Raw genomic sequence first — 58,203 nt, forward strand, 5'->3', positions numbered from 1 at the left:
TCTTTTCATTTTTCGTAAGGAGAGCTTTCATAAGCTCATATACGTCTCTCTCTGAGGAAGACATTTGATTTCCCATGTTTCCCACAGCTCACCTCTCTGCTCCGGAGGGATTTTTAAGCCGGCTCCTGCTTCCTTTCAGCAGCTCATTCAACGTCCTGTGGGACTCGCAGCATGCCACGCAGTTAGGTGGTTTCTCAAATCCTCGAATCACGTCGGGGGTCACCAATTTGCTGCGACTGAGAGACGGGACACTGCTTGATGCAAGCAAGTTGTCAATTTATTATGGTTTTCTCTTCTACTTTTATACATATTAGAAACAATACACTCAGATCAAGGGATAGCACGTCCCTTGATGACTGATTGACTCCCCAAGCACCCACTAATTGCTGGTTAACAGTTTCCAAGTTAAGCACACGCTAATTGCCTGTTAACGGTGTCAAGATGTTCAATGTAAGGTGGGCACTCTTTTGTTTCTTCTAAGTAAGACTGTTATCTTGTGCCTCCCAGGGCTTGCGTCCAACAAGTCTTAACATGTCCTCCCTTTTCAGTTGAGCAACACTGGGAGCCCTGCAAAGGCGGGCTGAGCCATTTCCTTCATTGAGAGATGGGCCCTTGTGAACCTCATGAAGTCCAACCAAGCCAAGTGCAGGGTCCAGCACCTGGGTCACAGCAATCCCAGGCACAAGTACAGGTTGGGCAGAGAGTGGATAGGGAGCAGCCCTGAGGAGAAGGACTTGGGAGTGTTGGTGGATGAGAAGCTCAACGTGAGCCAGCAATGTGCACTGGCAGCCCAGAAAGCCAACAGCATCCTGAGCTGCATCAAAAGAAGTGTGACCAGCAGATCCAGGGAGGTGATTCTGCCCCTCTGCTCTGGTGAGACCCCACCTGGAGCTCTGTGTCCAGCTCTGGAGTCCTCAGCACAGGAAGGACATGGACCTGTTGGAACGGGTCCAGCAGAGGGCTGTGAAGATGATCAGTGGGCTGGAGCACCTCTGCTGTGAAGACAGGCTGAGAGAGCTGGGGGTGTTCAGCCTGGAGAAGAGAAGGCTCCGGGGAGACCTTAGAGCAGCCTTCCAATACCTAAAGGGGGCCAACAGGAGAGAAGGGGAGGGACTCTTTGTCAGGCAGTGTAGTGATATGATGAGAGTTAATGGTTTTAAGCTGAAAGAGGGGGGATTTAGATTAGATACCGGAAAGAAATTTTTTACTGTGAGGGTGGTGAGACACTGGAACAGGTTGCCCAGAGAAGCTGTGGATGCCCCATCCCTGGAGGGGTTCAAGGCCAGGCTGGATGGGGCTTTGAGCAGGGGGGCTGGAACTCGATGATCTTCCAACTCTAACCATTCTATGATTTCTTTTCTTAGAAGTGACTGTTGGATACTGAAATATATTTTTTTTTCAGATTGGAACATGGTGTGATCAAATCTATAACTCTTTCAATGTTGAAGTGCTAAGTACCAGCTACAACTACTTGAGCTGTTGAGTTCTACAGTTCTAAATCTGGGCTGATGGATTTTATTTTTTTTTTTTCGGGCTGGAACTCGATGATCTTCCAACTCTAACCATTCTATGATTTCTTTTCTTAGAAGTGACTGTTGGATACTGAAATATATTTTTTTTTCAGATTGGAACATGGTGTGATCAAATCTATAACTCTTTCAATGTTGAAGTGCTAAGTACCAGCTACAACTACTTGAGCTGTTGAGTTCTACAGTTCTAAATCTGGGCTGATGGATTTTATTTTTTTTTTTTCTCTCCAAACACAACTTCTCCATTCTGCTTCCATTTCTGTGTAGTATGAGGACCTGGAGTACTTTCTCTGCTGATTTCTTTGCAACAGCCACATCACTGTTATCTCCTTCCTGTTTCCTTCTGCTTAAAAAGGAAAAATGTGTAAGTAAACTAAAGTTACAGAACACTTTCTGCCAATTTTTGTACTCTGAAGCGTTCATTTTCCCCAACAGCACTACATGTTACCATCAAAACAATACAATAATTAGGGATTAGTTCAGCAAGAATCCTGAATTCATATATATCAAAATGTTTAGAACATGCTGTCCAACATGAGCTGTCAAAATGCTTAGATCTTTTCATTTATTTACAAGTAGCATCTCAGCTGTGAATATTCTGGTTTTATCACAGTAAGCTTGATACCTGACATATTAGTGCCAGTCCGCATGGAATGACTCAGTTTAATGCGGTATTTCCCTTCGGGGACATAAACAGCAAAAGCAGTTATTCACCTCTACTGCACATCCAGAGGCACATTTATCAAAATGTTTCCAGAGAGACTCTGTGCATTCTGCCTTGCAGTCAAAATATCTAAGAGCCTAAGAGTTAAAAAAAAAAAGTCCTTCTGAAAGGAATCTAGAGAAATAAAAACAAAGTAAAAATTGGCTTGCATATCTAGTTACCAGATATTTCTTGCTTCTGTGTCGAGTATAAAGTGTAATTAAAAATTTATTCAGTCACTAAGTACAGCTGGAACAGCCATTTTGAGAAACCTGCTTTTCATTTTGCCAATCTCTTCTAACTTTGTACTGTCTTGCAGAAGTCTTATTTCTGCTCTGCAACTCATGTCATTGAACACTAATCTGAGCAAAGCTCAAAGGATGGAATGTCCCTGTCCCAAATTCTGGGCTTGAACAGGAACAATATAGAATGCTTAGGGTTATTACATCTCTTCACCCTTAGCAAAACTGTGTGTTCCTGTGCTGCTTGCTCACACGTCCATAGATAGTAAATGCAGCTGATGTGGAACAAACTTTGCTTGAACACGTAGAAATACTTGCTATACCAGTGCATCCTAAGATTGTGTTAAGGCTGGGTCTCACAATCCCACTGCAAAACAAAACCAAAATTATTCTGTTTGTATATTCATTTTGTTAATTTGAATGTCCGTTTTGATATAAATGAAAAAATTGATAACCTGTCAAGAACGAGTTCAAGGCCTGAGTACTACAAAACTATAGTTTCATTCGTATTTGGTTCTAATTTTTAGTTACATGCATAGAAATAGATGAGTTCACACTTATAGTTCAGTCCTACAAGTGTAATTGTAGACAGTTATCTGTCTGTTGCTTTAGTTTCAAGGTGACTGTTTCCTGATAATCTAAGAAGAAATTTTTATTTTCATAAACTTAAAAGTTACTTTACCAAAGTATAAATCAACAGTGGACTATTGTAATGCAAGAGTCATGTAAATGGATTTTAAAACTTAACAGGGTTATAACCTATTTTCTGAAAACTGAGTACATTCAAATAACTAAATACAGAAATACTAATGATTGAGCAAGTTTTCCTCACTTTTTCAAGGCTCATTGTATTGTTGGGGATACTCTATTTGTGTTCTTAGTTATATGTGTTTTTCCCTAAAATTCAGGTCTACATTGGCACCTTTCTGTACAAGATCCCCTTGTAGCTGAACTGGAAATTGAAACATTAAGTTAGTGCGTGCTCTCTGTCTGTGAATCTGTAATTACAGACTTATTACACTCTTTCATTGTTTACTTTTCAGTCCACTTGCTGGATGCTTATGTGGAGTTGTGACAAAGGTGAATGAAAAAAGGTATGAAACATGGTGTTTTTAAAAACAGCCACTTGATATCTATTAAATGCCACTTCACCATTCTGTAGCAGCTGTTGTGGAAAGTAAAGCGGCTTCTCCAGAAAATCCGTGTCTGGCTACAGAAAATGAATTTGTGGGAAAGCCATCAGTGCCGGGTGTCAGCAGCTGGCTGCTGTCATGGAACTGCTCTCCTGTCACAGCCGAGGACAGGCACTGCTGGCGACGAAGCCTGTGAGAGCATGAGATAACAACTTCACCCAGAGCAAGGACCTCACTGCAAGGACATCTCTGTCGAGATGATAAAACTCAACTTGCAGGTATATCTGGGGAGCTGTGTCTTCCATGCGTTTTTATGCATAATTCTGCAGGTAAGATCCTTTGCATTGCAATCATTCTGTTTTCAAATAGTTTAATCTAGTGTTAGATATCTGACAACTGAAAATGTGTCAGACAGGGAACCGCTATACCCAGGAGAGCACGTGGAGCGTTTGCCCGGGCGGCAGCTGGGGACCTTCTGCCCATCCCTGTGGGGTTGGCCGCCTGCTCTCCCGCCTCTCACATGGCAAAACCTTGGCTCGGGGCCGCTTGTGTAGTTTTACTGCGACGTGCTGGCTGCATACAAGGAGGAAATGAAGTCAGCCACAAGACATGCTTGTGGACTTTTCATGGAAGGGGGTAGGTACACTGGTGAAGTAGTACAGCTGGGCTAATGGTCCTCTATAATGTTACTGTACTGCACACGCAACTCCTAAATAAACTCGAGAGATTGCTGGTGAGGAGTCCCTAGACCACAGCAAAAATTAAGCAACAGGTCTTTAAAATAAAGCAAATTTTATTGCATGAAGTAATAACGGGATGTGATAAGGGCAGAGGTCCTTGCTGGAATCACTGTTGCATCTGTACCACGTGGAAGGGGAAAAGCTGGGCTGCCAGGAAAGGGTTGCTGCCCACCTATGGGCTCTTACAGATGTGGTGCCATCCTGATTAGCTGCACATTTGAATTTGGTCACTGTAAAAAAGACTAAGAACTCACAACAGCAGTAATTACAGGTCAGTGAAGATGTCTTGCAGTTATGCAGAGAAAAAGCAAATTTCAGTACAAGGATTACGCAAACTGGCAGAATAAGTAAGCACACAGTCACCTTTTTTTAAAAAATAGTGTTTCTACCACTTCAACTTCATAAGAAAAAACTTGGTGGCATCAATCAAGTACACTCCAGAGCAGTAATGATTCCCAAATAGAAAAGAGTGTGAGACGTGCACTGAGATGGAGAAGATGTTTTTGTTGTTGTCTCACGTAGACTGTGACCACATTAGCACTTGAGACTACGTTGGTGTCCTGATAAACATCACTTTGGACTGTCCAGTGAATGTAGGTGCTAAAGTATAGAACCATATTTTTTTTTCAGGTTAAGCCATTAAATATTAGTTTTGTGATTTAACAAATTCATAGCTACAACATGCAGAAAGACTGAATAGTCTCTTGATGAAGTGAGCAGTAGTATACATTTTATGGCAAAGAGAACTGATGGTTGCCAGACATTTCAGCAAAGTACAGAAATACTAAGTATTTAATATACAAGGATGGCATTCGATTGTGTAATCATAAACAAAAATACAAAGGAAGAGCTCTTAAAAAAAGAGAAAAAGAAAGAAAAGCTGTACAGTCAGTTTATCAAACTACTGAACAGTGGGAATTGCATTTTTTATTCTGGCTTTAAGAGAACTTCTTCATGAAGTGCAGTTTCAGGTATGCAATGGTAAGGAATATTACTGTCATGCAGGCGAGAGCCAGGTGGTTCTGCCACAGGCCCCAGGTACTCGCATCAATGCCTTGTTTTTTCAGGTATTCATCACCGCTACAGAACCTATGGATAAATACACACACATTTACAAACTTAGTCAGTTTGAGGTGCCTGGGAAGATCCCTAGTGCAGTGTGATTTAATGTCTATAGTAGGCCAGGCAAACACCAGCTGTATGTCACTATTTTATTTTCTATTTGTAAATAGCTGCAATCGGCTTCCTGTAGGAAGCTGGAATGGATTTTTTGAGGCTGTGTAATTGTAGTGTGCGTTTCTGTGTTTCAGTGAATGCAGTTAAAAGCAAGAAGCATAATGCCAGATATTTCTAGCTTATAAATACTAAATATGACAATAAGCAAAATGTTCTTTGCAGACAGAATGTAAAAACCCAGTCAAAACTTCATTTTCCGTATAAAAATTCACAGACTCATGCGGTAGGACTTTCTAAGTCACTGGCAGTGTAATGTACCAAATTCATTTTAATATACCAAAATACTTACATCTCACTTATCTGTTGATAATTATCGTTGCTGATTAAGTTTGTGTTGTTACTGCTGCCGCAAAAGTTCAGACCAGCCAATTCATTGATTTGTAAAGCCTTTTAAAAGAAAAGAAATAATGACAACACGAATTAGTAGGTAAAGAAATATGTTAACAAGATGAGATATAATTCAATTCAAAATTATTCTAAAAATGTGATGATATCACCACTTATTATGTTGGCCAAATCCCCATTTTTTAGCCAAGCAGCACAGTTCTTTTTCTTCTAAGAAAGGAATTCATGCAGTCCACATGCACATCACCAGGCTTCAACACTTCCCCCAGGCTGGACTATTTCTGCACAGGCATATTAAAGCCCAAATTTATCTGCAAAACATCACCCTTGCTTAAATTATGAAATGAAAAGTTTTAGCTCGACAGGTCTTTGTTTGTCTGATGCAAAAGAGCAGAATTGTGTTTTAGGGATAGCATTGTTATTTACTCTGTATTGCTTTTGTCCAACTGCATTTCAGTGGACGTGGTCCCTCTCGTGTGGTGAGAGTGTGTCTCGTATGAGGGGTTTCCAAGATACCGAGCGAGCTCTTCTAAACAGCAGTGGGTGCTGGCTGATGAGAAGCCTTTCTTGTTTCAAGGTACTGCACTGTGTTCTGAGGTTGCTGTATTTAATTAGCTCATGGGCTCATTAGCCCATCAAGTTTGGAGTTTTCTTTGTCATGAATGAAGACACTCCTTTCTAGGTAATCTTTTCCAGATCTGTACACAGGAAAATACAGCACTTACTGTCATTCCGTATCGAGGGATGCTAAAGTATTGGAGCCAGGAGAGCCAGGACACGATGCTTGTGAGGTTGACCAGCAACCCAGAGAAAATCTAGAGACAAGGATTACAAAAAAACCCCAACAGTAACAACAAAAAAACAAATTATACATTACATGCTGTTACCATGTGTTCTTTTCTAGCTCTTGACTCTGCTTCTTCAGATTAAAAACAAGTGGAAAGGCATTTCTAGAGGAAGAAACTCTTCCAGTGGAAGAACACAGGAGAGGGAAGGAGTCCCTTCTGCTGCCCAGCTTTGGGCTGTAACCCCATGTGGTTCTCACGAAATGTGTAAGGGGGAATGCTTTCACCCATGCCTCAAACTCAGATGCTTCCCATCTGTGGGTCCCACATGGGGTTCACATGAAGTGCCTGCTGTTAGTTGGGGGTGCGGGGCGGGTGGAGGTGTGTATTCACTTTTGCTCCTGTGCCCTGAAACTGAGGCAATGTGGGTTTTGGCTGTTGGTTCAGGGCTGCTGTTTCTCATTGTTTCTGGTGCCTGTCTTCTAACTGTGGCTGTTTGTGTGTTGTCTGGTTGACGTGCCCGGTGGTTGGCTCTGGCTGAGGAGGGCAGCTACAGTAGTGGTCTCAGAGAGCAGGAGGTTGTGGGTCATGTCCTCAGCTAGCCAAATTTGTCTTTGGCAAAGCTAAAGAAGAGTGAACGAAATGTAGCCACAGGCCCCTTTTCTGCTTTCCAGGCAGGATGCTGCTGCCAGAGCCACAGAGAGAGGGTAGAGGAACCTCTCTCCCTCCCTTTCACACCCAGCCCCCCTAGTCCCTTGGTTCTTTTTAGTTAAAAGGAAAAATCAGAATATTTCGCCCCACAGTATCAAAATATTCAAATCAGACGAATTAGGATAATTGACATGCTTGACCCCACAGTCTTTTTGCAGAATTCAGCTGAACGCTGTGCTGGTAGGATTTCTTAGATTTCAGCATTGCTAGGATTTCAGGATTCAGTCTAGAAAACTGGATAATGCTACTCACAATCATAAAAACAAATGTGATAGTCATTAGCAGGTTTGCCACAGCGACCACGCTCTGTCCTGCTGCAATGGCTAATGCCATAGAAGTGGCTGCGTAGGACACCATCATAAGGGTAAACATCATTGTAAAGAAGGCTTCTATTGTTGGTTTCAAACCTTAAAGATCAGAACAAGAAGGGTTTCAGTAAGATCCTGCCAAAAGCTTCTCCAAAACCTGAACACTATCCTGACGTATGTAGTGTATTCTGCCTACAGATTACATTTTGTCTGACAGCATAGGCTACATCTCTGAGACCCAGTGGGGCTTGTCACAGTCCGTATGTGTATACCATGTCAACAGAGAGTAAGATGAATAATCATAGAATCATAGAATGGTTACAGTTGGAAGGGACCTTAAAGATCATTGAGTTCCAGCCCCCCCCTGCCATGGGCTAGTCCTCCCACCAGACCAGGTTGCTCAAAGCCCCATCCAGCCTGGCCTTAAACACTTCCAGGGATGGGGCATCCACAACTTCTCGGGGGAACCTGTTCCAGTGTCTCACCACCCTCACAGTAAAGAATTTCTTCCTAATATCTAATCAAAATCTCCTCTCTTTCAGCTTAAAACCATTACCTCTCATCCTATCACTACACTGCCCGATTAAGAATCCCTCCCCATCTCTCCTGGAGGTATTGGAAGGCTGCTACAAGGTCTCCCTGGAACCTTCTCCTCTCCAGGCTGAACAACCCCAACTCTCTCAGCCTGTCTTCATAGAATAGTACTCTGAGCAGTAGTATGACTGTAACTACACTAACATTGGAGACTGAGAATGAGTAGAAGTTACAGTATTGTGCTTCACAGAGTCCAAGGTGAAGGCTTCAATGTGGCTTCAAGTTGTCTATCGAAGGAGAAATTTCTAGTGCACTTCCCTGGGTGGCAGTTGTACAGCATTTCACTTGTTTCCATCAAGAGCTCTCCTAATGGACCTAGGAGTCTTTGAGTAGCTATGAATTTGGTACCAAGGTCTATCTCACTCCAGTTTCACACTCTAAAAGCCTCTTGGTGAAGCAGTTATGTTTCCTATTCTTTTGGGCAAAAAACTCAGACCGAAGTGAACTGTGATTATTCTTAAATTTTACTTGTACTTTCAAGCTTCTGGGACATCCCAAAAGATGTCATGATCTGAAACCTTACCCTAGGAAAATAGCCTGCTTGGGACATATTTTGAGGTTGATATTTGAAGGGTTGTAAAAGTTGATGCCAGAAATTTTCAGTCTGCTCACTAACCAGAAGGCTTACCAGAAGGGTCACCAAAAATAACAAGCTGATATTAATTCACACACTATTAAGTTTTTAAAGCAAAACTTTTTCTTTGATAGGTGTTCTTGCAAGGATGGAACCAGTATCTTGTAAAAGCTGCCGAAAGTTAAGATGGGCATAAATGAAAAGGAATAAATTGAACCGATGTAGTAATGGTTATGCCACGCTTCCTTCTAGGGGCAGTAGAGATGAGACATGTCACAGATTATGACAGGAATGCTGAAATCATTGAAAGTATGTTTTTTCTGTAAACAGCATGGTATACTAAAAGCAAGCACCATGCCGAGGTAGTGCTTTAGCCTATATAAATCTACATGCACTTATATAAAATGTGAGTGCCTTGTTGATTTATTGAGAGGATTGTAATGGGACTGTAGGAGACCATACTTGCCTAACATGAAGTAAATTATACAGGTGAAGATGATACTTGGCAAAGTCCTCATGGGCAGTAAATCAGCCATTAGCTTTGAGATGAAATACACAGATGTTCTGTAGTACCCACTGATATATTCATGTCTGGAACACAGAGATATGTAAAGCATATTACAAATTTAATCCCTAAAACCCAGTAAAATTATTTTCACCTGGAGACATATGAATTCTAGCTCAAACTGGAAAAAAAAGAGTTCTTTCATGGTTAGACTGTAATGCAACATCCAGTGAGCCACACGATATGGTAAGAGTAGCATTTTCATATGCAAATGAATATGGATACTCGTGCACAGAATTTTTAGTAAATATGTGTCATGTCATCAAAACAGAGAGAGGGAGCAAAGTTTAAATAATTCTGTACAGTGTAATCTGCATAGCTTTAAAGAATCCAGTTATGCGGTATTTTCTGTCCTTGCTAGTGAGTCACAAACTTATTAGTCAATACCTAAACTGGGTATTCAGGGTTTTATTTCCTACATATCTTAATAATTTTAAACTCTGAGCCATTTGCAATCATAGGTACTGTTTTGGGGATTTGCAGACTACTCACTAACAGACTATGAGAGAGCATTTGCAATGAGCACTAGCAGTGAAACAAGTTGAAAAGTCTGCACTAGGTGTACTTGAATGACAATTAGCTACAGCAGGGCAAACAAACAAACTCTTTAACAGTATTCCCTGGTAACTTTTTTTTGTAATATTTTACTTACATAAATATCTTTTTTTCCACAACAAAAAGTTCAATAGCTGAAATGCTGCTGAAACACTGGTTGGTGGTCAGAAAGAACATTGCACCCACTCTACAAAAAGCAAAACAGCAAGCTGTTATTAAAAATGTGATGTAACTGTAGTTCTTCTACTACAGCCCATGTAAATCCCACTGTAGTCCCTGGGCTCGGCAGTGTGTGACCTCCCATCCCAAATTCCATGGGAAAAGGCTTGGCTACAAGTGTGAGTCCATAACAAAGCTGAAGTAGATGTGGTACATTTTTATTTGCATGCAAGGAAAGTATTCCCTCTGATGCAGTCAATGGATAGAAAATGAACTGATTTTCCATATTTTTTTTTAATGTCATTTTCTGACATGTTAAAAATTCTCCGTCTGTGAGGTATTTGTCTGATGCAAGCTGTGAGGAACTAAATTAGCAATGTGAGAAGTTGTTTTCACCTTTTCCACAAAGACTTTGCTTTCACACTTTCATATCCAATTTAAAACTGGGCCATTGTAAAGTAAATGGTATGAAATATTCCAAGACCAAGAACCCAGAGTTTTCTTGGTTACAAGCCCATTTGTCAGGTCATGGACCTACAGCTGTCAAAATGATATGTAGACCAAAATAATTTTAAAAACCAGATTTAGATGCACCTTCTGACTTCCCGCTGGTAAACTCTAGTGTTTATACAGAAGCAGTTGCAAAATCAAAGCTTTAGTTACCCGATTTCATGTACCCAAGTCTGTATATTTTAATCTTTAACCTTTTTATCCTGGGGAAATCTTTGCAGGAAGTTAGTTAAAATGCTGCCATGCTGAAAAAATCCTTTTAAATATGATGTCTGCTGTTGGCAGCAGCAACCTGACTGGCACTGAAAAAATGTCATTCTACCGAAGCGGCATTACTCCCTTCCTTTGGACTGCCTGTCCAGGGTACAGCACGGCAGGGCAGAACTGCAGCCCCTGCTTACTTTATGGGGACCTTGCTAGAGGCAGAAGAGCGTCCTCACTTCAAAGTCTCCCATGTAGGCTTGGCCTTACATGTTGACGTGAAAGGAAGCATTTGCTTTACAGAGGTAAGTATATTTCATAAAGAGCTCGTGAGTTCCTTCTCAGCCTTCAAGCTGTTTGTTATCCTACTGCAGCAATGAGGGAGCTTTCTCAAATCTTTGGATATCCATTACCTAAAATGACTAACCTGTTCTGTAGTCCAGTGGAGTCCTCTTTAAGTCCAAAGAAAATAGCACCTACAACCAATCCCAGTAAAGCCGTAACACACAACTAAATATAAAAAAAAAAAAAAAAAAAAAAAAAGAGAAAAAGATTATAAAAGAGCGGAAAGGAGCGTGTGAAAGCAGCCCTCCGGGTCGCTCTGTTCCTCAGCGGTGACATTTCCTGTACAGACCACAACAAAAAAAAAAAAAAAAAAAAAAAAAAAAAAGAAGAGGAAAAGTATTATTCTCATTGCTTTCAAAGCTTCAACAGTTTTTCTGAAACATACAGTGGGTGAGTGTGGATTGGCAGGAAGCATTTTCAGAAAGGAGAAAAGCTGTTACAGATGGGAAGGGAGTAGATGGGTGTTGAGTCTTGCACCCCGGTATTGGGGTCACAGTGGGTGACTCCCCATCTGCTGTCAGTGGCAAGAGTAACTTAGCTCTAGGGCTGGACACAGCTCTTCAGTGCAGTGCTTCTGCGGTGGTTTCTTTGGAGCCACCTCAATGGTGCTTTGAGCTTGGCAACCCGTAACCAAAAGCAGTCTTTCCTGACTGCCGGGTTCAGGATGACAGTTTATTTTCATGCTCCACGCTGTACAATTGCTGGGTTCTATCACACACCCTATTCACGGGATTCTTTTTAACATGAGCAAGATACTACAACTGGGCTATAGGTTTACTGATATTTGCAGGCTGTAATATAATTTAAATAGCAAAGATACCAGCTGCCTCAAAGATATAATTTGAAAGACTTAAGTGTATACATTGCAGTTTTTTATGCTAAATGCAAATGACAAAAATCTCAGCAAAACGGATGGTATCGGGCAGTTCTGCCATTTCTGATCACAAGCAATGCATGAATCCTAAGACCATAAACCCGTTGTTGATCTGTAGTACCCTATGACTAAGGTCCTGCTGAAAGGGAAGGTAATATAAAATGAGGTATCAGAGATAATTCAGGTCCTAAGCCAATTGCAGAGGAAAGCAGGGATCATATCAAGACTAATTTGGAGATTAATGAAAAAAGGCTTAATGAGCCATGTACCTCTCAAAGAATGCTTGTAAAATCCACCCCTAATGAGGGTGGGGAGATAGAAAAGATTGTGAGAAACAAGTCAGGACTGTTAACCTTGGGGTATTACGAGATCTTTGCAAGACTAATTCTTGTCACAAGGTCAAGCTTTTACAAAGCAATTATTAAGGATCTCCATACTATCAACATACACGCACACACATAGGCTCAAAGCTTTTTAACCTCAGGGATTATGGACTCATTTCTCCTCCACGCTGGTCATTTCACTCATTATATAAATCATGATGAAGATAGTTTCTACCCTTCGTTCAGGAGCAATTTTGTATTGGCTCCATTAAAATTGCTGAGAATTGCAGTGGGAGATTTCTGGTGCTGGGACTGCAGAGTTTGGCTTGTGAGTTAGGGGATTTCTGAGGATTAGTCGTTCTGCAGAGGTCAGCCAGGCATTCTTTCTTTTTGAAGGCAATGCACAGCTTGGAAGAAATCAACACGTTTTGTGTTTGATTCTTCTGAAAAATCACTACTAACAGGGCCAGCCATGCAGAACATGCTTATCTTCCATGGCAGGTGTTGGATCCTGGTGTGGTCTTCATCACATCTTCTCCAGAAGACCTCATCACTATTATGAACAGTCAAATGACACGAGACTGAAAATATTTTTATACTTGAGCCAAGTTCCAGCACTTCATTGTGTGATGGACTTTAATTCAGCATGCAAGTGTAGTCCATTACCCCACAGTACCAAGCCTGGACAATTAGAGTCTGAAAAATATTCTTAAGCAAATGTGTGAAACTCCTTCGGAGATAATCTGCTCCTGGCTGGGAGCAGCAGACTAGCCTGCTGCAAAAGGTCTTGCCTCCCAAAATCTTTCAGTAGTCTAAAATTAATTACTGAACGGTTCCTCATGCTGCTTATTTGGGAGTGTTCAGGACACCTTCTAGTGAATCATATTTCCACTCTTTTGAACACTCTTTCATCAGATGCTTACTGCAGTCAAAATATGAAGATGCAAAACCATCCCGATGATTTATCTAATACAGGAGTGGAACCAAATCAATTTATACCACAAAAGGATAGATACAAATAGCATTACCTGAGCTATGGAAGCTTGAGGGTTTCCTAACAGATTTTTAAATGTGCGCCTGGATACCCATTTCAGCTGATGAAGGAAGGAATTGGCATACGTGATTTGTCGGAAAATGGCTTTTGTTTTCTTTGTATTTCCCAAAGAAATATTCTCTAATGCTGTTTTTGTTTCTTGGTAGTAGGTGGAGTTGGAGTATCTTTCTGCTAACTTCTCGGCCAAGGTTGTATCATATTCAGTACGTTCTTCTGCTGAGAAGACTAAAAAGAAAAGTGACTGTTTCTGTAAGGGTCAGGAAGATTATTAGGGATTTAAGCCAGGAGACATGTCGGGGCGGGAGAGTTATTAATGAACCAGAAGAATTAAAACACAAGTTTCATTCCCATGATTCATTGTACTCAGTCTTATAGCATGCAATTAAAAAGAGTCAATATAAATAAGACCAAACCTCTGTGTATGTGCAACCTGTCCCACAGGCATTGTCTTCACAGCAGGCTATGTAAACACTTCTCTGCTGATAAAGTTTCAAACTGGCAGCAATCTGACTTTTAATCAAAAAGTGATTCCCCCCACACACCCCCCAGTTTCTGTAAGTGGTCTGTTTTCACAGATCTGATAAAATAATCCCAGACCTCCCAGACTTTTAGATCCAAGTAATCCTGCATATGTCTGCTTCGTTCGAACTTGTGAGTCTGTCATAAAGAAATTTCAGCTGGAGCTCACTTTTTTCTCAACTGTTGTCCCATGTGAGCTTTTCCAATGACAAATACACGTGTTGCCAGCTATAATATTAGTCGGACCCTGGACATACTCAGCATTTTTGTAAAATGCTGGTTGCTTCTTTGGTAAAGGATATAGTGAAGGGCACATAGCATATAGTTATTTCATTTCCCTTTTCATTCATGTGAAAAGAGCGTGCTATTAATGAGTAGCAACTGATAGGATGAAAAAGGGTGCTGCTGAATGTAGGTGAGATTTGATTTGTTAGTTTGAGGATAATTTCTGCCTTACTACAATTTCAGGGAAACATCAGGAGAATATCGGTCTCGTAGCTCTATTCCCCTCTCCCACCCTACTCAGAGGCAGGAAAACAATAATTTCGTAACAGATGAACCATTCCATTAGGTAAAAAATACAAGTCATAGCTGCAGCAAATCATGTCCCTAAGTGCAACAATTGTCCTTGGCTTCTGCAGGACTTCATTTGGTTTGCATCAAAGATGAAACAAGCTCCTTCTCTGTGTCGAGAAGTGACAAAACAGCTTCTTATATTTCCAGACATTATAATTTCAACACAGGAAGATATTCTTTCACCTTTAACATCTCGTAATTTGAGTGTGACACAAAAATATACAGGTCATTTTATGAAGAACTGGATAGCAATGATAAATTACTAAATACCTATTTATGAGAGGCAAACTGTTCTTGCATAGACACAAATGTTTTATATAGTTGGGCTGTATGTGAATTTAGTACTTACTTCAGGTTATGCTAATTATTTTTCACTTATAAACAAAAAGGATTTAGGAATAGCATGGTGGTTTTATTTTTTCCTTTTAAAGTAAAATGGATCAGCAGTACGTAATACATAATGCATATGAATAACTGTATGCTTGTACACCACGGTTATTGGTTGTTTGACACCTGTAACAGCCTTGTGCTAGACACCTTCTGGCAAAATACATGCTGTGATAATTTCACTCAGCTCTGGGTTTCATACCTGTGTTAGCGTCATCAGTCTTGTTCATTGCCACCGCAGTGGAATCTCCATTAATGATGTCCAGGAAAAAGTCAGCAGGGTTGTTGTACGGCTCACACTGGTAGCCTGCGGTGACAGGATCACAAGCCCTAAGTGGTGGTTGTGTACCTGGCAAAAGCCTGAACACAGCCACACCGTTGTGCCTGTTGAGCAGCCTGCACCAGAAGCATTGCAGCCTTCAAAAGGTCCGTGCTTACCCAAGGGCTGAATGGCACTGCCTGACACCTCTGCCAGTGAAAGTAAAGGGACAGCTGGCAATGTGCCCTTCTCAACCATAGCCTGGGCTTTGCCTAATTAGATGCACCCATGAACGTTGATTAGAGGTCAGCCCTATCATCCAAACCCACATACAGGTCAAGAGGTGAAACACCAAAAGAAATGCTTAGCCTGTTAAAATCCCAGGTTTGCTATTATGCACTATATCCAATTCTGATCAAGCACTATTGGCATTTTATTCAAGTTAGTGCAAATTAAGGCTGTTGCTGCACTTGGCCCTGCTGTGAGTTGTGCTCACCGACAGACTGGAAGTACTCGATGGCATTCTGAGCGGGCCCGTGGTACAGCACTCTCCCTGCAGCCAGCAGTGTCAGGTTGTCAAACAGTCGGAATATGGAGTACCGAGGCTGGTGGATGGAGAAGATTATTGTTTTTCCTTGTTTTGACATCCTGAATGTGAAGTGAGGAATGACACAGATATTAGCGCTGCAAGTTGATTCAGTATTTAGATAAGAGAATTTGCAAGTTCGGTTAAGCCTTGGTTAGTTTGATTAATTTGGCATGCCAGAGAGGGAAGGGGAAAGGAAAAAAAATAAAAAAGAAAAAGAAAATATTTAGTTCATATTTATAGTGGCTGTGTGAGAAAAGAAGGATCCTTCTCACTAGGAATCTTGTTGGAGAGGAAAGTCCTGGGAAGATTTTGATGCAAACAAAAAGCTCTGGAGAGAGGTATTTGAGTCCTCTTCACTTGTGGTAAATGCAAAATGATTTGAAATTTGCAAAGAAAGAGTGTGTTGTACTTGTTTTCCCAAAGATAGGCCTGAGATTTTGTGATGGGGAAACAGCTACCTGTGTTCTAACTACCATCCATATTAAAATCAATCACCTTACCAGACTGTACAACAGGTATATTGATCACTTTTCTGGCCTGGGCAGACATGAAAATAACTGAAGTTGTCCCTGACAGCTATCACAGACAAACTGCAGTCCCAGCAAGTACACGCTTTGTGCAACATACTTTCTATAGTGCTCTGAGCAGCTACTTTACAGTGAGATAATTCACACAGCTAATAACCCCTTTGCAGCTTTGGCTCACTGGTAAACAGTTTCATGTCTGATTTCCCTGTTTGCTCATTGTAACTGTAATTTAAGTCAGGTACAACTGAACTGTGGCAGAGTTGAGTGGTGATAACAGGAAGCTGTTTCCAGGGCCATCACCTTTTCAGTAGCAGTAGGACAGCGTTAGCAGTGCTGGCATCAAGCCCTGTAGTTGGTTCATCCAAAAACAAGATCGCAGGATCCGTGATGAGCTCCATTCCAATATTGGTCCTCTTCCTCTCTCCTCCAGACACCCCACGAGTGAACTGGGTGCCAACCTGCCACAAAACAAGAAATTTGTCTCGTTTCGCCTGGTAACAAATACTGGAGTGAGCAGTAACCTATCAGCCTGTCAGCATTTGGGAAGAATTGTAAGGAGCTTTGACCCTACTCTCAGGTACAGATGTAGCTGTTACCTCACACATAGGCCATTTCTTAACATTTGTATTACTTGCTATGTTCTCTTTTTCTCCAACCACAGACTACCTTTCCCCTTCCTTGCAATGTAATAGCATACAGCAGCATCAGTGCAGAGTCTGTATGGATTGCCATACAAAATGTTATTAATTTTATTACTGAAATAGTCCGTTTAATTTTACTTTTTTTTTCTCTGCCACACTGAGCCATTTGGTTAATTAAATACATCACTTAATATTTGGCCATGATTTAAGCACCGTATTTACATGCCTTACCTTGGAATCTGCCACTTTGCTCAAGCCCAGTTCATTGATGATCTGATTCACTCTTTCATTTTTTTCCTGTTCCTTCACTGACCTTGGCAAACGGAGCGCTGCCGAGAACTTCAGATTTTCTCTTACAGTCAAGGTTCCCATCACCACATCATCCTTCATTAAAAAAAAAAAAGATACTTGATTATCAGCTTAGCAATTTCTATTTTACCCTATTAAAACTGCATCTACCTGTGGTTTATGTTTTCCTTGCATGCAGAGGGACAGTAGCAACTGCTAGAACGTGCATTAAGGTGCATCTTCAATGCTTGTGTCATAGCAGAGAGTTGATTTCATGCACACAATTATATTTGCATTCATCGCCAATATAGGAACATGCTCCATCATGCATGATATCAAAATGCATAAATAGCAACATACTCAAAACAATCCGTCATGTATTTCATAGAATCATAGAATGGTTAAATTTGGAAGTGACCCTAAAGATCGCCAAGTTCCAACCCCCTGCCCTGGGCAGGGACACCTCCCACAAGACCAGGTTGCTCCAAGCCCCATCCAGCACAGCCTTAAATACTTCCAGGGATGGGGCATCCACAACTTCCCTGGGCAACCTGTTCCAGTGTCTCAACACCCTCAGAGTAAAGAATTTCTTTCTGGTATCTAATCTAAATCCCCTCTCCTCCAATTTAAAACCGTTACCCCTTGTCCTGTCACTGCACTTCCTGACAAAGGGTCCTTCTCCAGCTCTTCTCTAGGCACCTTTCAGGTATTGAAAGGCCGCTATAAGGTCTCCCCGGAGCCTTCTCTTCTCCAGGCTGAACAACCCCAACTCTTAGCCTGTCTTCATAGCAGAGGTGCTCCAAACCTCTGATCATCTTCATGGCCCTCCGCTGGACCCATTCCAACAGGTCCATGTCCTTCCTGTGCTGAGGACTCCAAAGCTGGACACAGAGCTCCACGTGGGGTCTTACGAGCACAGAGTAGAGGGGCTGAATCACCTTCTGCAACCTGCTGGCCAAGCTTCTTTGATGCTGCCTGGGATGCAGTTGGCTTTCTGGGCTGCCAGTGCACATTGCTGGTTCATGTTGAGCTTCTCAACACCCCCAAGTCCTTCTCCTCAGGGCTGCTCTCTATCCTTTCTCCGCCCAGCCTGTATTTGTGCCTGGGATTGCCACATCCCAGGTGCAGGACCCTGCACTTGGCCTGGTTGAACTTCATGAGGCCCACCTCTCAAGTCTGTCCAGGTCCGTCTGGATGGCATCTCTTCCCTCCAGCGTGTTGACTGTGCCACTGAGCTTGGTGTTGTCGGCAAACTTGCTGAGGGTGTACTCAATGACTCCGTGTCTCTGACAAAGATGTTAAATAGCACTGGTCCCAGTACTGACATCTGAGGAACACCACTAGTCACTGGCCGCCACTTGGACATATTCTTGGACATATTCTTACTTTATTCAGTTTTTTGGAAGTATTGAGTGAGATACTGAAGGACTAAAGGGACCTAAGGAGCAACTACAGCTCAGGTGTGCATTTGTTAATGCAGCCTCAGCCCACCACAGCAGGGAGAAGAGAAGGAAGGAAAAGAGAAATTGTGCCCATGTGGGGTAGAGTGAAAGGTAGGGGTTTTTTTAGCTACTTGTCTCTTGCAAAAGCAATCTGTCAGCTGTAGGAAGTTCAAAGGGTTATGTGTGTTTTGAGAAACTACCTTTCTGTAACATGCTGACCGTACTTTTATAAGGCGTTTCCATAGATGCACCTCTTCAGAGCTTGATAAACTCTAAGGATGCTGCTGAGCACAGGTAGCGGGGATGGGAAAGAAATTAAAAGAGGGGTGTGGTTTTCCTTCTTTTGTGTCTCTCCCCAGCCCACCCTAGCAGGGCAAAGGTTTTGATAACAGAAAGCATACTTGGAAAATACTCCAACGCATATCGGTAGCCTACAGCTGTTCCCCAAAAAGAAGGGTGACAAAGCATTGACTCCCATTGACTGTAGAGCATTAAGAAAAGCCACTCAAATACGAAAGAGAGTCTCTTTCCTAGAGAAGGGTGGGTGTGTGGAGAGTTGTTACTGCACCAGCCTCAACTCCTGGATCAAGGCATGGTATTTGCAACACTGCACCAACTTGTTACAACTGCAATCAGAAGGGGACAATAAAATCCATACAGTGATAAAAATTACTTACCTGTACTACGTATCCAGAGGTACATTTAAAGTTGGCAGGCTGAGGAACTCCATTGATCAAAATGTCACCAGAAAGCCCATGAGGATCCTTTCTTGCAGCCAAAATGTCAAGTAAACTAGGACAAAAGTTGGTTACTTTATCAGTTGAGCGCACAGGAAGTAAGCTCTCTGAACCACAAACCCAGTTCATGGGACAAACAGTTACATAAAAGCATCCCATGTTAAACATTTGGTATTTAGAAAAGCCCCAGCAACTTTCAAGGGCTGGGTTTCTTTTGTCCTAGTTTCCTAAGGAAATTAGATCGATTCATTTTCATAGTGCTTTTGTGTCCATTCGTTCAATAAAATGAGCCTAACCTGGAATGCTATGTAAAGATTGCGTATCAAGCAAGTGTGGACTAAAACTGAATTACATTTTTGTTGCGTAAGCTGATTGTCATTTTTGAATTCAGGTATTTCTGAGAAACCAGTGTGATTTGCATAGACCTAAATGAAATGAAAAATCTTTCCCTCAAAGTATTGTCCATTACTGCTAAATATGTGCAGGTTCATTATCTCCTTGGTGTAATTTCTGTATAGGGCAAAGAGGGCACTTACGAGGATTTACCACTGCCAGTGGGTCCCAAAATTGCATTTAGTCCCGGTCTCATGATGCCACTGTAAGACAAAACAGATAGGCTTTACAAAATAGTGTGTTTTTATCTCTCTTCTCTTCCTGTTTCGTCTGGTAGGCTAGAGTAAATTATCTGTAGAACTACCTTCTGCATCCCATTAATTTTGGAATTAATGAAGCTGCCTGGTCACAAACAATATTTATGATCAGTCAAAATACACCTTAATTTTTATTCCTAATTCAAGAACTAATCTTCATATAATGAAGACAACACAGAAACTTGACTAAAATGTAGCAAAACACATATGCATACTTTTTGCCCATGGATCTCTAGAAGTGAAGCACACACTTGCTTTATCCACATGCAGTTCTACAGGTATTCTCTTAGGAGAAAGAATAATGGCCCCTGTGGACAGAACATACTATGGATTTGTCTGTACTTAAGAAAATGCAGCTGATAGTTTCTCTGTATTTGATTTTAAGCCACACGAAACTCAAAAGGTTTTTTAAGTATTTGGGGAAAAGACCCTTTACAAATTATCCAGTATATGGAACTACTACTGCCTTTTTTATCCTTTTGCTGGAGCATGTGAAGGTGTCACTGCTACTTTTCCTGACTAGCCCCTAAAATCTGAGCTCAACAAGCTTCAGTGCACACAAGAATCACACTGCACATACAAAAGCCTGTCTGTATGTTATGATACCAGGTTTATCTTGAACTGCACTCAGGTACTGATTGCTATCAGCAATCCATGTATCAGGGATCTGAGTACTTGACCATGGGTCTGGTGCTGTACAGCTGTTCTTGGGACCTACTGACATGCAGGCTAGGAGGCTTGTTTTTGGCCTTCCTGATGTGTATTTGATTCCTTCCATTTCTTATTGTGGAAATTGATGGTTCCACAGATTTAGAAGCACACGTTATGTTACATGATATGAGATTTTAACAGAAAAAACCCTATATGCAACAAAACAAATGCAAATGTTGCATTTTTTGAAAGGGAAAAGAGTAACGTGTGTTAAACATTGGTCTTTTACAATAAGCCACAAGGTGGGTCTTCTGCTCACATCGTTGAAAATGACCAATGTCAGCCAATTGAGTTACCATAACATATGGATCTTGAGGAGGGTAGGAAAGATTTTAATAGCTCTTGTTTAGGAGGTGTGGAAACTGCATGGGAAAAGAGTAGGACAGACAGAGCTATACAAAAGGGCAAATATTTATGATAGAAATTGGAGTTAGGGAGCTGAAAGTCACGCGTAACTCGGAATGGCATGTTCTATGAGTACTTGCCACTTAGTTTAACTACTGAACTGTGAATGGGCAAACTCTATGCATAGATTATTGAACAAAGGCCATAACGACGTTTCTTTCACTGCAGCAGTGCTCATGTTGGGAAAAAAAAAGGGGGAAGGAAAACAAGAGAAAAGTTTACATCTCTTGAAAGTTAACCTAACCCTCATTTACATTACTGTCTTAAACATTTTAAGTTAAAACCCTCAAAATTAACTTTCCCAAAGGCCACCTTCGGGAAGGAGGTGCAGGTATTGAAGACAGGCTGTTGGTATCTCAGTTAACCACCACAGTGCAGTAGGAGGCTTGGCAGGCAGTGCAAAACAGCCACAGCTGGCTGGCGTGCCCCGTGCTGATAGCGCCAAGGAAGGCTGTCCCTCCCTGGGGCAGGGGAGATGACAGCTCCCCGCCCTACCGGCGCAGCCATATTGACTGAGGACCACTGGGGCCTAGCTTAAGTGCAGTTGATGGCAAACACAAAGCAACCAGACATACATACAATTTTTCTAAACCTTGATCCAATCCTATTTATTGTGCTCAGAAGCTGAGTGACATGAGTGGACTAAACTGTCCGGAGAGAAACAAGACATACACATACTCTAAAGATATGTTTAAATACGTACTTGACATTTCTCAGAACTTCTTTATGGGTTGTTTTTTGAAAACACAGGAACCCAGTCTTCATCTTCACATGGTAGGAGACATTGTGGAAAGTTAGTACGCTTCCTCCCTTGCTGGCCGAGTCTGGAGAGGACTGGTTTCTGCTGGGGATACCATTTGTATTTGAGTATGACATCTGAATACTTAGGTGTGGCTGGCCTTCTGCCATTTTTCCTGTATAAGTAAAAAAACAGGAAAGGGGAAGATTTGATTAAGTATGGAGAGGAAAGATATCTGTTGGGTGCAGTATTTTGTGCTGGACCTGCTGTGGGCTTTGCAGATGTCCATCTAGGTCTTTCTCTTCCAGATAGGAAGTATAGGTCCTGTGAGCTCAGCCCTTGAGGCGACACAAAGCTGATGGGGAGCTGAGTCTGCAACATGTGATTTAAGGGAGATAGAAGAGCCTCCCTCTACCCCAATGGTCTGTTGTGGTGGGTTGACCTCAGTTGGCCATCAGATGCCCATCCAGTTGCCCTCTCAGGTGAATCTCTGCTCTGGTGCCTGGACTACCTCCTCCCCCTCCTTCTTCACTGGCCTTGGAGTCTGCAGGGTTGTTTCTCCCACATTCCTCTCTTACAGCTGCTACACAACATCTTTTATGCTTCCTTAAGTAGATTTTCAGAGAGGCACTGCCAGCATTACCAACATGTTCAGCTTTGGCCAGCAGCAGGTCCACTGGTTCCAGATGGAGATGCCTGTGTCTGGCACAGGGCAACCCCAGGTCCTTTCTCACAGAGCTCCCCCTGCAGCAGCACTGGGACATGGGACTAGGACAGCTGTGTCTGTTCTCCTGGTAGGAGGGAGTAGGTACCTCTCACAGCAGGCACTAGCATGACATCGTGCCCTTTCTGGAGGGCTGCCCATTGAGAGAGAGCTGCGTGCTTGCTGGAAACCATAGGTACAAGAAGTCACTCACCAAAAGATTGGCTCAAAATTATTGAGGTCCAAAACGACCTGGTCTTCTGGCCATCTGCTTCATCAGACTTCTTTCTATTTTTGAATGTGCTTAGAGCCTGCCCATTAGCCATTCTTTTCAAGGGGTAGTTTCAATGTAAAGATACTCCCCCTACCTCTATTGCTCCCGCGCAATGGTAACAAAATCTGAAAATTGTTGGTTTAGTTTAATCAAAACAATTTTGCCAAAGGTAGGGGAAACTGGCACCCCTGCCAAATAATTCTCTTCACCTTGGATTTGCTTTCCATGTACAAAATAGCAAGTAGCTGTGTAATAATTAAAATTCTCTCACCAGGTTCCTGTCTGTGAGCCATTCACGTGCAGATATCTGCAGGTGTCCCTTGTACATGCGGACCTTTGTCCCCCTTAAGCACAGGGTCATTTAGGAGGGAGGCAGGGTCTAGCCTCTCTATATATCATGTTGACTCATCAGAGTCTAATTACTTTAGTTGTCACTGGGGGAAATGTTAGTAATGCCCTAGTTCATGGGAACCGAGAGCGGAGACAGCTGTGAGTTCTGGCATGATCAGTCCCGTACCTTAGCACAGCTATACTGCTTGCAGGAAGGCAGGCAAATTATGAGACCATTTCAGACATGCTGTATAAATTTGAGAGCAGTTAATAAAATGAGCCTTGAAGAAAAGGCCGTTTAATCGAATGCAGTCATATGGTCATATAAAAAACCAAGCCCTTATCTTGTTGGTTTGCTAAGGTTACTTGACAGACAGCTGAGCTCTCCTTTGTGGCTATCAGCACAGTGAAACGGCTGGAAGCGCTGCTTTCAGCAACAGCCCTCTCTGCTTGTAAAGACTGGTTCATCTGTCTCCACATGATGCTATCCCAAGTCTAGCCCAAGGTTGCCTCTTCTGACGAACTGCAGTCTTCTGTGCTGGCAAAAACATAAGGCTTAATGTTTTAGTAATCAGTAATCTTGGCCCAATTTTCCTACAATGAAAAGTAACTGTGTTCCAAATACAGTTGTAATAGCACTAGCTTTTATTTAAGCTAAAATGACTTTTGAGTAAGTTGAGCATCAATTAAATGTGCAATGCTTAAAGTCTGAAAGCCTTGAAAGATCTATAAACTGCCTACACTCCTCTACTTCTGGCAGAGAAGATTTACCTACCTGCAAGAGGGCAGCTAATTTTATAAGGCTATTTATATATAGTAGTTTCTGGGCTAATCTGGTGGGACATCAATCATTGCCATTTGAAAGAATGCCTTGGTAAATTAGAGATAAGCATTCAGAACCACAGCGGGAACTTTTCACCTAAAGTCTTAAAGTCTAGCAGATGCTTGCTAGCATGCCAAGCAAGGTACCAAACACTCAGCCACAGAGACACCACCACAGATAGACATTACAAAATCCCTGGAACTGCTGGATAGCCAGCAGCATGATGTGAGTGCAGAATTCTCCAGAAGACAGTGTGACTCTGACCTTGATATATCATTGTATCTATAAGGTATCTAGATCAGTATTTTACTTGATCAGATTTTTTTTCTCAGCCTAATGTTTCAGTATTACAGATGTAATGTTATGTGCAAATGGGAGTCTGACCTCAGGCATTATCAACAGCATAGTTAAATTCTTCATTTCATTTGGGTTTAGGTTGTTTGTTTTTTTTCCAAAGACCAGCATAGAAACCTAACTTAGCACTTCCACTGAAATTTCAGAAATGCTCTTTAGAAAACAAACTTTTAATTTAGGAATGAAAAAGATTCAATTTTCCAGACCAAACTTGACTGGCAGACAATAAGCACAGGGTCAGATAATATTTTCATAAATACAGGATCACACTACTTTCACAGAGTCATTCTTAAGAACACACAGTATGTTGAAATTAAATTTAATTTACCAATCAAGTTATGATTTGATTGTGCACATCTTTGCAAAGAACACTGCAGAAGCTAGATAAATAAATCAGCTACGAGAAGGATTATATCCATAGTAGACAGTCCCTCAATGGCTATTTAATACAGCTGTCAGCAGGAAACCTTTAGTTCGGGAAGACCTGAGCCCAGTGATTGCCCAAATCTGCCAGAGAAAAGTAGTGTTCTTTGCTGTCCCTTGTGAAAGCACTGGTTACTGGCAGCTATTAGTAGAGACTGGATTCAGGTCTAGCTGGACCTGTGGTGTAAGTCAGCATGGCCCTTCATGGCTGCAGCGCGCTCGTGCCACTTGCAGTGACAGGATGGGATGAAGTAGGTGGAAGACACAGATTTGTCTGTGCGCTGTTCCTTCTGATGGCTGCCCCTTCGGGGAAAGCGGTGTATGTGGGCATACATCATTTATCAAAGTAAAAAAAAATATCTATTTCAGATGTTAGGTTAATACTGAAAATAGCATTTTACACTTTCAGAGCTATTAGAATTTATTGCAGAAAGAAATCACAGAATACTACACATAAAACTTGAATGGGTGTTTATCAGTTGCTCTGTGAAATCTGTGTTAGCCATCTCTCTTCTCAAAGAAGTGTAACCATTGCAAGGACTCTGTCACAGCAGCTCCTTGGGATGACAAAACAACAGAGTTCTGGGCGTGCTGGTGAGAAGGAGCCCTGGAAAGTCCCATAACCCAGTTTCTCCCTCTGAGTGGGACTGTCACCAACATGAGACCGGGGTAGCTGTGGCTTTGCCTGGGAAGCTTGTGGAAACCTCCGACCGTGGCAATTTGGATCCCAGCTAACAGGGTGCTGAAAGAACAGGAAGTGCTAACAGTGGAAATAATGCCTGTGTGCTACAGTTAGGCTTCTGGTTTGTTTTTCTTTTTTGGAGACCTTTTTTTCACTGTGGGGTAAGCAGATGCAGTGGGATAGAGTTTGGTAATTTACAAACCACCTTTCAATTTCTGAGCTAACAACAAGCTTCACCATAGGGATACAGGAGCATGCTCCTTTACAGCTAATATAACTGTCAGCTCTTTGCAATTGCTCCTTAGGAATGGATTTTTTTTAAATATTGGTTTAGGCCTTGTTTAAAAAATAATTCATTGCGTTTGATGTGGCACAGAGCCATGAAACGTTTTAAGTCAGAGCATGTGCAGGACAAAGAAACAACCATGATGAAAGTTAATCAAATCAATTTCTATGCAAACTAATATTCTTTAAATGAAGTTTCCTAGAATTTATTGCCACTGGCTTACAAATATCTGCTTTAGATCAGAAATGAGCAGGAGGTTCAATTACAATATGTACTGCCTGCTGTATTCAGAAACATTCATTAATATGATAGAAAGTATTTCATATCCTCATCATATCAACTCTCAATATAATACATTATTTTTACATCAGCTAAATATGAAATTTACTAACTCTTTGGGAATTTTACAAATTTTATTTTTTCCCCCAGATCTTTCTTTTTTATTGCCACCGATTTCAGCATCAATTTCAGTTCAAGCCTGATAGTTTAAGCCTAAACCTTTTCTTCAGAGATATTTAGTCTCAGAAAATTTTGTCAGGAGGCAAAGTACTGGATCTTGAGATTTAAACTTTTATTTCTAACAAAATGAAACTACTTTCTTTAAAATGATCATGAAATCTCTTTGCTCACTGTTTTGATGCACAGAAAATGAAACTCTCAGTATGGTCACTGTCCTGCACATTTTTCTGAGACCTGTACTGTACCAAAGTCTTATTTTCCTTGCTTACACAGGGGCACTAAACAAAAACATAAACAAAAAAAAAAAGGGGCTACAAAGTTCAATTGACTTAAACCACAACAATACCATACCTAGGGTCTTGCAAGCAATTTCAGTAAACCTATTTGTATGCCTTAAGTTATACTGTCTATATAAAAAGCTAAGTAACATTAATTCCTCACAGTCTTCCTGCAAAGATTTTGGCATTGGAGCTATTTGCAGTTCAAATGAAAAAACAATACTATAGGAGCGGTAGTTAAATTGAGACGCGCGTGTGATTCATTTTTTCAAATCCAGGCAGTTATTCAAAGTATTGTATGTATATAAATGTTGAAGTTACTTTAGGAGGAAGAGTTTTAGTGACACAACCAGCTTTCATCACATTTTTCTAAAGGAAGCTGGCTCAAAGCCTTTTAAAAATAGCCAGTTTTCTTTTTTCTGAATGCTTGAACCTGCCAGAGAAACCACAATTAAGTGCACTATTATTTCTCTTATTTTTAATGAGTACAAAGTTTAGTCTTGCAACCTGCGAGCTGAAACAGTACAGTATGTACTACAAATGCGTATTTTAGACTTTGGATACATATAAATTCACAGAAATTGTAAGTATACCTTTTTTTCCCCCTTAAGTTGCATGCATTTACAGGGCTGTAGACTGGGCAGAGAATGGATGTGGGCACGTAACAGAGGGCAGTACAGCCAGCCCAGGGCCAGACTTCTTTCTCAGGAACACGCGTAGGAAATTAAAACCATTTGAGTAAATAAGGATAATGCGATTCAGGCAATCTGTAAGTTAAATGCCAACCGAATTACTAGGGATTTGTAACCTACCTTCTGTGAAAAGAGCCCTGTGTGTTAATTAGAGACCAACTAAGCAGTGCTCTGTGGGTGCAGGCATTTGCACGTGTGTTACCTGCAGCACATTAACATGCATGGGCAAACTCCAAGTATGGGCGTTCCTGCAAAACACTCTAACTTTTCTCCTTTATACCAGTTTTACTTTAAGCCTTGAAGCTTTCATCCCCCATTTATAAAACATATTTTCATTAATTTCTCAATAAATTGAGAAATGAATTTCTCAATAAAATCCCTTGAAAAGCTGGGAAAAGGTAGGCAAGCATTTTGCTGTGCTTCCTTCGGCTGTCGGAGGAAAACAGATGCTGAATTTAATTCCTTATAGATGGCAGAGAAGCAATTCGTGCGCGAGGAAGCAAGCCAGTACACTGAATTAAATCTATCCCAATAAAAGGGCTGAACTGCTGCTCCCAACTCACTTACCAGCAGCAGGTCTGGGGCAGTGCTGCAGGACTGCCCAGGAGGCAGCGGAGGCTGCAGAAGGGAAGCAGGAGCCAGGGAAGAGAAGAGTGTGGTGTGTAGGACCGCAGCCCCGATGGCTCGCTCAGCTGGCAGGGCACCGCAGTCCCACCCGTGTCATCACCTCTGTGGCACAAGGGCAGCCTGCTGGGAGCTGGGCTCCCCGAGCTCCCTCACCCTGGGGAGTCTCCACCCTCTGCCTGCGAGCTGGGGAAGCCAGAGGGCTTTATGGGGAGGGCAGGGCCAGGACGAGCCACAGCTTTCACCTTTTTTTTTTTCCTTTCAGCTGAACAAGTCATAAGTGAGCTGCAGCGCAGCACCTCGTCAGGAGCCGCCCCGAACCACCCGCATTGGCAGCGGTGACATCTGAATGAAGTACAGCATGGGCAGCTGCCAGGGGCTGGCAGCAATGGCCGAGCCAGGCAGAGCTGGCAGGGCGGGATGAATGCTGGCATGGCACGTCAGATGAGGCACAGCTGGCTGTGAATTCTTCTCCCCCAGTGATGTGCAGACAGGTACTACCTGGGAATGTTTTCCTTCAGTTCAAAATGCCTACAGTAACGCAAAAATTTGTACTGAGCCCATCAGAGCAGGGTATTCACAAGATAACATGTGGGCAGGTAATTGATGCTACGGAGGGAACCAAAGCTGAGGCAGCCTACCTTATATGAGGTAAGGGCATTGGTTCCTGGCACAGACCACAGCTTTCCAGGAGCTGCACTAACATCTGGAGTGGCATCAGTGACAAGCACACCACTTCTCCCATTTGCTCCCAGACACGGTTTTGCTTGCCAGGACAGCTGTAGCTTCCGAGTCCAGTAACCCTGACGATGAGGTCGACCAGGCTCTGGGGGATGCTGAAGGAATTCCTTCAGTTCAGCTGGGCTGCCTGCACTTGGCCAGCATCCCAGAGATCATCCTGTGGGAGGGCTCTGCCGGGGCTCTGACAAGAGCATGAACCCGTGTGATCACAGTTGTTCTCCTTGGCAGAGGGATGCAGAAGTGCACACGTTACAGATGGTTTCCAGTTAAAAGCATGATGCTTTCATTTTCCTAGCAAGACTCATCAATAATTAGCAAACATGAAGGCTGCCTGGAAGAGCTGTCCAGGTCAGAACATCATAAGGCCAGGTTTTTTAGCTGGCTGTAACTTGGGATGGGTAAGTAATCATGTTCAGGAATCATGCTCCAGGGATCTTGTTTTTTCCTTTATCAGTAATTTTATCATAATTAACTCTGTACTGTATTTATACAAGACTTACAAGAATCCTAGCAGGTACCAAAGACCATTTCATAGTCCCAGTAGCATTTGAGAAGGTATATAACTCAATAGATGCAAAAATACTGTTATCTCATTCAGGGAGCATATCTGCACTTTGGCCTGAAAACCTCAGCAGACTCTTCATAGTATTAGATCTGGGCTATTCCCAGGCAAGTCAGGAAAAACCAGAGCCTTTGCACAGGATGCAGTCGGAGGTGGCTATTGCTCTTGGCATGACTGGCACTCATGATCAAAGAAAACGAAACAACAACAAAATAACAGAGATAAAAAGCTATAGTTATTTTGTTCTCACAGATATTTGTTCTACTGTTAAAACCCATTATGATTTTTTTTGAAGTTGTGGGCACAGGTATCCTGGAGATCATTTCTGAGTGGGTCAATACAGAGTTGTTCCTGTCTTCAGACATGGAGTAGACTATCTAAAGAAAAGCTACAGCTCATGCTTGCATTGCAGTCTGAAACATTGAGTGAAAGGTATTCAGCCTGTCTGTCTTCAGTATTTGGAGATGGCTGGAAGTTATTTAATTTTACTGTGAAGTGTTCTCTCTTAGAGCACATGTACTAGGAAGGCTACTAGGAATGTGTTACTAACTCTGCTATCTGCTTAGATGCTTGATAGTCTTGTATAAAGATAGTACAGAGCTATTTACATTAAATTTGGTAATAAAAGACTGTTATAAAGTGGTTCCTCAGTGATAAGGCTACAGATTTCATCAGAGAGCAACAGTGCAGGCTCTGCCTTCTCATCAGCTTTGTTACTGCTGGGCTCCCAAGGGGATCAGGGCTCAGGTACTGCTGCAGGGCTCGAAACCTGCACCCACAGAAGTGTATGCCAAACTCACTAGTAAATTCTACCCTACCAAACAATTTTTAATTTGTTTCTGTTTTTTATCTGCTTGGGACTGTTTTCAAGGCCATGCCTGCTTATTTGTCAGATAAGAATGCGTGACAAGCATTCATAAAGTTTTCTTCTTCTCTCTCCTGACAAATCATCCTGGCCATATCACCAAAATACTTAATAATAGTAACTGATTAAACATGGAGTTCAACCTTTCAGACTTGTGTTTTGTGCTCGGTCAGATGTGTGACACACCCATATCACACAAGTGACCTTTGGTCACTTCACAATAAACCCTGAGATGTTACACACATCTTGAGTTGTGTATAGCCTTATCAGACAATGCTTTAAAACAGTTTTCATGCATTTGCATGTGCTGTTTAATATTAAATCTGGCAGAAGGTCATCACCCGATCTGTCCATTAACCGGATCAGCCTCTGGAATATGTGCTGCTGTCACGCCAACCATGGTGAGGACCCTGGCTCTGCCTTTCTTCGTTCAGAGGTGGAAATGGTTCTGCACCTTCAGCTCAGCACTTGGAGGCAATGTTTTAAACCCATAATTTATTAGGAAGATATTTATTAGAAAGAACACATTTTGTATGCATAATAGCCATTAAAAGACTTGAAATGATGAACACTAGGAAGGGCTGTGGACTCTGAATCTATTGTTGCTAGATATGATTCCTGAACTGTGCATGAGGCTGGCATAGTACCATACAGTACTTACAGCTTCCTATCGGAGTACCTCTGGTTTGTTCCATTAGCCCTGAAAATAACATGATGGGCCTTGCCCCTGTAAGGCTAAACATTCACACATCAAATTATTTCACACATCCATGCTCCAGAAAAGTATCAGTTAAATCATTACTAAGTTAACATCACATATTTTACTTCAGTGGCAGCTTCCCCAGCAGGTTCCCTGCTGCTCCGAGTGGGCTGCTTTTCCCTGATGTGTTCCCTCCTCCTGAATTTAGCTCAGAGCTATGCTCCTCCACAGCCCTGCCTTCCTTTGTCTTACAAGTGTCTTGCCTGTACTTTTTCAGACCGAAGCCTTGCATACTTGAAAATTAAGACACCCAGGAAATATTTAAGACCTCTGTTTCTTATCAGTGAACAGAATAGTCCCTAGAGCTGCTACTACCCATGCCGATGAAATTGCACCTAACCTCCCAGTAGGTTGTGTCAGCCCCAGCATGCTGGTTTTGGTGGCACTTGGGGAAGATGAGTGTCACAGAACTGTACCTCCAGCAGACTGTGATTTCCTCGTGCTCACACAGTGGTGTGCATTACCACTACCCCAGGGAGATAACAGTCCTCCAGGAATTGTCCACAGCAGAGGTGAGAAAATAGATGCCAAAGGGCCCAATGCACATGTAATTCCATTTGCTACAGATTCACACGGATTCACAGATTTGACAGAGTTGGAAGGGACCTCTAGAGATCATCTATTCCAACTCCCCTGCTAAAGCAGGAACGCCCAGAGCACATCACTCAGGATTGCATCAAGGCAGGTCTTGAAGATCTCCAGAGAAGGAGACTCCGCACCCTCCCTGGGCAGCCTCTTCCAGTGCTCTGCCACCCTCACCTCATTTTTGAGTGGGACTTCCCATGTTCCAGCTTGTGCCTATTGTCCCTCGTCCTATTGCTGGAAACCACCAAAAAGAGTCCGGCTCCATCATCCTTCAACCCACCCTTTAGGAACTTGTGAACATAGATATGGTCTCCCCTCAGTCTTCTCAAGGCTAAAGAGCCCCAGCTCTTTGAGCCTTTCCTTGTAAGGGAGGTGCTCTAATCCCTTAATCATCTTGGTTGCCCTATGTTGGACTCTCTCCAGCAGTTCCCTGTCTCTCTTGAACTGGGGAGCCCAGAACTGGACGCAGGATTCCAGTTGTGGCCTCCCCAGTGCAGAGCAGAGGGAGAGAATGACCTCCCTCGACCTTCTGGCCACACTTCTCTGTATGCAGCCCAGGATCCCATTGGCCCTCTTGGCCACAAGGGCACATTGCTGGCTCATGGAGAGCCTGCCATCCACCAGGACTCCCAGATCCTTCTCCTCAGTACTACTTCCCAGAAGATCCATCCCTAACCTATATTGGTGCCTGGGGTTCTTCCTCCACAGGTGCAGGACCTTACATTTGTCCTTGTTGAACCTCATTAGGTTCTTCTCTGCCCAGCTCTCCATCCAGGTCACACTGGATGGCAGCACAGCCCTCTGGGGTGTCAGCCAGCCCTCCCAGTTTAGTATCATCAGCAAACTTGCTGAGGATACACTCTGTCCCCTTGTCCAGGTCATTGATGAATAAGTTGAACAGGACTGGGCCAAGTATTGACCCCTGAGGGACACCGCTGGTTACAGGCCTCCAACTTGACCCTGCTCCATTAATGACAACCCTCTGAGTTCTGTCACACAGCCAGGACTCAATCTACCTCACTGCCCCCTCATCTAGCCCACACTTCTTTAATTTTCTAATGAGGATGTTGTGGGAGACAGTGTCAAAAGCCTTGCTGAAGTCAAGGTAGATGACATCTGCTGCTCTCCCCTCATCCAGCCATATAGTTATAATATCATAGAAGGCTATTAGATTGGTCAAGCATGATTTACCCTTGGTAAATCCATGTTTACCACTTCCAAGAACTTCTTTAGCTTCAATGTGTTTGGAGATGACATCCAGAACAAGTCATTACATTATTTTCCCACGGACAGAGGTGAGACTAATTGGCCTTTGGTTCCCTGGGTCCTCCTTCTTGCCCTTTTTGTAGACTGGAGTGATATTTGCCTTCCTCCAGTCATCAGGCACTTCTGTTCTCCATGACCTTTCATAAATGATGGAGAGTGGTTCAGCGATAACATCTGCCAGCTCTCTCAGCACTTGTGGGTGCATCCTATCCCATAGACTTATGGATGCCTAGTTTGGCCAAGTGCTCGCTAACCCAGTCCTCCCCAACAGAGGGAAAATCTTCCTGTCTCCACACCATCCCCCTTGTCTCTAGGGTCTGGGATTCATGAGGGGTGGCCTTGGCAGTGAAGACTGAAGCAAAGAAGGCATTCAGCAGCTCTGCCTTCTCTGTGTCTTCCACCACCAAGGCACCCACCTCATTCATCAGTGGGCCTACATTTTCCCTAGCCTGCCTTTTTTTATTGATATACTGAAAAAAACTCTTCTTGTTATCTTTAACTGTGGTGGCCAAGTTCTGCTTGGGCTTTCGCCCTTCTAATTTTTCCCCTACATATCTTCGCTACACCTTGATATTGCTCATAACTAACCAACCCTTTTTTCCAGAGATCATAGACTTCCCTTTTCTCCCTGAGGTCCAGCCAAAGCCCTCTGTTTAGCCAGACCAGTCTTCTTCCCCGTTTGCTCGTTTTACAGGACCTGGGGATGGCCTTCTCCTGTGCTTTTGAGCGTTCCTCCTTGAAGTATGACTAGCCTTCCTGGGCACCTTTGCCCTTCAGGACTGTCTCCCAGGGGACACTCTCTACCATGCTCCTAAGCAGGCCAAAGTCTGCCTTTCAGAAGTCCAAGGTGGCCATTCTGCTGGCTCCCTGTCTTGCCTCTGCAAGAATTAAAAACTCCATGATCTCGTGATCACTCTGCCCAAGACGACCTTGAACCTTCAAATCCCCCACAAGACCTTCTCTGTTAACAAGCAGCAGGTCCAGTAGGGTGCTTTCCCTGGTTGGCTCGCTCACCAGCTGTGTTAGGAAGTCGTCTTCCACGCACTCTAGGACTGTTCCCTCTCTGCTGTGCTATATTTCCAGCAGATGTCTGGGAAGTTGAAGGCCCCCACAAGAAGAAGGGCGAGTGATTGTGAGAGCTCTGCCGGTTGCTGATAGAATATTTCATCAACTTCTATGTCCTGGTTTGGGGGTCTGTAGTAAACTCCCACAATGATGTCTGCCTTGTTGGCCTTCCCCTTGAGTCTGACCCATAAACACTCTACGCTGTCATTCCCATTATTAACTTCTAGGCATTTGAATCTGTCTCTAACATAGAGGGCTAGCTACACGTAGTTTGCTAACCATACTGGAAGTGTGAAGCAAACAATAAGCATACCAGAAGTTATATGTTGTTCTGTCTAAAAATGCTGCTTCTTTATCAGAGCAGTCTCTCCTGCAAGCTCCTTTTAACAACCCCACTCCATGTCCACTGTGGTACTTTGCGTCCCAGCTGTCTGATTTCTTTGAGACAGCAAGATCCAGGAAGGGAGTTGAAGCACCACAGGTGGCAAGCACTGCATCAACTCTGAAATGTCACAAACACAAGCAAGTAGAAGGGCAAAGACAACTTGATAGATACACTCAGAGTTTTTACATCTATTCATTGTTGTTCTAATATGTACCAGGGACTGACGTGTTTCCTTCCCACTGTTAAATTGTTGTGACCTTGTGCCTGTGCAGAAACATCCGGTCATGGGGGCATTGCCTGTGGACAAACAGCAGCAGCAGCAGCAGCAGCAGGGTATTTCTGGAGAACTCTTTCTCCTCTGTAGCCTGGACGGAGCACAGAAACGTGGGCCTCTTCAGCATCCTTCTTCCCTGATGCCCTCTAGCGACTACCTCTCTGCTCTGCCAGCTCTTTCCACAGAGGATTTCTAAAATACAGAGCTGCTTAGAGGCCAAGCCCAGTAGAAGAAAATAAGATTTTGTCCCTTAGTAGCAGTGTAGGATGAGAAACTGGGTGGTCTGGTTTAGTTTCCTGTACTTCATGCAGGCACATCAACCCTGCTTTGCCTCAGGTGAAACAAAACCAAAGGAGTGGCAAAACTGCTTCTGCAAAGAACCACTCTGGGGCAGTAGGAAGACTGTTTCCTACTTGCATTAGCTGTGCTTTGCCACTGTCCAGCATATTATCAGTCACAGTGCATTAGACTTTTTTTTTTAAAATTTAAAATTTTAATTTTTAAAAATTTAAATTTAATTTTAAATTTTAATTTAAATTAATAAACTGCCTCAACAGAACTGAGCCTGAGCTGCTCCTTGGGTGCCCAATGAGGCTCTTCCTTCACTAATACCTACAAAATCCCCTCCTGCGCAGTGGCTCCATGTTTTTCTCTGTGCATGTGTAGCATCTCTCCAGGGCTCCTGGGTGAGCTTGTGGAGGCTGTTTGCAACTTCCCCTGTTTGAAATGGAGCCTCTCCAGACACATGCAGCATCTCTGTGTGCTCTTTCTGATGCTTTGCCAGCTTCAGAGAACAGGGAACTGCCAGCAGCATAGAATCATAGAATGGCTTTGGTTGGAAGGGTTAAAGATCATTGAGTTCCAGCCCCCCCTGCCATGGACTAGTCCTCCCACTAGACCAGGTTGCTCAAAGCCCCATCCAGCCTGGCCTTAAACACTTCCAGGGATAGGGCATCCACAACTTCTCTGGGAACGTGTTCCAGTGTCTCACCACCCTCACAGTAAAAAATTTCTTCCTAATATCTAATACAAATCTCCTCTCTTTCAGCTAAAACCATTACCCATCATCCTATCCCTACATTCCCTGATAAAGAGTCCCTCCCCATCTCTCCTGTTGGCCCCCTTTAGGTATTGGAAGGCTGCACTAAGGTCTCCCTGGAGCCTTCTCTTTTCCAGGCTGAACTACCCCAGCTCTCTCAGCCTGTCTTCATAGCAGAGGTGCTCCAGCCCTCTGATTGCTGTGATGCTCCTCTGGACACGTTCCAACAGGTCCATGTCCTTCTTATGTTGGGGACTCCAAAGCTGGACACAGTGCTTCAGGTGGGGTCTCACCCGAGCAGAGGAGAGGGGCAGAATCACCTCCCTGGATCTGCTGATCACTCTTCTTTTGATGCAGCCCAGGACATGGTTGGCTCTCTGGGCTGCCAGCGCACACTGCTGGCTCATGTTGAGCTTCTCATCCACCAGCACCCCCAAGTCCTTCTCCTCAGGGCTGCTCTCCAGCCAATCTCCACCCAACCTGTACTTGTGCCTGGGATTGCTGTGACCCAGGTGCAGGACCCTGCACTTGGCCTTGTTCAGCTTCATGAGGTTCACACAGGCCCATGTCTCAAGCTTGTCCAGGTCCCTCTGGATGGCATCCCTTCCCTGCACTGTGTTGACCGTGCCACACAGCTTGGTGTCATTGGCAAACTTGCTGAGATTGCACTCAATCCCACTGTCCATGTTTCTGACGAAGATGTTGAACAGCACTGGTCCCAGTACCAATCCCTGAGAAATACCACTCATCACTGGTTTCCACTTGAATATCAAGCCATTAACCGCATTAAGTGCAGCCATGCAGCCAGTTCCTTATCCACTGAGTGGTTCATCCATCAAATCCATGTCTTTCCAATTTAGAGACCAGGATGTCATGCGGGACAGTGTCAAATGGTTTGCATATGTCCAGGTAAATGACTTGGTACAGTCATTTACGGCATGGTACAGGCTGTGCATGCCAGCACACAACATATGGGGAGACACTTCCAGGTTCCCACCTGCAGCAGCACAGAAGGCCCTGGGTGCACAGCCTAAGCTGAGTTTCTCTGCTAGAGCTGCAGAGATCTCCTGGACAGATGCACCCTTGGCTGGCTGACTCCTGACTCTGTGACATGGATCACCTGTGACAAGAAGCTTTTTCGTCATCCTCACTCCTGGCAGTGGTTTGGTGAGTTTTCTGCCAGTAACATCTCAAACAATACCCATATGTGTGTCTATAGGTAAGTGATCATAAGTACACACTTGTTTTACCACTGGTCATTTGTAGTAATTTTTATTAACTTGAAATAAATTTACAGAAACAAAGCCTTTGTATACAATAGCATCCTACAAACCCACTGTTGTGACCTTCACCCATGGCTTACGACATCCTCATTGTCATGGCAGTGACACCTGCACAGACTGAGCAGCCCAGCATGGGGCTCCCACAGGACATGCCTGAGGCTGGCATCACCCATCCTGGCCCGGACTGGTCATGCCAACACCACAGACCCTGCACGGAGGACAGGGTCCCCAGCAGGGCCAGCCCTGTGCCCAGAATCCACCCCCAGAGAAGGGGGAAACCTGCGCAGAGAAGCTCCAGAGGGTGCTTGGCACTGTCCAGCCCATGGGAAGGCACCCACAGACCCCCCCAGTTACACCCCATGTGGTGCCACAGGCCTCCCACCACCCTACACAGCCCACGTGGCCTGGCCCAGGGACGGGCATCACAGCCCAAGCAACACTCAGACTGCTCTCCAGCCCGGCAAGCAGCAACACCTGACACTACCATCCAAAGCAGGGTTTTCCTGTACAATAGCTGGACACAGCCCCAGCGCACCTGACCCTGCCATGCTCCGCTATAAGCGCAGCAAAACCAAACTCCTGCCCCTGTGGTGTGTCCTCTGAGACCCCCCCATGCCCTTGGTTGTGCTGGGCATCTCCCACCCTGGCCAGCAGCCAGGGACCCCCAGGCCCAGCTCTGTCCAACCTCTTGACAGCATGGTTGGGCGTGGGGCTGTTTGGTTGCCGCTTCAGATACTCACCAGGCATCACCTGCAGCTCTTGCACCCCTTGACGTTTCTCGGATGAGGTGGGTGCTGGTGCCCTTCACACAGGCTCGGCGCTGGCTGCTCCTGGCTCCTCGCTGCACTGCCACAGCATTACTGTGTAAATAAGACCTCCCCAAGCTGTGGCTCAGGACCAGCAAGGTTATCCTGGTAGAGAAACAGGCTCAAGCCTTGTTCCTGCCCACACGTGGCCCCACTGCTCCCCAGAGCATCCTCAGCCATGGGGTGTGGGTATCTGAGAGCAGCAGCATGAGTACAGCTGGCACAGACCAGCACCAAGGGACATGTCTTCCAGCTTTCCACTAAAACGCATATTTTCGTATTTGCCTTAAAAGAAAAAGCAGAACCAGCAGATAACAAGGGCAGATCAAGCTCTGGGGAAGAGCCCCAGTCTTAGCCAAAAGACCGGACCAGCTAAGCACTTAACTCACTTAAGCAGGTTTGCCTCAAATGTTAACCCAAAAGGCCGTCGAGAGGAATGTGGCAGCCTGTCCTGGGGTGTGAGCAGCTCTGACCCGCTCAGCTCTGGCTGTTGGGGTTTTGCTGCCACATCTGCCTGGGTGGGACACGTGCTCTTTCTCTTGGACAAAGGAGAGGCCATGCCTGAAGGCTCAGCCTGAATACAGGAGAAAACTATGGACAAATTAAGGTAATCAAGATTGACATATGCAAGATAACAAGATCAGTCCACCCCCAGAGAGCAGAAACCCCATTCCCTCTGTGGGGATGGCTGCACAGCCTGGTCTTTACTGCAGTGGTAAGAATGAGGAGTGGCTGTACCTGTTTCCACTGGCTGTGCAGCTACAGCCATTATCCCAGTAATGGAGTGGCCACATCTGTGTCCTGGTGTGCTGGGACACACGTCCCCTGACCCTCTTCAGATAAAGTGGGCACTGGTGCCCCTCACCCAGGCTTGGGGCTGGCTGCACTATCGCAGTATCAGCTGCACAGACAAGAGCCCTGTGAGGACATGGGAACAAAGCTGCAGCAAGAAAGACCCAGCTCAGTGCCAGCAAGGTTTCCCCAGGGGAGAAACTGTCAGTTTGAGGTCCAGTCCTGCCCTATATGCAGACCCGCTACTCTCTGCAGTGTCCTGGCTGCCCACAGGGCTTGAGGGGCAGAGACGTGCGGTAACCTGTGGTGCAGCTCCCCAACAAAGTGCTGCTCCTCGGGCATCGACAACAACAGTCCAGGGGAATCCTGTAAGAGCAGCTTCACACAAATCCATGCAGGACTGACCAACGGCCACAGGACAGGGGTGACCAAGAGCAGCTGACACAGAACACCACCAAAATGCACCTACTCTAGTCAGTGCATCCCTTTTGAAAACTGGCATAGTGAAGGCTGGGCCAGCCCAGTCCTGTGGAATCTTGAGAGAGGGATAACAGATACAAAAACACCCTGGTTCCAGGATACAGGTGACTTGGAAAGCCAAAGTTATCCCATGATGCAGGGCTATCACTGAGGCCTTAAAACAAAAAGCTTGTAGAAAAAAAAAAAAAAAAAAAAAAAAAAAAAAAAAAAAAAAAAAAAAAAGAGGAGAATAGTAAAAACCTATGCATAAACGTAAGAACTATTGATTTCAGTTAAAACACAAATCTTGGGTTCATTTTAAAAGAAAAAAGAAAAAAAGACTTGGTAGGTATCAAACACAGACAGAGGATTAGCTAAAACTTTGCATCAGCTTAAGGAAACAAGAATTCAGTTGCAACAGGCTGTTAACATCACCCCAAAGGCCCCAGGATGGGGACACCGTTCCAGCCATTGCTCCTGCCACACACAGCTGCAGGGCAGAGGTACTGCTGCTAGGCAGGGCCAGCTCTGACAGGGGCTTCCTGTCACTGAGGTTCCTCCCCTGGCGGTGTCATGGGGCACATCCATGTCCCTGATCCGTGTCCATGCTGCCTTGATCGGTCCAGTGGTGCTCAGCCCAAGGGCCATGGTGCACCTGGGGCAGGACAGCTGTAAGGAGTACAAAGCTGCAGGATGGTGGTGAGGCTGGGAGCTCCTAGAAGGACTGCTGGTGCTCCGGGGAAAAGGTGGGTGTGGGTGCATTAGAGACAGTGAGAGCACAAAGGACTTAATCAAGCCATGGGAAGAGTGAAGAGGATGCAAAACAAGGAAGCTACAAGCTGAAGACTGTTGCAGAGTAGATATTTAGAAAATATGACCTTCAGATAGGAGAACAGCACAATCGAGCATTATGAAATGCATAACATATTGTTATTGTAACCTGATGCTCTAATCTATATAAACAAAGGAGCTATCCTAAATAAATGTCTTCGATCCTGCACATCAGAGTCTGTGCCTCAATATGCCACAGGTGGGGAAGCTCCCAGTGGGGATGGGGGTCTCCAGGTGGGCTGAGCCTGTGTGCTGGAGTACCTGTGATAGGAAATGGAGAGCCTGGTATCTGAGGAAAGTTGGTGCTTCCAAAAGGCAATAGGGGAGGGATGATGGAGATGGCTTTTGGTACCTCCTTGTAGAGTCCCCTTTCCCCTTGCTAGCTTGGAAGGTCTTGGGGGCAGGGGTAGGGAGCACAGTGTAGGCTGGGGGACGGCTGCAGGGAGGCTCCTTTGCCCCATAACACCAGACTAGAGTGACAAGCCTTCTCCTTGCCCTGCAAGCCTTGGAGTGGCTGCTTTGGGTTTGTATGGTAAGTCCGTGGCCAGCTGTCTGAATCACCTGGGCAGCATAAATGGTGCTGGAGGACCCAGAGCCCACTGGGAAGCAGATATCCTCCTCAGCAGCTGCAGGTGTGGGCATGTAGTTGTGGGGCTCCCAGTTCACAAAATAATACCACTAAAAGCCTAGAAAAGTAAATTTTGAAATGGAGCGAGATGGCTGCTCAGCCAGACCTGGCATGGTGCACTGCTGGTACCTGCATATCAACCACTATCAAGGTGTCCCCTGCTTCCAAACCATTGCCTACAGTGAAGTTTAGTGCTGAACCCGCACACCACTGGATCAACGTGCAGTCAAGATGTTACCCAGACCAAAGCACTGCTGGTTTTAGTCCTGTTTGCTGGCATGTGCACAGGGGGGTGTGTGTGTTGGCTGTGTCAGCTGCAGAAGCACAGCTTAGCATAAACCTGCTGGGATACAGCTTCCTCCTTCAAAAATAAATGAATGCTTGCACATCTGGGTCAGCAGAGTGAACGGCTATGGGCACAGTGTTTTAGGGTGGCGTGGTGCCTCCAGTCTGGCAGGAGACCCCTTCCCAGGGCCTAGATGTGAGCTTCCAGTTCCAGCAAGGGTCAGCCCTTTTGCCCTTAAAAGAGGACTCCTGAGACTCTCCAGGGAAGGTGCTACATGACGGAGCTGTGGAGTCCTGCTGAGCCTCACGTTGGGCTGTGCTTCAGGCTCCTAGCTATTGGCAGCCCAGGCATGGGGTCCTCTGGAGCAGAGGGTCTCTGGGTTGCTTCCCACCTTGCTTGTCAAGCCTGGATCCCACCCTTCTCTGCCCTCAGGCTGCTGCTGTCAGTTGGGGCTTCAAATCCCGTTTCCCACCCGCTGTGCTGGGAGGAGGCTGATGGGGACGCGCAGATATACTCAAATGCCACCCCAGGATTGAAATTCCACTCTGACTGAAGGTTCGGAGGAACCTGTGGCCACCCAAGTGAGCTGAAGGGCACGGCCAGCAGCCAGTCCTGGGGACTTAAAGGCTCCTGCGGGGTGTTTTGGAGTCAGAGGTGGCTTAGCCCTGGTGCCTGTGCCCTGGGGCTGGGCTCTCACAGCCTTCCCCCCCCATGGCAGGGGAAGCAGGTGTGACCCCCGGGGATGTAACCTGGCCCTGGTTAAGGGAAAATATGCATTTTCCTGCCACTGGTGGCAGCCACTGTACAGCTAGAAGGGTCTGTGAGAACTATGAAGCAAGTGCCTAAGAACATGCGGGGAAGAGCCTTCCTTCCTTCACCTCCATCGCTCTCCCAGCCACTCGTTCCCACACGGGCAGAGGAGCAATGCTGCTGGAGCACTTGGCCTGTGAACTGGCAAGGCAAACATGGGAAAGATTAAATGGGGTGGTTTTATATAAAAATCACCTTAAGTGGGCACATATGATTGAAACCCTGGGGAAGTCACATCAGAACACACTACTTATATTGATATGAAAAAAAAAAAGACTACAATTAAAGGAAGTGAGGGGGCCTCTGGCCTTAAGCTGAGCTCGGGGGAGCTGCAGGCTGACTGGTGCAGCAGAAATGCCTGGTGCCTGTTGGGCGCTGAGGCTGGGTGCCATCTCCCTGGTGGGAGATGAGGCTGTGCCGGCAGTGGGGGGAAGGGGCAGGCAGGGGCTGGGCTGGGATGGAGGGTGGGAACTGGCAGGCAGCCTGCAGGCAGGACAAGCATCAGGTGAGAACCTGTGGTAGGTACCGAGCAGGTGCAGGCGGAAGAGCCCTGGGGAATTTGGGGGTGTGCCGTGCATCAATGAGTGCTTCATGCTTTACCAAGGGGTTTGGGGTATCCTGGGGGAAGACACCCCAAAGGTGAGGAGGTTTTTGAATGTGCCACTTGTCACTGAGGGGGAAGTGGATACCATGTGCATCATTTGGGGGAGCTGAGGGTGGTGTTGAGGGTCCCCCATGTGTCACTAGAGAAGTCTGAGGGTTACATCCCTCTGAGGGGAGCTGAGGGTGCCCTGTGTGTAGAGCTGTGGCTGCTCTACGTGTTGCTCAGGGGGTTTGTGTGTCCTGAACATCATTAAAGGGAGTCTTGGGTCCCCTGTGCAGTGCCCCCACTGAAAGATGGGAAGGCACAAACCAGCAGAGTGATATTTGCTCTTTTAAGCATATCCGATTCAAGATACTTATTGTTCTAACCCTATCGTTCTAAGCCTTTGTTGAAAGCCCATCTCTGTAGTCTGATTATATTTTTACTCTCACTTGACATTGGGTAGCAGCAGTCCTGTAAACATGCTATTCACTAATCCCTTTCCGCTTCCTCCTCCAATATTTCGGCTCTAGTGCAAGAGCAATAAATTGGAAGCGGTTATCAGATTTTGACACTTCTATGAGTATTTATGGAAAATATTTAACAAGTTAGCTGTTGTCCGTCTTTCCTCTTAATGGTAGAAAAGTGCATTTCCATAAAACTTTTAGATCAAATGTTCCTTGGAGTGGTGGGGGCAGTGAATAGGCTTTCTCTGTTTTCTGACTTTTTCCTTGCGCCTGACCCCGCCAGACATGCAGTGGAAATAGCATATCCATGTTATTTCCCTTTCAAGGTGGTTTGTTTCCAGATCTTCTGTTCTGATTATTGTGCTTCTTGGCTGCAAATTTCAGTCTGCCAAAGGCTTTCCCTTGCCCTTAGTATGGCTGCATCAGTTAAATTACTCAATTATATTGCTGTTAACTGCTTTTGCACATTTATAGTATTCTTGTTGCCAGCCCCTTCAGGAGACAACTTTTTGACTGTGATGAGCAGAACTTCTCTATGAATCCACCATTTCTCCTGCATCTACAGCAAGAGGCCTTGAAGGAAATCTTTAGTGATTTCATTTGTGGTTTAACCATATATTTTGCAATTTAATCTTATCTTTTCAGGAAAGAAACTGTTTATTTTCTGAAGCGCAACTCTCAAAATGTGGCTGTGAAACCCTTCTGTCCTTGTTATTCCCCTGGAGGTCTTCTGGTTGTTCTGCAGCGCATGGGAAAGGCCTTTCCCAGTTCTCCCAGGTAAGCCACCAGCAAATTTTTGGCATTCTCTAAGACGCAGCGTTGTGTAATGAGACCAAGAAGGATTTGTTGAAACTCGTCCCTGTTTCTAGTCCAAGGAAAGAGGTGGTGTTGCACATGTAAGCTGGAATGGACAGCCAGCAAGAAAAAACTAAGACACAATTAATCAAAAGAAGCAGCTGTTAAATACAAGTTTCTCTTTTCATGTCTCAATCCCCCGAGTGGATAGGGTGAGAGCTTCAGCCAGAAGCACCAGATTTCATGACTTGTCTGCATCATTAGTGGTTTCTTTCTTGGGCTGGGATTTTTAGCCTTTGATTTTGATGACTGTTCACGTGATCTACTGTTCAGATAAATGTGCTTTCCATTAGTCTTGCTAAACTATCTCAAAACATAGTTATTTAGTCTGAGTCCCTCAAAAAAGTAACCTCTGATGCTCATGCCAAAACTGAAGAAACCCCAGGCCCCAAATCCATTATAAGTGAAGATGTACATAAATCACAGTATATCTAGTTACATTCCAGCACTCTTTTCCCTCATTGACTTAGGCACTCTAATTTATTTCTACATATTCGAGTCAAAGGATGTTCAGCTCATGATTTCTGTGACAACTGTGTCAGCGTTGTGAGATGTTTCTTGCATGACGCTAGCAGCCCTTGGCTTGATTAAGCTAGGCCTCACAAAGAGCTCTGCTTCAATAAAAATCCTAAGACAGAGCCTTTTCTGATTCTTTGCTTGCGAGTACCACAACAGTGAGTGGTTTTCCATCCCTTGTGAATCTAAAAAGAAAGCTAGGAATAAGGCCAGATGATATGTGAGTTACAACAGTACACTGACAATTCTAGAAAGCATACAGATCACAGAATCACAGGATCACATGGGGTTGGAAGGGACATCTGGAGATCATCTAGTTCAACCCCCTGCCAAAGCAGGGCCACCAAGAGCAGGTTGCACAAAAACTTGTCCAGGCAGGCTTTGAATGTCTTCAGAGAAGGAGACTCCACCACCTCCCTGGGCAGCCTATTTATATATTATATTATATAGTCTTAAACTATAGCCAAGTCTGTGCATCAGTTTCTGCACATGATCGTTCTTTTCTACTGCCAGATAGTGGAACCACTGAATGATCAGACCCTCAGCTGCTTCAGTGCTAATTGGTAACTTCTGAGGCTCTGGATCTAGAAGAAAGATACAACGCAGAATAAATAAAAGAGATTGGAAAGATAAAGCCTTGAACACAAGACTTTCAGTTTTCTTTTGAAAGCACTCACATTTAATCATAGAATTGTTAAAGGAACATCTTGCAAATTAATAGTTTAAAAAACAGGAGTTTAATTAGAGGGTGCCCCTAATGATGTAGTAAAGCTATACAGTCAGAAATTACTTTAAACTCTCTTTTATTGACTGAATTTCAAGTTATTTTAGGTATTACACCTGCACCTGGGCCAATTCTTGTACTTTAAGAACTAAGTTTTCTTTCTTTTCAAAACACCTTTCTTCCCTTTGTTGTGGTATGGAACGCCCATGCAAACAGGGGAATCCAAGTACTGCACAGGGAAACCAGCTAGTCAGTGGCTGCCATCAGCCTGTGAAAATCAGTGCGGACCAAATTCTAGCCTCTTTGAGCTCCAGTAATATTAAGGGTCTTTTGTAATGAGAGCTTAAAAAACATTCAGACAGGAGATGGCAAGAACGTGGAGGTTTTTGGGTTTGGGTTTTTTGTGGTGGGGTTTTTTTGTGATTTTTTTTTTTTTGGTGTACCTCTAAAATAAAATAAAATACAAACAGCAGCATCCTGGTAGTTTTTAGGCAGAAGGAACATGAAAACCATTAAGCTATTATTTGGGCAGTTGTGGTGGTTTGGCCTCAGACAGTGACAAAGAACCACCGGGCAGCCATGCTCTCAGACCCCCCCTGGGCCGTGAGGGGAGAATCAGAAGAAAAAGGCAAAACCCGTGGGTCAGGACAAAGGCAGTTTTAACAGAACAGCAAAGGGAACATGAAAACAATAACAGTAATACAGATAGAGGAATATACAAACAGGATTACGATACCATCGCTCAGAGACTGCACCCCAGGATGACCCCCGACTGCACCAACCCCCACATTCTGTCACCCCCCCCCACCCCACCCCCCCGGCATGGCTCCCATGGGATGGGATACCTGTGTCCCTGCTGGAGCCTGAGGAGAATTAACCCTATCCCTCCTGGAACCAGGACATCAGCCACCCCTTATTCCATACCATCTATGCCATGCCCAGATCTTACAGTTTCCCTATCCCTCCTGGAACCAGGACATTAGCCACCCCTTATTCCATACCATCTATGCCATGCCCAGATCTTACAGTTTCCAATTAAAGGCTTTCCCATGACATATATATATCTGTACATATATATCCATACAGACATAATGTTCTTAGTCTATGGGCCATCACTGTAATATGTCTGTTGAGTTCATTTAATCCATTACTTTGGGCTTCAGTCTCTCAGGGCACACAAGATGGTGTGTGGGGCTGGATTGTTGCATGCTGTATTTTTGGGACTTGCAGCCGATGCCTGGTGCAGCTCATGCCCATGGTCCATGGGTTGAAGATGTCAATCTCGATGAAGTTGCTGGGCGCCAGCTACTGAGGTCAGTTCTGATCCCTCCACTGCTGCACTTCACTTGATTTTTCATCAGAGTCCGTCTGTCATTAGTTTGGGTAATTCTTACCACAGTACAACCAATAGCAGTTATAGGAATGAGGATGTACAGTGGCAGTGTCATTTAGCAATTAAGATCATACCATTTCATTCATTGGCTATTCTCACCCAAAATCAGGTCCCCGTGAAGTACACATCAAACTTCCCCATTCTTCCACATCACCCACCAAGTGCACTCAGGTCCCTGAGCAAAGGCAATTCCATGGACGGGTTTGCCTTTGCCTGAGGCAGGACTAACCCAGACTGTCTTCCCTAGCATATTCTTCAGGTGCACTGCGGGGACTTTGTCTCCTTCCACAGTACGTGGAGGTTTTGATTGGGCAGGGCCAGCTCAGTTGGTAGATCCCCTGGTGTTAACTAGCCAGGTAGCCTTTGCTAAATGTTTCAAAGTCCCAGCACCCACTGCTCTCAGTGCAGTTTTTAACAGTCCATTGTACCGTTCTAGCTTCCCAGAGGCTGCTGCATGGTGGGGTATGTGATAGAACCATTCAATACTGTGCTCTTTGGCTCAGGTGTCAATGAGACTGTTTCAGAAATGAGTCCTGTTGTCCAACTCGGTTCTCTCTGGGGTGCCATGTCGCCACAGGACTTGCTTTTCAAGGCCCAGGATGGTGTTTGGGCGGTGGCATGGGGCACAGGGTATGTTTCCAGCCATCCAGTGGTTGCTTCTACCATTGTGAAGCACACAGCACTTGCCTTGATGCGTTTGTGGGAGTGTGATATAATCAATCTGCAAGGCTTCCCCATATTTGTATTTCAGCCATCGTCTTCCATACCAAAGAGGCTTTAATCGTTTGGCTTGCTTGATTGCAGCACGTGTCTCACATTCATGGATGAGCTGTGCAATAGTGTCCATGGTCAAATCCACTCCTCGGTCACGAGCCCAGCTATACGTGGTGTCTCGTTCTTGATGGCCTGAGGTGTCATGGGCCCATCGAGCTATGAATAATTCACCCACTGTTGCCAGTCAAGATCCACCTGACCCACTTCAACCTTAGCGGCCCGGTCCACCTGCTGGTTGTTCTGCTGTTCCTCAGTGGCCTGGTTCTTGGGTACATGGGCATCTATGTGATGTACTTTCACAATCAGATTCTCTGTCCGGGAGCAATATCTTGCCACCTTGATCAGCAGCCCAGATGGGTTTGCCTCTGTGCTGCCAATTGCTCTGCTTCCACTGCCGTAACCACCCCCACAGAGCATTTGCCACCATCCATGAATCAATATGGAGATAAAGTACTGGCCGTTACTGGCCATTTTTCCAACTCAGCAATGTCTAAAGCTAGGTGGATGGCTTTCACCTCTGCAAACTGGCTTGATTCACCTTGTCCTTCAGTGGCTTCTGCAACTTGTCTTGTAAGACTCCACACGGCAGCCTTCCCCTTTCGATGCTTTCCCACAATCCAGCAGGACCCATCAGTGAACAGGGCATATCTCTTTTCTGAGAAAATGAGAAGAGCTCGCCCCCCCCAAAGTGGCAGGAAAATTAGCCCAGCTTAAGTGCTTCTACACAAGTGCTTCTGCACCTGGGGGGCAGACCCACACCTGGGGGACAGACCCACGGATTGACACCCCACCCCCCGCTTCCATCTCTGTGCTGATAATGTGGTCCTGACACCAGATGCCTGGGTCCACTTGTGTTGGGGGGTTGGGGGAGGTAGTTGGAGGGCCCAGATGCCTGAGTCCCCTTTTTCAGTGGGGCCCAGATGCCTGGGGAGGCCCGGCCTGGTGCGAAACCCCAACGTGCCCGGGGGCAGCTCCCGACCCGTCTCCTCCCCGATGGGCAGCGGGAGGGACCCCGGCTGCCAGCAGGGAACGGCGGGGGGGCGGCTGCTCTCCCCTTGGGCCCCCCTCTTCCCGCAAACCGGCAGCTCCAGCTCCCGGGGGCTGCCCTGGCACCTCCAGAAAGCAGGGGTCATGAAGAACTGATCAAATCTCAGGATTAGCCGTTTCTCTTGTACCTCGGGTAAGAAAGTCCTGACTTACACAAACTGCAATGCTATCCAAATGTGTCTATGTAAGCCAATGTTTAGCTTTGTACTAACCAAATGCATGGAAGAGATGGCACAAGCTGAATGTGCCACCACCACTTGGAAAACTCGCCTCAAGCCGGACTGTAATTTACTGATCAAACAATTTAAGCAAGAGAAACGAGCCCATTGTGGCAGCCTTGAGAATTTCCTAACAAGAAGAGACGTCCACAATATTATATTGCCAAACCACATGGGAATCTCCTATTTTGACAAGAGAAGCTTAACCCCAACGTTATCTCTGTTTTAACTCTGTACTAATCAATCATGCAGAAGGGGAAGATAACGGAGAAGCAGAGGGGTGTACTGAAGATGTCGAATCCGACCTCCGTGAGGATAACAAGAGCTATTCAGCTGGCCTGAATTTGCCAGCCCTTGGTGGAGCTCCAACTCCCCGGCCGCCCAGCGCTGCTTTTGCTTTCCTACCTTAATAAACATTTAGTGAATCTATTTTGGACTCGATTTGCCTTAAATTCTACTATAACAATGGCATTTCCGATAATTCGGTTACGCATTAGAAGGAGCTTGGGGGCGTGCATAGTCGCGCCTTCTGCTGCTCCTCATGGTGAGCGAGGGCCCTTTCTTCCCCCACCTTCATCTTCTTCATCGGTCCTTCGGCTCACTGGTCACGTTGGACAAACAGTCCAACTGCTTCGTTAGCCACGAAAGCCAATGATCTTCCTGCGACCACCTCTTTGTCAGACAATGTCCATATTTGTTCCATCCTTGTCTTGGCCTCCACATTCTCAAGGCCATGTGGGAAGTGACCAAAGGTTTGCTTCAGCTCATGGAGATATTCCTGTGAGTGTATCTGTGCTAACAAAGGAGTCTTTGTGACAGTAGAGTCTAATAAATTGTATCCAATGAATCCCCAGAAATGCCCTTGCTCTGTCAAGGGATCCTTGTTTGCAGAGTGTTATCTAGGTGAAGAGAAACAGACTGGAACACGGCCTTCGACACAGGAACCCAGGGCGTAGGAGAGTATCAATAAGGCCAAAGAAACCAGTCTTGGACAGTAAATCTGCCAAGTAGATGGTAGCAAAGACTCTGAAATAACGTGTAGCATAATCAACTATTCAAAGGTGTGTTTAAGATAATAATTTCGTAGAATAGGTGTGTGTGCCTTACATGGGAAAAAGGTGCGAAATAAACCTGTAATAGGTCAAGTGGTTGGGAAGAATGTGAGCTCCAACTTCTCAGCCAATGAGAAGGGAGACAGAAACCCAGGCGGCCGGGATAAGGGTATAAAATACCTGAAAGCTAAAAGATCATCGTGCATCTATTTTTGGTGCACCTGATTCAGCACTGTTTCGTATTAATCAATTATTTTTTTTTAACCTTTGCTTCGGTGACTTTGTCCTCTTTAAAGTCTAAGATGTGAGTCGGTGTTTCTCACAGGGAGCTCCCCCCATCAGCTTGGAGGGGGGCAGAACGTGGGACATACCCCTGAATTTGGGGGGTACACCCTGTTTTTGCAGCAGACTCAGCTGAGGCAAGACTCAGCTCTTGAAGGGGCTCAGTATGTCCTCCCTGACACCAAATAAGCTCCCTCCCCCCAAACCTGCAGAGCCCCCCAGATCCCTACTGCCACCCCCTGGGGTTCCACTGGTCCCCAAAACCCCTTTTATGGCCCCAAAATAGAATGGTGTCTTCCCTAAGTTCTCCGCCTTCCCCCTCACAGCGTCTTTGGCTGTGCAGGCAGGTGGTGAGATCCTGGGGTTGTGGGGCACAGGTTTCCCTCTCACCCTGTACCCCAGGGACTGGCTGAGGGGAGTTCCCTGCCTCAGCTGCGACTGCCATTTTGTCACCTCTTCCTACTCCCTGAGGGAAGGGCTCTGGTGTGACGCCTTATGAGGGGTGGGATCAGCACAGGTGCTTTAAATCCCTTTATTTTGGTAAAACTGGCTATTTTGGGTGGTTTGCAAGAGTTATTATCTTGCTTTTAACGGTTCAAACCAAGCGGCACAGCCATTTTGCGCCCCTGAGGGGAAAGGGGGCAGGGGCACTTTTCCTGCCTTTTTCGCCCCCTGAGAGGAGCCTTCTCAGGAGTGAGGAGGCGGGATGAGTGCAGCTGCTTGCCCAATGGTGGCGTGAAGAAGGGACAGTGGGCGGGACAAGAGCAGTGGGCGGGCCAATTGCCAATGACTTTTGCCGGGGTGGGCGGTGCCAGCGTGAGTGCATGGGCAGAAGGGGAGGGTGGTGCAGGTGCTGTCTGAAGGGCAGCAGTTCAGGGTGGTCTTGCCAGGTGGTTTTATGGGTTCTTGGGGCGGGGGTCTGGGGCCTGGAGCCTGTTTGAAGGGGGAAAAAATGAGGAAGGAACATGGGAGAGGGTGATGGGGATGGCCATGTTGCGGTTTGAGCCTGCCTGGTGCTTCTCTTACTGTTATTTCCTCCATTCGCACCCTGCAGGTGAGCAAACTGGTCCAGTTCCTGCTTGTGAAACAGCAGAAGAAGATCCCTATCAAGAGGGTGGGTGAGATGAGGGGAGCTTTACCCCAACTCCCCCTTCCCCGCTTTCCTAGATATTTTGAAGGAAGTCGTTTGGGAATACAGAGATGCCTACTTGGAGATGGTCAGCCAGGTGGGCAGACCCCTGCAGCAGGTGAGGGGGGAAGCAAAGAGGAGTGTGTGGGGGGGTATTTTCTGGCAGGGCGGGGGGAAGGCTCCCTGTTAAGTTAACTTCTTGTGACCGGCAGGTCTTTGGGCTGCAGCTGATGGAGATGGACACCAAATACTACATTTACATCCTCACCAGTGACTTGCCACCACCAAGGAGAACCTGCAGTAGTGGGAGAAGTGTTTTTGGGGTGGTGAGGTGGGAGAACTGTTTTTTTTTGGGGTGGGTGTTGGGAGAGGGGATGTTTTTTGGGGTGCCCCCCTCCCATCATACCCCCGCTGCACACTGAGCAGTCCCGGTGCCAGCCCCATATGGGCTGTTTATACCGCTCCATAGAGAAAAAACACTTAAAAACTGCTACCCTCCACCCTCTCCAAAACCCGGCAACTTGAGGGGTTCATTGCAGGGCCAGGGAGCGTGGGCACCCACCAAAATGTGGGGGAGGGGGTCACCATCTCACACCCCCCCTCCCCCCGCCCTCTCATAGGTACCTGGAGATCACCCCCATCCCCTGATGGACACCCCTGGAATTCGATACCAGTGGGGGCCAAGGAGACCTCTAAGAGGGATGTGCTGTTCTTCCTGGCCAAGGTGAGGCTGTTCTGAGGGGGCAACCCTGGGTTTGGTGGAAGGGGGAGGGATGGTCCTGGGGCTCGATTTGACCCCCCTCCCTATTTTCTTGTGTGTGTTACTTCCCCATCCCTGAGATCTAAGTGAAGGACCCCATGTTCTGGATGAGTCAATACAAGGAGGCTGAAGCCACCCTGTAATTCCCGCAACCCTAAAATAGAGTGCCTTTTGGGGTGCAGCACCACAGTCTCCAAGCTCAGCACTTTGTTAAGGCAAGGTTTAATTGGGGAGGGAGAGGCTTAATTTGCCCCCAAAATTAAGGCCCCCCTCTAATGACGTGGAAGCTTCGGACACCATACACCATGACCAATGTGATCAGGTAGATGCCACTGTATTGCACAGATAGCTCAGCTTTTATAGACAATTCCCAGGTGATGCCTTTATAGTGGACTATTATTAGCAGGTGATAACTAGTTACATGCTTTTATAGTTGGCTATTATTAGCTGTTTACACAGTCTTTTCTTTTTTTTCTTTATTCTACTCAAGGTCCTGCTTATCAGTACGTTCAGAAGACAGCTACTACTCTTCTGCGAGCTTCATTAGTTTACAAATCACAGCTTAACTGTTTAGTAACCTTGAGGCCTGCACTGTTGTCAAGGGCCTGGACTATTGTCAGAGGCCTATTGTCAACAGCTGCCCAGAGCTTGGGGTGCTCGCAGGATGACCATTAATTTCTAGGAATTCTCCCACAAATCCCCCTTTTTGTTTTTGAGCAACCCAAGCTCCTGCAAACATTCTCTCCATTGATTTTTCCAACATTCTCCTTAAGCATGTTAATAAGCATGGTGTAACAGTAAGCAACACTGTAACTACAGGCAATATGACTAACCCTCGTCTAACCAAATCGAACAGCCATCCTGACAATCCCCACGACTGGAACACATCTTCCAGCCATGAGTGTTGTTGAGTAAATTTGTGCATGTTGTCCCTCAACTCTGCCGGCTGTTTGCGGATTGATGACGAATGATCAGATAGATTTGTACAGCACATTCCCTCAAAATCCTTACACCCATGTCCTTGTGCTAAAAGCAAAAGTCAACAGCCGATCTATTTTGTAACACAGCATGTCTTACACTATCTACATCAGCTAAGAGAGAAGTTATCATGTTAGAGGTAAGGTTAAACTGTTTTACGCTCCAGCAAGCTATCATTTCCAGATCTGTTAAAGCTTTTGCTGCTGTGACTCCAGGGGTTAGTAATCCTGCAAATACTCGAGCTGGCCTATTCCAAAACTGTACATCATCCTTGCAATTAGGGGTGAAATGTTTTTCAAGTGACCGCTTCTCGTGTGAAGCCTTTCATGAAGCTCTTAGGGCTGCGATTGATGGAGCATAAAGAGTAAGTTGCCCTAAGTAACAAGGTCCCCCCAGAATCTTTCTGGGATCCCTCCCCAAGTTTGATCACCACGTATTAAGAGGTAACCAGGCAGCAAGGCCTTTGGAGTGCTGTTGTTCCAAATCCCATATGGAGGAGTTTTGATCGCTATGTTTGCCCCTCCATGCTGACAGTATAGTGTTCGATTATTAAAAGGCTCACCAGGTGTTACGTTTTGGTATCCTGCGAAGGTTGTATCACTGAACTTCAACCCATACTGAGCATAGAGGACCAGCTTCTCCCCTCCAAACTCTATACAACCCAATGACAGGTTTTGCGTATCGTTTTCTGAGCCAGGTAGAGGCCCCAGTAATTCAATTTTGTAAGGGGAGAGATAATGACTTGTTCAGACTATTTACAACAGCAGCTTGTAAGAAATTCCAGACACCCGCTGGACGTAGGTTGCCTGGGTCGCCAGAGCCATACAAGGCATGGCACGTGATATTTTGATTCTCTTTTGTTAACTAGGTGTCATTCAGTAGGCTTGCAATACTAACATAACCCTTAAAATCCTGTAGATGCAAATACAAAAACCCGATTAAACAGGTTCGGAATGGATCAGAGGGAGTTGCCATTGTCAAAAAAAAGGCATTTTGTCCCCTTTGATTAGCCCATGTTACCCATATTCTTTGTCTGGGAGAAATGTCAGTAATGCAATTTCCAATTGCCCACAGTAGACCGAAAATCAGGTTTTCTGACCCCATCTTACTAACCCCTATAGTCATATTTCAAATTAAGCCAGGGCGAGGCGTCATCCTCAAGTGTCGTTGCTTGGGCTGGTTGAGCTGGTCTGGATTGGCTCCTTCCATGGCTTGATCCACCTGGCAGGCACCCACCGAGGACCTTGATCTGTCAAAACACAAGCATATCCTCTACTAGTCATTTTTAATTCCACTGGACCTTTCCAGTCCCCGGTGGCCTAGTCCTTGTATTGGACTTTTATTGATCCCAAAGATTGAATTCCTGACTGTAATGACATATGATGTATCACAATTGGCAGTGGATCTCGCTCCCCTGTCAGCCGCAAATGATTTAATACATACACAGCTTTTGCAAGTCGTTCAGAAGGAGCAGATTCTCCCCCTTCTTGTTTTTGCAAAAGCAATCTCAGCGTAGCATGAGCTCTTTCAACAATAGCTTGTCCTGTGGGTAAATGTGGGATCCCGGTTTTATGACGAATTCCCCATGTAGTACAAAATTGACTGAATCTTGCAGAAATATGTGTGGGACCATTGTCTGTTTTTATTTCTTGCGGGAGTCCCAAGGCCCTGATGGCAGCATGCATATGCTTTATTACGTGTTTTGCCAATTCTCCCGTCTGGGCTGTAGCCCATAAAGCGTGAGAAAAAGTGTCAATGCTAACATGGACATATTTTAGATGACCAAATTCTGTAACATCCATTTGCCAGAGCTGCAATGCTTGTAAGCCTCGGGGGTTCACCCCTAGACCTAACCCAAAACCTATCTTTTGACAATCAGGGCATGATTGAACTATGCCTTGTGCATCAGCAAGTGGAATATTAAATTGTTTTGTGTGGGAAACCTTGGCTCGTCCGTGGGATCAGAATGTGAGCCTTAGCATCGGACTTGGGCAGACACCTGTGTATCCTTGAAGAGGCCTGAGAGTCTGGAGAAGAAGGGAGTAAATAAGATTAAGGACCTGTCAGATAGCCAGCAGACGAAAGTTACTGAAGTTACAGCAGAGAACAAAGAAGGAGGAAGTCATCCAGTCATGAACTGTTGGACTTTAAGTGAACCAATTATACATGGACACACATTTGTAAGAAAGATATAAAAGAGTTTCTTAAAACAATAAAGTGGGCTTCAGCATGATCAAATTGGTCTGTGTCTGAGTTCCGCTGCAAATGGTGCCCAACGTGGGGCCCCACGGGCAGTGTGCAATTTCTTACTGAAATTGACAGTTTGCGATTTAAGAAGAAGAAACCGGCCGAGAGAAAAGACGTTGAGCATCTGAAAGTTCGTGATTTAAGAAGAAGAAGAAGAGAAGAAAAAGAGTAAAAGAAGAAGAAGAGAAAAAGAGAAAAAGAAGAAGAAAAAAGAGGAAAAAGAAGACGCTGGCAGCCAAGAGATGAGAATCGTGGCCATGGAAAAAAGGTGAGCTGCCGAACGCGTTTTGGGTCATACGTCATCATGGGTTAATAATTTAAGCTATGAAGAACAAGCTATTTTGAAGCTTTTGCAACATTTCCTCTCTACGAGAGGACTTAAATATGACCCTGATATTTTAAAGAAATTGCTTTTATGGGCAAAAGAAACGGGCATAGTAAGGGATGCCCAGGATATTTTCGAGACAGCAACATGGGATAGTCTTGCACAAAAGTTATGGAAGGATACCTCCTCTGGGAAAAAGGATTTGGTACCTCTAGCGATGTTATGGAACCTGCTTACAGACACAGTAGCAAGTATGCGAGCAGAGAAAAATGTGACATTACAAGCGTGTATAGCTTTTTCGGATACTGGGAAAGATCAGGATGGGGCAAGGAATGTACAAAGAGCCGTGTGTCGTAAGGTCCACATGTTTGATGACCCCCCTCTCGACCCTGCCATCCCCCCTCTCACCTCCGCCGCTGCCCTGCTAGCCTCCGTTGCCCCCCGGCCGGCCCCCACCACCCCCCCGCTGGCCTCTGCCACCTCCCCACCAGGCCCCGCCGCCGCCGCTCCCCCGGCCACTGCTTCGCCACCGCCACCTGGCTCCGCTGTACCCGCACAGCCAAGCCCCTCCAACTCCAGCGCCGCCGATGCCACCGCCGCCTGCGCCGAGCACCGCTGCCGCACTGCCTATGACCCTGCCACCCCCACCGCCTGTGCAGCTGCCTGATCCTCTACCAGAAGGAGGGTTTTCCTGACAATACTCTGGAGGCATTTCCTCCGCCACCCACCTCTTTAGACCTTTTAAAAGCAGATTGTCATATTCCAGTTTCAAATGAGGACATAAATAGACAGCTGATAGATTTACAGCAGCGCTTAAAAAGATTGGCGATGTCGCTGCAAAAGGACGTTGATCCCTGCAATGTACCATTGCCTGAAGATTTACCTGTACCATCAAAGGAAAAACCATCGGCAGATGATACAGTTGCCTGGTGTTGGAAAGGACTTATAAAAGAATCTACGTTAGATGGGGTTATTCTACCTCTTGAATTACCTCGGGCTTTTCCAGTAGTGGTTAATACTCAAGAGAGAAGGGAATGGCAGGCTCTGGACTGGACAACTGTAAAAGAAATTAAAAAGGCTATCGAGCAATATGGGTTAACATCTAATTATACACAGCAAATGATTGGTATGATGTTTCCTATTGTAACTATGATACCAGATGATTATTATCGTTTAGCTAATATCTTGCTTACTCCTTCGCAAGTGTTAAAAGTGCCTTTGAAACTTTAGCAGATTGCACCGCATATGACAATGCAAATCGTGCGGTAAATGATCCATTATGTGGTGTTACCTTTGACATGTTGGTAGGACGGGGTCAGTTTAGCACAAACCAGGCACAATTGCACATGGCTATGGAAGCTTTGAAGCAATCTCAGGAGCTTGCTTTGGCAGCTTTTAAAGCAGTTCCTGTAGTTGTGTGTCGTAAGGTCCACATGTTTGATGACCCCCCTCTCGACCCTGCCATCCCCCCTCTCACCTCCGCCGCTGCCCTGCTAGCCTCCGTTGCCCCCCGGCCGGCCCCCACCACCCCCCCGCTGGCCTCTGCCACCTCCCCACCAGGCCCCGCCGCCGCCGCTCCCCCGGCCACTGCTTCGCCACCGCCACCTGGCTCCGCTGTACCCGCACAGCCAAGCCCCTCCAACTCCAGCGCCGCCGATGCCACCGCCGCCTGCGCCGAGCACCGCTGCCGCACTGCCTATGACCCTGCCACCCCCACCGCCTGTGCAGCTGCCTGATCCTCTACCAGAAGGAGGGTTTTCCTGACAATACTCTGGAGGCATTTCCTCCGCCACCCACCTCTTTAGACCTTTTAAAAGCAGATTGTCATATTCCAGTTTCAAATGAGGACATAAATAGACAGCTGATAGATTTACAGCAGCGCTTAAAAAGATTGGCGATGTCGCTGCAAAAGGACGTTGATCCCTGCAATGTACCATTGCCTGAAGATTTACCTGTACCATCAAAGGAAAAACCATCGGCAGATGATACAGTTGCCTGGTGTTGGAAAGGACTTATAAAAGAATCTACGTTAGATGGGGTTATTCTACCTCTTGAATTACCTCGGGCTTTTCCAGTAGTGGTTAATACTCAAGAGAGAAGGGAATGGCAGGCTCTGGACTGGACAACTGTAAAAGAAATTAAAAAGGCTATCGAGCAATATGGGTTAACATCTAATTATACACAGCAAATGATTGGTATGATGTTTCCTATTGTAACTATGATACCAGATGATTATTATCGTTTAGCTAATATCTTGCTTACTCCTTCGCAAGTGTTAAAAGTGCCTTTGAAACTTTAGCAGATTGCACCGCATATGACAATGCAAATCGTGCGGTAAATGATCCATTATGTGGTGTTACCTTTGACATGTTGGTAGGACGGGGTCAGTTTAGCACAAACCAGGCACAATTGCACATGGCTATGGAAGCTTTGAAACAATCTCAGGAGCTTGCTTTGGAAGTTTTTAAAGCAGTTCCTGTAGTTGGAAAACCTACTCCATCTTATGTTTTGGTTAAGCAAGGACCGACTGAATTGTATATGCAGTTTATTGATCGGCTTACTGCGGCTATTGAGAGAAACATGGATCTGGTCCCCATAGCAAGCGAGTCAGTGTTGATGTCACTTGCAATGGAAAATGCTAACCCAACTTGTAAGTGTATTTTGCAAGCTTTGCCGAAATCGGCAGGATTGCAAGATATGATGGATGCATGTGCAAAAGTGGGAACAGAAGAAGAAAAGCTTGCCAATGCATTTGCTACTGCTGTAAGGGAGAGGAGTTAAAGCATTCTCCTCTAATGTACGCTGTTACAATTGTGGTCAGATGGGGCACCTGCAGCAGCAATGCCGACAAGGTAAACATCCTACAGGATTTAGTGCAGGTCGAAAACCTCCACCCAAGTGTAATCATTGTGGTAAAATTGGTCATCAGAGTGTACATTGTTTCTCACGTTTTAAGAACAATGCGACTCCTTTGGGAAACTTCAGTCAGAGTGCAATACCGACACCCCACGCGACGACAGCAAATCAGGGTGTCTGGACTGCGTCTCCGCTGCCACAAGAGGAAGTGCCGGCATGGATGTGGCAACAGCAGTAGATTTTACCCGTTCTGATACCTCTGTACATTGTATTCCATCTGTTCTCCAGGGTCCTTTAGGTCACAACCTCTGCGCATTTTTACTTGGTCGATCATCCACATCTTGAAAAGGAATTTTTGTATTACCAGGAGTAATTGACGCAGACTATACAGGCACAATTGGCATTATGGTACAAACGCGTTCTCCACCTGTAAATATTCCAAAGGGATCAAAAATTGCTCAACTAATACCCTTTGAGGCAAAAGTGCCTAACAGTGATCCAAGAATTAGAGGAAATCAAGGATGGGGATCTATGGGAATGCCCCAAATAAATTTTGCTGTGGATATCTTGAAAAAAACCCCAGAGGTTAAAGTCACCCTTCAAGGACCTGGAGACAAGACTGTGTCATTGTCTGTGTTAATTGATACTGGTACTGGTTAAGTGATACTGGTGATAA

At 45.2% G+C, this 58,203-nt stretch overlaps 1 protein-coding gene across 1 annotated transcript; it reads right to left on the bottom strand.

Annotated features, from left to right (window-relative positions):
• Nucleotides 1-4,415: 4,415 nt before the first annotated feature.
• On the bottom strand, nt 4,416-28,048 carry ABCG2 (ATP binding cassette subfamily G member 2 (Junior blood group)). Its single transcript, XM_014961495.1, has 16 exons — nt 27,828-28,048; nt 21,921-22,131; nt 19,988-20,047; nt 19,392-19,506; nt 17,216-17,368; nt 16,644-16,801; nt 15,724-15,875; nt 15,171-15,275; nt 13,461-13,711; nt 11,318-11,400; nt 10,118-10,207; nt 9,367-9,491; nt 7,677-7,831; nt 6,654-6,743; nt 5,873-5,970; nt 4,416-5,436 (listed from the first exon to the last, which is right to left on the bottom strand). Exons 2-16 carry the CDS (start codon nt 22,124-22,126, stop codon nt 5,286-5,288), a joined length of 1,992 nt encoding a protein of 663 aa, XP_014816981.1. The 5' UTR covers nt 22,127-22,131; nt 27,828-28,048; the 3' UTR covers nt 4,416-5,285.
• Between the last annotated feature and the right edge of the window lie 30,155 nt (nt 28,049-58,203).

The sequence above is a fragment of the Calidris pugnax genome, unplaced genomic scaffold (genome assembly GCF_001431845.1).
Source record: "Calidris pugnax isolate Ruff unplaced genomic scaffold, ASM143184v1 scaffold694, whole genome shotgun sequence".
In the NCBI taxonomy this organism is placed as follows: domain Eukaryota; kingdom Metazoa; phylum Chordata; class Aves; order Charadriiformes; family Scolopacidae; genus Calidris; species Calidris pugnax.

Excerpts from the sequence above, each read along its gene's own strand:
- ABCG2 (XM_014961495.1), bottom strand. The coding sequence starts at position 22,126 with ATGGCAGAAGGCCAGCCACACCTAAGTATTCAGATGTCATACTCAAAT. Across the intron at positions 20,048-21,920 it reads GAAGTTCTGAGAAATGTCAA|TGGCATCATGAGACCGGGAC; the intron begins GTACGTATTTAA and ends TTTGTCTTACAG. Across the intron at positions 7,832-9,366 it reads TATAATTTACTTCATGTTAG|GTTTGAAACCAACAATAGAA; the intron begins GCAAGTATGGTC and ends CTGATCTTTAAG.